This window comes from Lichenostomus cassidix, chromosome 11 (assembly GCF_008360975.1).
Source record: "Lichenostomus cassidix isolate B80296 chromosome 11, HeHo_3.0, whole genome shotgun sequence".
NCBI classification, from domain to species: domain Eukaryota; kingdom Metazoa; phylum Chordata; class Aves; order Passeriformes; family Meliphagidae; genus Lichenostomus; species Lichenostomus cassidix.
In genome coordinates this window covers 13,958,629-14,030,717 of record NC_139492.1, presented here as the reverse complement: position 1 = coordinate 14,030,717, position 72,089 = coordinate 13,958,629, and the positions used below count along the sequence as shown (strand labels likewise).

The window sequence follows — 72,089 nt, the reverse complement described above, 5'->3', positions numbered from 1 at the left end:
CTGTGTTATTTTTCCCCTCTATGCCAGGGTGGTGATCTCTTGGATACAGGCTTAAAGAAAGCACTTTCTATAGAAACAGACTGCATGAGCCTAGAAAAGTCTTAGTCTGTTACTCATATTATTGATCTCATAAAGGACAATGAGAAATTGATCATTGTTGTTTAGACAGACTCTCAAAGCTCGTTCATCACAAGTGTGTGCATATATGGGTGCCTCTCTATAGACACATGCATACTCATACACAGCACATGTACAATTTCTTACAATTTCTAGCTTTCAGCCTAATTTCTCAACACAGATACATTTCATCTTGTGACAACTGAAGAGAAAAACACATTCTTTTGCACAAGAATTTACATCCGTTGGCAAGCTAAAATCCTGTCAAAATCCCTACCATCACTTGAAGTGACATGCAAAGAATTTGCCTCCTTTTGCAGAATTGGACTAATTTAGTCTGCTAATCATGATTGCATTATAAGCCCTTATGAGGTCTTGGCAATGCACATGGTCTATCTTTAGCCCAAGCCACTGTGCCAGCTCTTTGTAAAAGAAAAGTCTCTAAAAGCTGTTCCTGTTACTGTAAATGCACTTCAGTACACAAATAAAATAAATCTTCATCTCACACAACCAGTCTGGAGGTCAGATGTCATGCATTCTAACTCAAATTTAATATAGTACAAGAAATAGATCCCACTGTTAAGGTGCAGCCAATTTTCTCCATGCACTGCCATTCTGCTGGACATGGCAAGTGAGCAGGACGTGGTGGAGTCACTATTTTGTGAAAGACCTCAAAGGAACTGCTGCCTCAGAAACACAGGGCTCAGATACTGAGAGTCCAAGATTTCATTTTTGCTCGTGGGAGAGATCAGGTTAGGGAGAGTACTAACTGGTTTTCATCATCAGGTGCAGTGCAATAATGATAGCAGGCACTTTCTCCGACTCTTCTATTCACTGGAATTTGGTCTAAATTGAATGTTTCTGGTAGCAGACATGCTCCAGCAGCATCCTGAAAAGACAGCCTCTGCATGGGAACCTGAGCCTGAGCACTTCTCCCTCCACAGTGCCTGGAACATAATGTTACTGTACTGTGCCAAATTCTGTCCTCCTTAATGTTTTTATTTCCAAATGTTCTCTCCACTGCTCCCTCACTGGACACCACTCTGCTCCCCACCTCAGAGAGCTCTGTAATGTCACTGTATTTCTAGACAGTTCTTGTACTCCTTCCAGCATCAGCCCCATCAAAAAGTCACTCACACATTGGGCTGCAGTAAAACTCAGAATTACAGAAATGTGAGGTATCACTGTCCTGCGGGATTCTCAGTTTGGAAGAGGAGTCAAAAAAGCCCAAAATCAAAGCAACTCAACCAGACACCCAGATTTGAGTGGCATGTCATAGACTAATAAACCAAGATTAAACACAGCACAACAGACACTGAATCTGTGTTATCTGCATGTATCTGTATCTCAGCAAAGGATGTGCTACGTTTTTTTCTACTCGTTGCACAGAAGAATTAAATAGTCCCTTAAGAAGTAAATTTGATGCAGTATAATTTGGTTATAGTAAAAGGATTTATCTGGGCGCCCCCTCTGCAGACCATTAAATCCAATTTATCACAGTAGATACAAATCTATGAAAGATTTAGCTTTCTGAAGAAAATGTGATTTTTCACAAGCAAAATCCCCACCTTGTGAGGACAGAGTGCATGTTTCCAGGCATTACAAAGTTCTCAGATCACTTTGATCAAAGCAGGTCAATAATTGACTCTAACCAGCACTTTTTTGACCTTTTAAGTATTTGTCCCGCATCTAAGTGGGCCTCAAAGTAAATGGTTTTTTTTCTTTCACTTGAAAAAACCCTCACCCCAAGATCACAGCAAATCAGTCCCATTCAGATGAGGACACAGTAGGAACAAAGCCCCAAACCCAGTCAGCACAAGTGAAAGAAAAGCCTAACAACTGCCATGCAGCAAGGCTGGAGTGCAGTGATGGCAGCAAGCAGGGCTGTGGCACTGGAGAGGCCACTGAGGGTGAGGTGTTTCTCTCCTGAGCCAGTCTCACCTGCACCAGAGGAGTTCAGCACTGGCAGAGTGAAGAGAAATGCAGATCCTCCCATTCCAGCTCAGCAAAAACCACTCCTGCTTTCTCTTTCCTTCACTGCCTGTCACTTTGCTATGTGATCATCCATGATGTTAGAAATCACAGGAAGGGCTAATTTCACAAAGGCAACTGCTAAATTCAGCTGACTTCTGTTAACATGCCACAGTCCTCACAGAGATTAAAAATACAGCAATAGCAGGTGGAAATAACTACAGCAAAGAGCAAATAAACCCACCAGCAGGCATAGTCCTCCCTCTTGACTTCACCTCCAAAATCTGCATCTACAAGGAGGAAAAGGATGCAAAAAGGCACCAGTTTTAGCAAAACTTCATGATTTATGGTTTAAAATATGTTGGAAATTATTCAGCAAAACTTATGAAAAGGAAGCAGTTTCATCATATTGTTTTTCTTCTTATCTTAACTTTGGATGTGGAAGGAGAATCATTAATTTTTTTCCACTAATTTGATATATTTCTTTTACTTTCCTACCCAAGGCCAACTCTACATGATAGAACTTGCCTTTAAAAAATAAGGGAGTTAATTTTCAACCTTGATAGCTTGTAAGATAAATGTTAAAAACTAAGAGATGTTGGTTGTGGCTGAGCTACCCTTTAACATGTCTAATGTATGAATCCCTCTATTCATGCCAGCACTGAGTTAACTTGGGCTCTAATGAGGCCATGTTAGGACAGTTTCCAAATGCTTTTAGCACATATGCAAGTAGATGTCCATTCCACTTTTCTCCCATTTACACAAAAAGTTACTGCAACTGTGCAGGCAAATTCTCCTATTAATTAGAAGAACAGCCAAACAAGGGATGAATGCAAACAACAGCTCATCAGCACTGCTTTCAGCCCCTCTTCTCTCCCTGCAATATGTCTCTTTCCTGCAGAGCACCTGTGATGCATCTGAAGGGGAAGCCAGGCTCCAAGGGGTCCAGCTCATTCCCTTCATCAATCCAGCTGACATTTAGGAGGATAGAATGACAGTTTGAGGCACTTTTTGTCTCTGTCTAGTGACTTGCACTCTCCCTGAGGCCCTGGCCCAGGTAGCTCTGACAGAGGGCTCTCTGTCTTGCCTGACAGTATGAGAAGTGGGAACCTCTCTGTTCCAAACACGGAGGAATCTTTGCAGGGCCACACCAGCCACAGCCTTTGCCATCAGCAGAAACACATCTGGACTGTGGCTGCAGCCCTGCCTGCAGTTCTCAAAGAAAAATGTCATTTTGCCTTCTTGCAGAGAATGTCTGACACACTGGTGAGAGCCAGAAGGACACAGATCAGCAAAGGAAAACATCAGAGGGTCTACATTATAACTCTTGCTCTGTATGAAAAAGAAGGAGGGATCTGTGCAAAAGAAAAAGTGATGAGATGTGCATGAGATAGATGAGAAGGGAGCCAGCATCTGGCACTTATCTAATTAGCGACTGGATGTGGCTGCTGTTCCAGAGATCTATAGCTCAAAATCCCTTTTTATTGGTCTAAGAACTGCCTGCATGTACATTAGAGGAAGCAGTTACACCATGAAAAATTTTGGAAAAACCGGTACTTTTCAGCTGCAAGCATCTGCACTGTAAGTAAAGGTATCATATATTTGTATAACTAGCTTGGTAAGAAGGTGATATATAACATCCCTGAGATCATTGTTAGAAAATGTAGCATTTCTTGAGGTTCAGATGGCTTTCAGAGCATAAGGAACAGATGCTGGTCACCTCTTCACGTGGCACTCCATCCTGCCAGCTTGCACAGCCTGGTGGCCCAAGGCTGACCAAAACCCAGCACACCAACCAGGGCAGGTGGCAAGGGCTGGCTCCTGCTCCTTCACATAAAGCACTAAACTCAAAATCATTGCCATCACTTCCAGGGAGAATTTTAAGGAAATTACAGAAGACCGTAATTTTAATGTTTTGCTTTGGAGGTTCAAACATACTGGGGAGGATTACAGACATCTGAAGCAGATCAGAGACTATTATTCAAGAGTAGGAAGGGAGTATTTGACCATGCAGACCAAATCTTACCTGCATGATGACATCCAGCCTGACCCAGCTCCAAACCCAACACCCTCACTGAAAAGAACCCTCAAATCCAACAACTCAGTGTAGAAAACTTTGGAGTCAGTTGCACTTTTGGGTTTTCCTGTAATGCCATCCCTGCAAATATCCCTGTAATGTTTCCCCTGCAGATGCTGGCACATTGCAGCACACACTGCAGGAGCATTAGGCAGAAAGTTTCTGCATTTGCCAAGGCTCTCAGAGGAAAAACAAGGTGGTAAATCCAAGTGGTAGCATGGGAGTCTGTTCTCTTTAATTAGCTAAACAAACTGCTTGAAAAGCTTCAGGGAAATAAAGACTTCTTGGCTGTTACAGTTCAGTGCTACCTTCACCATATCATCCAGAACTCATTGCATCATTCTATTAAAGAAAAATCAAAAATTATTTTAAAAATCTGTAAGAAAATCCACAAGTGTCTTGGATTGATGATATGATAATCCTTTATCCCCTATCGTTGGCTTATATGCCCAAGAAAGAAAAAATGTGTGGTCCTGTCTCTTTAACTACACCCAGCCGAAGAGAGAAACGCGGGTTGTTTTGAAAACATTTTCCCCAAGCCTCGCTCCGGGGGAGGATTCGTCGCCCGGCAGAGACTTCGTGCTGGATGGGGGTCGGAGTGAGCTCTGTTCCCGTTTTTTCCCCATTTTTTCTTTTTCCTCGTTTGGACCCCTTCTCTTCGATCTGCTTTGCTACCCGGAGACCCAGGAGGGCCAGAGGACAGCAGAGCTCTCCAGGGAGCTCCACCCGGCCCCGGGTGGGGGGCGAGGAGGAGAGGGACTGCGTCTGAGAAAAGGACTTTTTAATCAGGTTGAATAACTGCCTTTCACCTTGTTTTTCCCCTTCCCCTGTGCCTTGCAGGGCACTCTGCGTGGTTTTGTCAAATAAATAGTTTTTTCTTCACTTCCATCTAAGAGGTTCTGTTGTGGGTGGGGGAGGGGGTGTCAGGGCCCTTCGCTCTCGGAGGAGAGAGAGTCTTATCATTAACCCGGGACAACAAGCTAAAGTCAAAAGACAACCACCCTTCTGACCACTTCTTTCCCAGACACATCTATGAATTTCCTGGAAAAACTGCCCTTGCAATTCAGTCCAAAAGCTAACAATCTTCACCTAAATGCTGCCAGACTTGGTTGCCCCAGCAGCATAAAGATTTGCCACTGGACTTTCGTTGGAATGACCAACTACCTGCCCTCCCTAACAGCACTGATGTAAGCCAAAAGTGCCACCTGATCAATCCACTTTTGTATGCAGCAGTTGTTTTAAACATAACCAGAGCCACAACCCACAGGAACTATAAAAAAATCATATATACAAAAAAAACCCAAAAAACAAAAAAACCCCCACAAAAACCAAGCCCAAGCTTTAAAGTAATAGGAGGCAAGAGAAATGTGAATCACAAAGTATATATGAAGCACATTTCTCACAAGAATTCTTACCCTTAAAAATGCACAATATGGTTCACAACTACTGACATAAAGATTAATACAGGCCTGTACATACAGTACACTAAATTGTTTGCTCCAGTATTACCTTCAGACACTAAGAGCAATCAAGAAAATACTTTCAAGATAAATTAGCATTTGACTAGAGAAAAAAAATTGCTCTTGAATCATTACTAAAAAAAGAAAGGATATTATAAAGAAAGAATTGCTTTCAAGTCTTTTAATCATGCCAAAGAAAATACTTCATAGCATTTCATATGCTGAAATATTTTGGATTTGTAGCAAACCATGAGAATGGTCATTTTGCCAAGACAGTTATCTACTGAAATCTGAGACATAATTATGGTCAGTGAAACTCCTAATCTTGAAAGACCTGAGATTAATTCTGTGCATGATCAATCCCTCTCTCTGGATTTCCTCCACGTTACATTTGGCATGATTAACTCCAAGTGGGGAATAGATGCACAGAATTCTGTCCCTCTGAACTGGCATGAGGAAGGATTACTCAGTGCCTCTTACACGAGACACATCTTCAGCATGAATCTTAACCTCCTGTGTGCTGGGCTGGGAGGCAATAGCAGAGACAAAAATCCATTTCAGGGGGTCTCCAGGCACAGGAGGCAGGCAGGGAATGGTGCAGATGCCTGACAGCACTGACAGCCCCAGGCACACATCAGCCTCTGCTGCAGGTTCATCAGAGGGAGCAGGACAGGCCAAGCCAGGAATGAGCAACTTCCATTGGAATCCAGCCTCTGCAGAGATGACAGAATAGGGCAAAAAGGACTGGGTGGAACTGTGCCACCACCAGTGAGCCAGGCTCATATTCCAGGCAGGCCACATTTTGAAGCACAACAAATATATCTATGGATTAAAACATTCTTTTTGGAGTAGATTGCTGGCAGGAAGGACTGAACACAAGATTGGAACTAAATTACCCAGACCTGTTAACTCAAACACTGCAAGAGACTCACAGCTCCATGTGGCTGGGCACCAGAGGGAGGAAGAACTACCATGTCTTCATGAGTTACTCTCTGTAAACAATAACCTGTGAGAAGCTGGCATCCAATAAATTACATCCTAAGCCCCATGGTTACAAACTAGAAGCCTGAGGCAGTCTAGAATGCAGGTAGACTCATATTCTCCATTCCAGATCAATCCAGGAAGACTGGACTCTGTATCAGTTAGAAAGTGAAATGCAATCTTTTCTGGTAGCAATTACTACTTCTCTCAGATTTCAAACAATAATGGAGAAAAACATCTTATTGTGATGCTATTTCACCTGGAAAAACATTTCAGCTTCGTCTGGAAAGCATGACAGAAACAGTTTCTTAACTTATAGCCTTCCCTAATTAGAGACTGAATTGAAATCTGATTTTATCACTTAATCACCCTTGGGAACGTCCCTGATTTTTGCATCATTTTGGAAAGTGCTGTTATATTGTTTTCCCAGAACCATCCAACACATATTGCACAAACAACTAAGATGACAGGGTGTGCTCACGACAGATATCTGAGATGACAGAGCACCTTGGAGCATACAAGTGTATTCCAAACTGTTGCCATATGGTTCTTTCCTAAAAGCAAGGAAAGAAAGCAAGAGTTTCTTCCTAAGACAGATCCTGCTATAAGAGGGTTAGTCCTAGCCAAGCACTTCTGCAAACCTGCTTTAAAATGAGCTAAATCTTAAGTGAAAGTAATTGGATTGTGTCCATCCAGCTCTAGTGCACATTTAAAAATACTAAAGATAGAAAGACTGCACAAGACATTTGGAGTCCCTGATAGAGGCTTTTCATCAGAGCATCAAGAGAGAATAATAGAATAATAACTATGCCACTGTTTCTTCCTACAGAATTATTATTATTAGTGTCTGTGACTGTATTCTAGTGGGTCCTATTACTTCTGCTTCTCATAAACACTACAAGGTATTACATTTACAAATTTAAAAGTTAATAGTTAAAAGCCATCACATTATACTCCCTAATTTAAAATACTGGGTAGGTGAGTGGGTCTGCAAGTTTGAAGCTTGCTCTTATTGTAAAAAGTCTGCTGGTCTTTTCTCATTTTTGGGAGTCATAGGCTGCCTGCAATTTGCACTGAATTGAGTTGATATTGACAAATGCTGAATTATGAAACCCTATAGGTAAAAAGCAGTTCAAATCAATGTAATTTAGTAGCTCTTACAAGTGCCAGTATGAAGATCCTCATTTTGGCAATCATATACTAAAATAATCAATATTTAATACTATTACTAAAGAAATACTGGCAAGTTATACTTTCAGCCATTTTATACATTCAGGTAATTCCCATATTTATTTCTGATAGGAGAGAAAAAAAATCTATTTCATTTCCAATATGCCTTTGAAAAAAATTAGTTGCAGAACAATATAGGCTAGCATTTCTGAAATTTTCTCCCCAAAAGACGAATTTGAGACCATAACTACAGGGTTGTACAGGGTTAACTATTTTACATCAGAAGAAAAAATGCCTTATTTTTAGTGGGAAGGTTATGATCATTAATCTGCATAAATATGTAGAAGGCTATGTTACATATGCCTGCACAGCACTTGTTGTGAGAGGAAAAAAACCACCAAACTTCATATTGCAGTGTTCTGGGTCATTAATTTCTGAGAGCAACCATCTCCCTCTATTAAACCCCAAACTGTCCCCTTTTCTCCCTGTCCCTTCAATTCATCCAACACGTGACATCCTTCATGTAAATCTTAATAGATTTATTGACAACAATGTTTTGGACTATTGGTGAACTCTGTTATTTGCAGTGGGAGACCATTTATTACCTTGCAGGTGCTCCAGGGGAACTCCATTGTTTGGTGTGAAAGGAGAGCAAATGGAAAGCGCACTGTTCATTAAAATGGATCACACAGCCAAGAATCAACCTCTACCTCATTCATGTGGAGACTGATTTTTCCATTTCTGCTACACTGAGCTTATCACAAGAGAGTGCACCAGCAGCTGCATCTATGATATTCAGATTCCTTACCAGAGCTGATGAAATGTCCCCATAATTGTGTTTGCTTTTTGCTTCCAAGTGACAAGAATAAAATGTATTGTCTGCACTCACTGCTTCTAACCACTGAAAGTTCATGTTCACAAAGAACAATTAATTTCTCCTCCTTTCTCGCCCCAAAAAGATATATTAGCTGTCTTTCCTTTACAATAAATTTAAATTGAATTTAATAGAAATTTTGTATTGAGTTTTATTTACTTTTCCTACTAAAATACAAAACAAAACACCAGCTATCTATTCTTTACTGCTTTGAAATCAAATTGTATAAGCTTTTTTCTTTGGTTTCAAAAAACAACCCCAAGTAGGGACTTTTAGGGTGAAGATTTAGTAATTTACTACCTTATTGCTGAGTACTAGATTTGTTTTAGCTCTTGCCTGCATAACTGTTAAGAGATCTCTCAGATTCTAATTTTGAAAAAGAGGTCCCAATGTTTCCAAAGTATTTCAGCCCAGGCTGAAGCCTAATGTTGAAGTTAGCTCATCAAATCAGCCAACTAAGAGAGTAACAAAGCAAAAACACTGATGGCCTCAAGCAAGGCTCAGGTCTACAAAAAAAGGAAAAGCTCTGTGAGACCAAAAGCTGGGCTTGTCCACAGAAGAGAGGCAGGATCCTGTGGGAGAGGTGGTGATCAATGATGGCTCTGCAGCTCCAGACTGGACATCCCACATGCCAGGGTGGAATGTGTCCACATCTGTCACTGCTGCAGGCAGCACTGAATGCCTTCAGCCATGCCCTGTCCTGCCACAGCAGCAGCAGCCCCACTGCAGACAGGTTCACACAAACCATCTGCCCAGCCCTGGCAGGCCACAGCTTGCTATTAGCTAATTCTCCCTGCTGAAAACCTTGCCTGAAGAGTTTTCAGTAATGCTACAGAATTCCAGTGGCAGCCCAGGTATTCAGCCAAGTGAGAAATCCTTAATGCAATGCTGTCACTCCTGAGAGCCCAAGGTAAACACAGCTCCAAACTCTGGACAACGAGGCAAGCATCCAGAATTTGGTTTCTGCGTTGCCTGGTTGGCTGATTTGCTTGATAGTAATGCAAAGCTAAAGGAAACCTTGACATCAGGGCTTGTCCAACAAAGGCTGCAGGGTATCTGATAAGTGGGCTGTCAACCACAGAGACAGCATCTTTAGGAGAGGAGAGCAATGCAAATGCAGGTGAAGCCAATAACAGGTTGTATCCCTTGAGCTTCAGGGCTTATTTAAAAAACAGAAACAAAACACCCAAACCCACAAAAACAAACAAATAAACACCAAAAACTCCAACCCACAAAACCACAACAGTGTTCAAATCTGCTCATTTGTATAATTCAGAATAAATGTACTGGCAAACCCAAAGAGTGAAAAGGAGCAGCGACTCCTTTGTTATTTCATCTCTTGGCCAGACAGACCCAAGATCATCCTCTCTTGCACTATTTCTTGTGATTGTTGGGCCTGAACTCAGCAAACAAGACCTCCCTCTAAATTTGCTGGGCTAGTCAATTAAAAATAGGAATGAGAATACAGCAGACAGAAGGAATAAAAAGGAAAAGCTGTTTTTCTTCAGTTTTGATACAGCTGCTAGACCATCTTAAGTTCTGTCATGTAACTTCACTCACCCTCAAATTATATAAACCCAGACACACTTCAGTGTTTTTCCAGTACTTTCAGCCACTTCTAAAATGTTTTTTGCAGCTGAAAAGCTTTTCATCTCTAAATGGAGCTAGTGAAAGAGAAGAAATGCAGGTGACCATGTAGATGTGCATAATAAGCAAGAGAGTTAGAGGTAAAATTTGCATCCCAATTCTGCATAGGAACAAGCTCCACATGATTGATCCTGGTGGGAGCAGTGTTTCAACTTTCACTTCAAATCATGGCCTGTGTAAAGGGGGTGATTTTCAAATACTTACACTCATCAGTTTGTCTTTAGTTCAGGTTTGATGAGTACTCTTGTAAATAGTCACAGATGGTACAAACTATCAGCTCCACCTGTGCTTTTGCTGGACACCTTGTAAGTGGATACAAGCCACTACAACAACAAACAAACAAGACAAAAACCACCAAAAATCAAACCTAACCAAAACAAACAATAACTAAGCCAACACCCCCAATCCCTGCCTTTGGTGTTCTTTAAGAAATTTGCTTGTCCACACAGACACTGACCACAAGAGACCAGCTGGGTCCCACCTAGGGAATAAAGGATGACACTGCACTCTGAGCAGGAAGGCCAGTAGTTGGCTGTTACAACCTTCTTACTAGTTTAAAGTCTGCTAAAAGATTCAAGTCCTGTACCTGTTACCTGTGCAAGAACGCAGCACCCAGCAGCTGTTCAGCTGGAGAGTTACATGAACAGCATAAAAGGCAGCTGAAAATGAGGGCTGAGAGCACTTCTGCCCCAAGAGAGAAGTTTGCATCTTGCTCCAGAGCAGGACTCTGCTGAGCTAAGCTGGACCACCCCACCCAGCACAGCTCAAGAGGAGGAGGTCACAGCCCCAGCAATATTTTTTGATCATGGCTCTCTGTGGAGTTACCAAGTCCCACCTTTTAAATCATGGCCCTGAGAGCACCAGAGCTCATCATATTCATATTAATGGCATATTTAGTGCTGCCACCAGCTCTTTCCTACTGAACAAGTGGCTCTAAACTCACCAGCCTTTTGCCACTTCTCTCTCTAGCTCTCAATGAACAGCAAATTAAAAATTGCACCATTAAGGTACCAAGATACCAGAAACTCCCTCACAGGCACTGTCACAAAACTGCTAAAAGCAGTGCCATGAACAGAGAGAAGTTTCAGACTCCTGTGTCTTCCTAAGGGCAGGAGGAAGCGACGAAAGGAGCAGTCAGTCCTCAGTCCTGAACTGATCTCGGTGCTATCTTGTTGACAAAGCAGAACAAATGGCAGCTGTTCAAAGCAGATCCCTGAGGGAATGGGTAAATTCCCAATTCTCATACCTGGCTGCTGCTATTTCACTAAAGGGTATATTGCCATCTAGCAAAGGTTAGAATAATTTTCAGAATACTCAGTTCTTACTCATCTGCAAAAGACAGATTAATACTGAGCACATGCTATACATATTCAATAAAAGAATATTCCAACATGTCTATTTGCATATTCAGGAGGAAGGATAGAGTAGAAATTTTCACACTCTTCTCCCTTAACAGCATATTTTTCAGGGTCCCCTTTGCTACAGGTTCCTATGATTCAGAGAAAACAGCAATCCCTCACCCCAGCTCTGGGCTGGCCTGGGTGTCACAAACCATGGCAGCAGGGTGTCACACTTGGCCACAGCACCAAACCCACACCAAGGGTGCCCACTCAAAATGGACATCCTTTACATTGGTACCTTATAAGGGGTCAGTGCCATCACTGGAAAAAGCCACAATATAAATTCAGATGTGCAGACATCACCTCCTGTACTTAAACAGAGCAGAGCTATGTGAGCCCTCAGCAGCAGACTGTGAGCAGGCTGGGATTGTATGGCATACAGTGGGGTACAACAGGGATTAAACTGCACTCTGCTACTGAAAAGTCTGGGGCATTTTTTAAAGTTACATGATGTGGCTGTTCATCTAGGAAGTCTTAAGTTTTTTATTTTCAAGTGTCAGTTCAGGTTTTATGTTCTGTCATAAATCTCAGCCATTTGTTCAGCTGCATGGCCTCATGCACAGATTTTAAAACACACTTTTATGCAAGTGTCCAGCACACAGACTCCAGCTAGGCTGAAAGGCAGGAGTTAACTAACAGTTATAATGAGGTCAGGGAAGTTTTATAATTCTTACAGCTACTCCTCCTTTGATTGAAACTACTAACGGAATTATAAAAAATTAAAATTTAAGCATTCTGATCACCGGTTGCTGCAGTTGTCCAAGTGACAGCTTAGTATTCATCTATCATCCTTCACCGGTTGCACAAAATTCAGAAGGTAATGTCAGATAGAGATCTAGAAAACTCGGAAAGTAAAGTGTTTTAACAGCTTCAAGCTATTTCTACACTGCCATGCTGTATGAAGGCGTTGCTGATAAAAAGAATGCCGTATCAGTCTTTCAGCTAATATGAAGTTATACAACTGAATTGAATATAAAAATGAAAGTCTTAGTACCTGTCAGTTAAGTATTAGTCTGAGTTAGTCTCAGAAGAAGATTAAAGTTTAATGGACTGTTTTAATCATGCAGATGTAATGTGAGCGCAATTCATGCTTGCTTTGCCATAGGATTTTTTTTTACATTATTTTTTTAAGCCTATCCTGGGGATTTGTTGTCCTGATATGAATTGCTCATTGAGGGAACCATGTTCCAGGTCTCAGCTATAAGACTGCATTGGTCCTGCAGAATCTAGGAGCAATGTTACACATTTCTGAACACAATTAATGACACTTTACAAGCTTGTTCACAGGCTGACAAAGAAATTATCAAGATTGAGCCTTTTTTCCAAATCAGAAGCAAGCAGGCGTTTAAATGCAATGGCAGCCAAGAAAGTGATGACTAATCCTCCTCAGTTTTAGTTCAGTTATTATTTTGTAGTACAAATATTTGATGTATGTAAAATACTGTAAAGAATTACATAACTGATTCAATATTCCTGTGAGATCTCTCATCACAAACTGATAGAATATCAGCAAATAAATAGCAATGCTAGAAAATCAGGAGATAGCAGAGAATAAAATGGTTTCTTTGCCTCAGTGTTCATCACAGAGCTATCCAGCACAGAAGCCTCCTCAATGGATTTTCTGCATTGAACAAAAGCACATTTTGTTTACACTATACCTGCAGAGCCACTGATAGACAACTGTGGTGCCTCTGATGATCAAACTGCTTGATTAGCATCAGTAAACTTCATTTTAAAAAAATTCGTGAGGACATTCAGAGAGGGAAATGATGCCCAGACTGACACACAACTGTGCCAAGGCTAGGGATATCCTCTGCTTCTTCATCTGTACTTGACCCTTTGCCACTGCATTTTCAGCAAATTCATTATCTATGCCACTTGGCTGCTATCGATACATTCATGCTTTCAATTCACTCAAGACAAACTTCCAATGAAACAAATGTCTGAGCGAGATAATACTACTCAGTGCAGTGTATTGGGAAAGTAGGTAGCCAGAAGATTAATTACCGGTTTTTAAAATAGATTAGGAAAAGAAAGAACAAAATACAGGAATAAACTTTCAACAGTCTGGTGAAAAAAGCAGTTACAGAACCTCTGCATATTCCACATTCATCAGTTATCTGGGAAATGGAACGAACATCAAGATGCCAATGGCAGATAAACACAAACATAAATCCTTCTTAAACAATAATAAGCATATAAATCCCCAGGAGGAACACAGGAAAATGAACAGTGAAAGCAACCACTCGGTGAAAGCCCATGCTGACAAACTTGTATCATGCACAGACAAACAGCGAGTGTGGACTCAATCTGGATAATTTCTTAGAACTTGGAATCATTCTGAAAAGCAGCGCAGTGTGACCAATGCAAAAAGCAAAGTAAGACTGGCAAATACTTGTCACTTCTGAAAACTCCACTGACTGGAGAAAGAAGTATTTCTGCAGGATTATACAGCAGATTTTGTGTCAAACAAAACAGATTGTTGTACCTCTGAGGGTTTTAAGATACCAGGCTGCTGTGGTGCCCCCTGACACTGTATCAGGGCCAGACTAATGCAAAGGTTGGCCCTGAACACTGGGGATTCTAAGAGTATGCACAGATAGGTTTGTACAGAACCAGAAGCCTGGAGGTGACAAGAGAAAGGGATCAAGCTACACCCAGCCAAAGAGATTTTAGCAAAACATGTTCCCTGCAGAACAGGGCAAATGTGGCAATCCTAATACCATTTGAAACTATCCTACCAGCAAAATTATGGTTTTTCTTCAACTGGAGTTAACAAAAGTTCATGGAAAAGTATCCTGAAAGAAAAAGACATTTCAAGATTAATAAGGCAGCTAAGCACCTTTAAAAGACTCATGAATATATTAATGGGAGATACTGAAGTGGAATAGCTTCAGTGGAACTGTGTTTATTTCCATGAAATAGAGCATTGTAGCAAAGGGTGATACTAACAAAAGATAACTATCTATCTTTTATAGGTGGGAAAGGCCCACTGTATAATTTATATACCACAGGCATCTTTTAGAGTAATTCCAAGTTTATGTACCTTTACAATGTCTTTACACATAAAAATTATATACAAGCCATCTTCACAGTTATAAACAAGGCATTTATGGCAAAACCAGCAACCTTCCTCTCTTGGAAAGATTATTCTATTTCAACATATTTAATATAGTGAGAAGGTTATCTAATTTGTTCTCTTTCTTTTCAAACACAACTTCTTTGGCTGAGCCCTAGATAAACAAATAAATTTCTGAAGCAGGTAATTTTGAAAGGGTCAAATATCAATGACATATTAAAAATTTATCCCATTTTTCAAGAGGAAGAAAAGGCACAGCTAAGTGGCTTGTTCATCATCAGCACAGGGGAAAAAATAGGTAAAGATGTAAGAAAAGACAATAGTGAAAACTTCTTCATTTAATGGTATGATCTCCTGCTTGATGTATTATTTTCCTATTACTAATCTCAAATTTGGATGTGCAGGGGCAGATCCCAATGCACACCTTTAGCAAGTTCCACAGACTCTTACTCAGAGCTGGTCCATCCCAGCCCAGCAGCTGCTGTGTGGGCAGCAGCAGTGTCACCCTGCCAGGCTGCTGTGGCCACCTGGGATCCTTGCTGGAGTCACTGCCCCTCCCAAACCCAACTATTGCAGCACAGCAGTGGCAAAGGAGATGAGCACAATGGTGTTCTGTGCACCATCAAAACTCAATGGAGAAATCAATCTCATGGAAGTACAACCTGATCAAATGGTAATGATTAATGATAATTAAGAACTTGCTTATTCATCCAAAAGCTCACGTATTTGGATTAGACTTTGTACATCACTAAAATCTTAAAACAGACCTTGGAAAAACCCTCAATGCTCAAGGCACTGCACAGTAAGACTTAATAACAGACACATTGTTAAGTAGTCCAGACATGGCAAAGTTAACTTCATCAGAGAAAATTCTGTTGTTATCCATGATATTCTGGTATGCTGCTCTCACCAAGCAGTCTGAAATCACAATAGCTTATCAATAAATGAGAATAAAATATTACTGGTAATTTATTGACATTTGAGACAACATGACTATTCTTATCAACTGAAGAGTAAAAAGATACCACTGACATCTTAATGCCACTAATGATTTCAGCTAATGCTTAAAATAGGAGCTCTCTACCCTACTCTGACACAGATTTCTCTGGTGCTGAAAATTCACTAGAAACAATTACAGCCCCAACAAATCTGCTGTAACAAACTGGGACATAGCAAGGGACAGATAGCTTCCCCTCATACAGAGCAGAACCCAACACACCACATGGACAACAAAAGTGCTGTAAGCTCCACACTGGGGCCGTTTAGTCTCTGAAATTCAACATCACAAGAGAGCAGTTCTACTACTGCAAATTTCCCCAGGCTGTTTCCAGGGCATCCCACACTACCCAGAACTACTGAAGACAGAATTCCACTGTCAAATGCAGTCCTTTCCATCCTGTGTATCTGCTGACAATTATTTATTGCTTACATTAACAGTCTTCCAGTCATGTATGCCACTAAGTAGTATCAGAAGTAACAGAAAGGTTTAGACCCCCATTCATGATATACAACAGACCATAAAGTCTCAGAAAAAAAGATTTTGAAGTGGGTACAAAAGCACTACAGAACCCTGTCCCTTCTCAACTGCTTGGAGGAAATACTTCACCTGTAATCACAGAGATGAAAAATATATCTGGCATTCAGCCAAAGCAAATTACACCTTGACATATAAGTTAATTTGTAAGTAATCAGTTTTTGCAAAAGATTAAATTGTTTCAAAATTACCAAAATGAGACATTTGAATTTTCTTAAATAAAACTGGTTTTATTCCCTTCTCCAGACTATCTTTTTAAAAACATCACTGTATCTTCCAGTGGCCCAGGAAAAAAGAACAGAAGAGGAAGGACACTGCAAACTATTTCCCACCCACCTATGTTAGACACTGATCTTAGATACAGTAGATAAGCATCTTCTTTAATATTATTACTGTAACTGAAATCTCAGCAAACATGTCAGTGATTTCTAAGATAACATCCCATGACTGCACACTGGTGTTGGATTCATCTGTAAAACATTTCTTGCTGCCCTTTACCAATGCCAACAGAACATGAAGCATATTCTGTGTGACAAGAATGGAATGCCTTTGCCTCTCTTTCTGCCCAGAATCTACAATAGATCAAAGTGGTCTTGGATGGATCAACCATTCAAACAGGAGTATTAAACATATCACTCATCTATCATTCCTATTTCATGCTTGTTAGAATGTCATTTTATTGACTCTATCATCTGTTGGGGGTTTTGTCGTTTGGGGTTTTTTTTTGGGGGGGGGACAGTATTTTTTTCTTTTCAAAGTTTAATTACAGAAGTATTGTAGAACTGCTCATACACATACACCAAAAAAATCCCACATGCCTAGCATTTTCATTTGACCACTGTGGAGGTTTTACCTCCGAGTTGCCAGCTAGAGGGCCGGCCGTGGGGGCAGGGACAGCCTGTGCTGTCTCAGTCATGGTGACAGTGAGATCAGCCCATGAGCCCCTGTGGCAATGTATGCACCAGCTAAGAAGATCATTGGCCCAGACGCCTCCCCCGCCCCTTTCCCATATATGGCTTAGTTTCCAGGCTGTTCTTCTTTGTTCCCCTCCTAAGTTGTACCCCATTGGTTGGTTTGGATTATGTATCCTCCCCTCCCTTGTAATGATTGGTTGTTACCCCTGTCCCTCTTCCCTATGGCTTTCCCGGTTGGCCTGCGTGCCAAACCACTCCCTCTCTCCTTCCCCTTAAGACCCTATTCCACTGTGTGCTCAACGGCCATTTTGTCCTGCTCACCGGGACACCTTGCTGCCCGACACCAACTGCCGCTGACAGCTTGCAGCCTCTGGAGCTCCAGACCCCACGCCCGTCCCTGCTTCTCCGCCCCGTCTCTCCTTCCCCGGACCTTCCCTACTGCACCGCATAATAAACCACTGGAGAGCCGCAGACTGCCTGCTGTGCGTCCTTCTGCCGCGCACCCCCAGCCTACCCGCCTGCTTTCTTTTTATTTTCTACAACAAGTGGCGAACCAACGTGACCCTCCGAGCCCACTTTCTCTTTCGAAGAGAAGAGTGATGATCCCTGGGCCGACTGAGCTAACCAGAGGGACTGAGCCAACTGGACGCAAGCGAAGTGCAGTGTTCCCGGTGAGTGGCGAGCTAGCTCATGAAGTCCGGACCTGCCCAACATCAAGCGCCGGACCGATGCAACCTAGTTCCCCAGCTCACAGCGGCAGCGGAGAACACTGCATGGGTGAGGCAAAAAAATTTCCTTTTCCCCTTTCCTACTAACCCTAACCCCTCGCGAGTGGCAGAAATGGGCTGGCACGTAACATCTGCGCCATGCCTAACAAAACGACGCGCTTTTTCGTTAACCCCATTATTTAGTTAACCTATCCCAAAATTTAATAGGGGTGAATGTTCCATCCTCCCACCTTCCTTTCCCCTTTATCCTTCCCCTTTCTAACAAAAGGTACTTAGTGAATGCAATTGGGCAGCACTCACTGACCCCTTTTGTCCCCCCTTGCTGCCTGTCCCCCTCGGCTGAGTTTTGGAGAAGCAGCTCAGCTGATGCAGATGGCAGTCCCCTTATAGCCTGAGATGATGCATTGATGCGGTGCTCCTAGAACCCTTTATCTGGGAGCCTGCCTTGGTGCTCCGCTTAGGTTGTCTGGGAGAAGACGCCGACGCGGTTTCTCGAACCCCTTATCAGAAATCTGCTTTAGCGTATCCCTCAGACCTTTCCGGTGTTCAGGGAAAATCTTCCCTAAACATCTACCCTATTCCCCTTAAACCTAATTTGTTGCCCTTGGATGTTGGAACCGACGGCAGCGAACCCTTTTCCCTCACCCCTCTTTCCCTAACCCGCTTAAATCTCACCCCATTGCCCTTGACTGAGACCTCGTGTCTCAGCCAACGGTCACAAAAGTGCTCTTGACGGAGACTTTGTGTCTTCGTCAACAGCCACAAAATTCTTTCCAAGCTCTTAACTGGGACCTAGTCTCCGGTTTCAGCTAACGGCTGCCCCCTTTTCCCTTCTCCTTTCGCCCTTGTCTGGAATTTTGATGTCCGGCCTCGATCAACGGTACCGTAAAGCCCTTGACCATTGCCTTGATGTCCGGTTTCGGCCAACGGCAAACCCCCTTCCCTTTTTCTCTTCCCTGACCTTACCCCCAAAAATCCGTGAGTCCCCAAAATGGCGGTGGGGGGCTCTTTTCTAACATCTAAAATGGCGTGCTCGAGTCCCCTGAAGCAGCTTCTTCTTCCCACAAACCTTCGCGTTTCCTGCCTCCCGCTTTCCCTTCCCGCCTTTTGCGCTCTCCTTCCCGCCGGTTATGTCGCCCTCCCCCATGCCGCTTTGGGTCCCCATGAACATCTACAGCACTGCCAACCGCCATCTGCTCTAACGGTGTCTCAAGTAGTGTCTCCACAGGTCAAAACCATACTTTTCATTCGCGTGCTGCTATCAGAGGCACTACCAGAAAACATCAAGAAAAGCCACCGGCAGGCAAAGACACCAGAGCTGAAATACAAAAAATCTCTGCCGGCAGCTCCAGACCACCGAGCTGAAAAATAAAGATTTTGCACGTACCCCATCCCCCATAAAGAGCTCTCCAATGGTTCCCCCATCCAATAAAGTTATTTATACTTGTGTTTCCTTATTTGCTTTAAATCGAACTTTTACTCTGAAATCACGTAAATTGCTCCAGGCACATTTTGTGCAAGTCGTTAATAATTTGGCATTTACATTTAACATCCATAGATTTCAGAGTAAAATGTTCAAATTGTTCTCCTTTCCCTCATTTAGTTGGTAAAAAAGGGGGAGGTGTGGAGGTTTTACCTCCGAGTTGCCAGCTAGAGGGCCGGCCGTGGGGGCAGGGACAGCCTGTGCTGTCTCAGTCATGGTGACAGTGAGATCAGCCCATGAGCCCCTGTGGCAATGTATGCACCAGCTAAGAAGATCATTGGCCCAGACGCCTCCCCCGCCCCTTTCCCATATATGGCTTAGTTTCCAGGCTGTTCTTCTTTGTTCCCCTCCTAAGTTGTACCCCATTGGTTGGTTTGGATTATGTATCCTCCCCTCCCTTGTAATGATTGGTTGTTACCCCTGTCCCTCTTCCCTATGGCTTTCCCGGTTGGCCTGCGTGCCAAACCACTCCCTCTCTCCTTCCCCTTAAGACCCTATTCCACTGTGTGCTCAACGGCCATTTTGTCCTGCTCACCGGGACACCTTGCTGCCCGACACCAACTGCCGCTGACAGCTTGCAGCCTCCGGAGCTCCAGACCCCATGCCCGTCCCTGCTTCTCCGCCCCGTCTCTCCTTCCCCAGACCTTCCCTACTGCACCGCATAATAAACCACTGGAGAGCCGCAGACTGCCTGCTGTGCGTCCTTCTGCCGCGCACCCCCAGCCTACCCGCCTGCTTTCTTTTTATTTTCTACAACAGACCACTGTTCATATCCACAGTTCTGAAAATTTTCATGGAGAAACCTGTTTATAATGTTGGAGTCAAAAAGAAGTTTAAATGTATAAAACAACATATGCTCAGATAAGTAAATTATAGATCAAGAAATCAAAATCTTATATGATGGCACTATTTTGACAAGCATACTTAAGTAACGCATTACATTTTCTTATAAAATGTATCAGGAATATTGTGATTAGCTTAATGGAAGTATGCTGTGACAGATTTTTGTTAAAGAAAGATGATTTACAGTCTAGGGGAAAATTAATTTCTCTATAATATTTTAGCATAGGGATTCTCTAGGAACTAGTAATCCTGCTGGTTTTATAATTCTTAGTTTAACTGTATTCAGACATCTAATATCTATAGAAGGAGCTGGACACTGCAGAACTTTAAAAAGGAAATCTAAGAAACCTTTTTCCTTGGACAGACTCCAAATGGTGTTACAGCTGTGCATCACTGAGATTAATAGTGATGTAAAGGCAGTGGTGAATTTTATTATGAGAATGTACTGATGTATTGTCTAGGGGCAGCAATCAAGCACTGGCAAGTATTTCCACGTCCTAATTCCTGGTAACAAAAATTCAGAGAGCTTGAAACTAGTGCCTGGGTAGAATATAAAGTTTGATATCATGCACTTATTTGACCTGGAAACCGAGAGCACAGGACACAATCCTAAGTCCTCAGATGCACAACTGGTCTCTCCAATCACAGTACACTGAAGTTATTTCTGTACACTTGAGTTTCACCTGGAAGAGAATCCTGCTGACATTAAAGTTCCTTTGCACAATTTCACATACTACTTTGATTTTGAAAACTCATTTTGCTGTCATTTCATCTATTACCCCAAAACGTCTTTGGGGCTTAAGTCCTTTGCAAAAACCAACCAGCTGGAAAAAGGATTTCTTATCTAGCCACAGCCACACATAGGCCTGCCATGCCAGATGGCTTTTATAGGGCACAGATATTCCTCATGCTTCTGCAATAACTTCTCTTTTCTGACACCCACCTCCTCCTTCGCTAATATTACAATATCACTAGGCAGGGAACCAGGGAGGAGAAATAACGACTACTGTGCTCTTTGAATTCCTTGCATGTTACTTAGCAAATGAAGCATAAATACACCCTTCACACACGAACTTCTGAGGATTCCTCGTGCTCCTCTGTAGACACCAACACCATCTGTAAGAATCTGGCTGCTGCTGGGCAGGAGTAAGGAGAGGGTCTGGGACACCCAGAGATGCTGCACCAACCAGAGCCATACAGCCCCACTGTGAGACAGAAGCAGCACAGCTTCTGTGGGGCAGCACACAATAACCAACATTTATTGTTTGCTTTGGGTCATTAGCAGAGAACATCTCCCACACATAGCAGCTGCCAGGGCTGTCCAGAGATGCTTCACTGGGCACAGAACCACAGAACTTAAGAGGCAAAAATGAGCCAAGCCCAGGCCTCTTCAGAATAAAATTGTTTCTTCTGCTGGGGGCAGTTCTTGCGCTGTGGATGTTCCAGCTGACACAGTGAAACTGCATTTTCATCTGAATCATCCACATTTCAATTATTTTTTTTCTCCTCCATTTCCCTAAGATGTGTGTCCACACAAAAGCACTTCCAAGTGTAAGGTTTGGTTTGGATGTCCCTGAAGTTCAGAGCTGTCCTGAACATCTAGATTAAAGACAACAAATATGTCTTTATAAAATGTTTTAGTAGATCCAAATTCAAGTTTTTTCAAGAGGTTTGTTAGCCTTTGTATTCGTCCATTCCTATTTTCAAGGCCCAGCCTACCCATCTGTATTTATGTGCAGTTCAGACAGCTTTCAACACAGTTATGGGTTTTTCATATATATATATATATATATATATATAAAAAAGGAAAAAAAAGGCATTTCTAGTTCTAAAATGCAATCTGTCCTTTGTGCAGAACTGGCAACAGCGTGGATGTAAAGCTAAAATGATCAGACTACATAAACTTAATAATGTGGTGCAAAGCAAGAACATTTAATTGATTTACAGTGCAGCTCAATATATAATCAGTGTGCCACGAGTGAAGCTGTAAGGTAGCCCATTAGCTCTCGGTGGGCTTTCTCAAGAGCTTCATTCACAAGCCTATTAATTAGCTGGGGTCCTTCAGTGTCCACCAGTCAGATTTAAATCACTTGTTTCCCATTAGTGTGTTCTATGCGCTGCAGGCCCATAAAATCAGACATTAATACTTCCATCAGCAGGGCTTCTGGAAGTCAGCTTTAATTATTGCAGGTAAAACCTTCCTAATCCTTGCAAACAAAAGTGAACAAAATACAGTGAAAAAGAAATTCAGGGGTAGTGTTAAACACTGGAGTGTGTTATCCATAGAGTTTTTTCCTCTTAATAGGAAAAATCAATATATTTTTTTAAATGTTAGAAAATGACATGGTTTTTCAAGGAAATTCAGACAGTAAATAGATAAGTTTATGAGCTTTTCAAGTTCTTTAAATGTTGCATTTTTCATCATATACTTTCTGGACTTTGTGATCAAGTTCACATGAAAAATATGCCATACCATAGGGCTAAAACTGACAGCTGTATTTGCTGCATAACATGCACAAGTTAATTATATAAATTTATATTTAATGGTTTTTAATATTTAGTTATTCCTTCAAAGTGAATACTTCCATATAAAATGAATTGTTGTATTATTTAATGTCATGCTTCTCACTTAATATTTGAGCACAGCTTTGGTTCCATTGCAAACTAAGACCTAAAGCTGCTACTGAAATGAAACAGGTTTTTTAATAACTTAACTACAGACTGGATTTCAGTTGCAGTAAAAACAACATTTTGTTGGTTCAGCACAGGGATGAAGTCAGAAAACCTTACAGATGAAAGGGAGAAAAATGCTTATTGCAATACCTCTGAATTAGTGTCTTGAGTTACAAGACACTGCTGAGTGGCATGCAGGAAATGCTAAGACTTGACAAAATGAAACAGATAAAAATCCATATTCTGCAATGAAATTTAATGCAGAATTCCAGAGATGCCAACAGAAAACTATGACAGTGTGCCAGGCTGGGGACCAGAGGCAGAACTGTTAAAGATACTTTGAAGATGACACCAGATTTTAAGAATCCAAAATTAGAATACTCCACAATAGTGACTACCATGAAATGTTTGGTTACATTTTGAAAACCATTTATAATAAAGCTCTGTAAATTAATGTACAGAATTTCTTTAATCTTTTATATTTTTCAAAGTCAGCAAAAAGCAGCTGAGAAAGGCCTGATGGTTTCATTCTTGCTATTAAGTGTTATTAAGCAAGGCACCCAGCAGATGCAGTAAATAAAACCCCCAATTCAGCAGCTGACAAACCTCCTGGACGGATTTTGGAGGCTGTCCCTCTCTCCAGTAAAGAGCCAAGGCTCCACATACCATCACTGCTCGCAACAAATGAGATCTAGAACAGCAGATGCTCCTTTTTTGGTGACAGCATGAGCTCTGTCTTAGGGCTTTGAAGTAGAAACCACAGAGCCTGAATTAATTCACATAATCATTTTGACACTGCTGAAATCTATGTGACACTGATAAGTTATTTCACTTTTCCTATTCAGGTGAAAGCATCCTGAAGTCTGGAGTAGTTTGTATATGATATTACATGCTTTCCATCAACACCTTCAGCAAAATCATTTACTGTCTTTCACTCTAAAGGTTTATTAATTTGATCAAGGGCAAAGGATAGGTAGTATGTTCCACCAGTTAATAAAGTTTATAAAGCACTAGGGGATCTACTTGGATGAGAATCATCACGGAAATGCAAGACTTAATCAGACCAAAACCCGCTGCTAATGCCAGAGAGATGTAAAACTCATTTAGAAATTAGAAGGGGTGGCTGAGCAAGCAGACAAAATTGAAAAGTTTTATTATGAGACACAGGTGCAAAGACTTTTAACCCAAGCTAAAGTTAGGCTTTTAAGGCTTAAAAGGAAAGTACTGTGAAATGCACTTGAGGTCAATAGTTGAAAGGATGCTCAGACATAAAGGATCTACTGATTGTAAGAATTTACCAAGGGGGGGAGAGAGGTTCCAGCAGAGAACAAAAATATATTTGAAAAAATATTTAAACACTGAAGCTCTATCAACATTACCATTATTACAATTACAATTATCTATGAATTACAACTGAAGTGACAAAACCAGAGAGCTCTAAAAGAGCACTGTCAATCCAACAAGGACTCAACGTGCAAGCAGCCAGCCAGTGTGAGCAGCTTCACCAGAGGTGTGGCTGTGTTTTCAGAGGGTTCTGGACTCCCAGTCTCACTCAGACCCAGTAACAACAGATCTACAGAACAGAATGCATTTGCCACTGAAGCAGTAACATTCCAAAGGAGCTAACGAATGAAAACACTCACTCTGCTGCTCTCCAAGATAACTGCCCTGGTTTCGGGGTTGTGGGGGTTTGTTTTGTAAATAATAGGGTAGTGTAACAAGTGTTATTACAGTGCCATCTAGTGCAAACGAGGCCTTGGGATGAAGATGGCAGACGGGGAAATATCTGCACCCAGAGCACCACCACTGCCTGCCCAGGAAGGGGAAAGCCTCTCCACTGGGGCCACAGTAGCTCCTTGCCAGGAATTAGGAATTCTGGCTCGATTAGAAGAGTATTTCCAGTCTTGCTTTTGGGTGAATTGCCACTGTGAAATCAGTGTCACACATTTTAAGTGGCACACTTTTAAGTATCTGGATTATATGCTGGCCTACTTGTTCTCCATCACAGTCACTTGCTTCTTCCTCTGACACACAAGTGAGAAGAGCTTTGTGCTGCCAAACCGAAAATGGTCTGAACATGAGCAAAACAGAACTCTGATTTGCTGGAGTGAGAAAAGATTATGATCAGCTTAACAAGTAACAGTGAAATACTCACTCCAGTTCCCAGTTCAGACACATGGATACTTGGGCACTGGCCAACTTTGTACCTGCATCTGCTCAAAGAATAGAGGAAGCCCTTTTCCCTCATGGTACCTGAAATATTGGCAAGGAGGTCGATGCATCAGCTGACAAGCTGAGAAGGAAAGCGAAGCAGTGGTTAACTGAGCATGGTGCTTCTGCTAAATTCTAAAGTGAGCTTCTTCATCCTAACCTATGGAGGTTTTGCAAATTCTTTGAGGAGGACATAGAAATTTCAGCTGCTCACAAATCTACAAAGAAAGCGTGGTTAGTTACTGTGGCTGCTGGTGACCTTGGGTCATCCCAATCACATCCTCAGGGGAACTCTATGCAGAAAGAGCCACAGCAAAGTGCTGCCTTTATTACAGAACTTTCTATTCCATCTTTTGTAAAGACAGATTTGGGTCCAAAATGAGAAAGTCTGTTCATATCTTTGCTATGCAAGTGACAAATACTCATTAAATCTGCAGTAGTTTCCATGTGAGCCCTGGAGACAAAAAAAGTTGTTCTAAGGCGCAGCTGCCATTCCAGCTTCAGAGCAGTTTTATTCACTTAACTTCCTTCAAAATTATAGTCTTGTATAAATTTTGTAGGCAATACAGAAAAGCATAAAACTTCCTATAAAAATTATGAGAGAATTGCTTTGTGACACATGAGCTGTCCCTGTTCCTTCCCAGGGAAGAGCACCCAAAATCCACGTGTTGAGCAAGGCCAGGGGTGCAGTTCCATAGTGTGCAGTGGAAACACAGCTACTTGCAGGAATGCATGGACAAGCTTCCCTCTGGCTACACCCACTGCAACTCCCTGGTCGATGTCTGACCTCTGCAGCCTGAGATAGAATCAATCCTGCTTATTCGACACCAAATGAGAAAATTCCTCTTGCAATCACAAACCACAAAGGAGGAGCAGCACACTGCACTCCTCTCCTGCCTGCACACCAATAAGCACCAACACACAGAAGTGCACTTGGTGAGGGAAGTCAATGACATAACTGCTATTTTCCTAGCAGCCACAATGCTTGCAAAAACATTATCTCTTTACTTCCTTAAGGTCTTCATGCAACGATGATTCATAAAAATAATGTCTGGGCCCACCATGGCTTTGTTGGATGGTCTCAATGCCCAAAAGCCAAAATAAAGGAGAAGATGTGTTAGTCTGGGCCTCTCTGATGCTGAGCTGGCCGGAGTTTTGTTTTATGCTCTGGTCAAACAGCACTTACAGCCATCCTTCCTGGATGCATGGAAGAAATCCAACATTTTTGTTCTTCTCTAGCTCCTTCCACTTAGATATGCTGTATACAGAAGTCCCATATAAATCCCAACTCCTTTGTTTGGCCATTTATGGCTCCCCAGAGTCACATTACAATAGCTTTGATTAAAATACAAACCAAGTGAGTAATTGCAGGCTTTTTAATTTTACAGTGTCAGTTTGTCATTGTAATGGATATGTTGGAACATGAAAGTCTCTTAATGAATTAAAGGAAATGCATATTTAGAAGGACTTAAAACTGCCCATGACCAGCAACCTCATCTACTCACACAAAAATAAAAGAGGGAGAACAACTTTTCTTGTCAGTGATGCAAACCCCTAATAAAAATGACGAACTGTATGTTCTCCTGATGGCAACTCTCAAAGTGCCCTATGGCTTCATTGAAGATCATTAAGCAGAGCTCTTGTGTACTTATTTTGAACAGGGTCTTCCATCTCTATATATCCAAAATGCTGGGAAAAAGTTATTTTTGCAACAGAGCTGATAGAGAATAAAAAGGAAAGCAAATAGATAATATAGCTTATCCCCTCCAATTGGTAACATCTCAAATTAATAATCCTTACACTTCAGGAATGTTTGTTTCCAGGAAGCAGGTGCTTGTTTTCCCTTCTCTCAGAGTGTGTTTCCCAAAAAACACAGTGAGAAGCACATTGTAGTGAGAGTGCCTGAACATCATTTTTACTGTGAAGACCTAATGAGTAGATCTAATCACACCTTGGCTACCCCTCTGATAAGCAGAGCAAACCCAAGTTTCATAAGGAAACTGATAGATTTGTCCTGACGCACACATCACACATGTAGGAAACCCATTCTGACAGCTGTTGCAAATGGCAAAATAGATGGTTGAGTATTTTTTGTTATTTAAAGGGCAGCCAAGTAAAATAATTATTAGGGATTTGCACACATATCAGAAATGTAACACTAGCTGGTAGAGGGCATTTCATAAAGGAGAGACCTGCTCCTATGCCATCTCTTTGAATCTGCCAGTCTATAAAAACAACAATAGGCAACAGCAGATCCACGATGTCACTGCTGCAGTCATGCCACAGTGTATTTATGCAGCACTGTCAGTACCATTCTTATTCATCACATAACATGGACCAGATTAAGCTGAGTTTTGTAACAGAACACCTTTTTTTCCTTCCACTTTATGTATGAAAATTATAAGCATGTGTGTGCACATGAATGCAGAAATTAATTCAGATTTTATCCTTTTAAGGGAAGGCATTTCTGGGCACTAGAAAAGGAACAGAGATTAAAAATCAAAATAAAAAAATAAAAGAATAATTTAAAAAAAGACCAAAACCAAAATGTTCTTCCACATATTTCAGAACTACCAAGGCAGAAGCTGAGTTTTTTCCATGGCTCATTGCTCCCCTCCCAGTGTCTCTTGGCATATACACATGACTCGTAAAGATTTCTGGGTTTGCTGGTCTCTGCTTTACATGGCAAAGCAATTTTTGCAGCTGAAAAAAGCAGAAGATAACACTACACTAAGCTGTTTCATGCAGCTGTGACTCTTGCTTAGACATCCTTGGCAATTTTTCAAGTTGCACTGTAGAATGACTCAATTTTTTTCATGATTTTAGCTTAAATCCTCAGACGTGCCAAGCACCTGAAATTCGCAATGATTAGAAAGTGGGAAGCATTCAGTAACTTCTACTCCAGCCCTGAGATCATAAGCTTACTACACACTCGGAGGATTTTAATAGCTTTTGCCTAGCATTTATGCACTGACCTTTTCGGAAAGCACTTTCCATTTCCGAGAGATGCAGCTCTGCTCGGAGCTGGGCAAACACAGGCAGAGTGACACTGGGCTTGGAAACAGGAAATACACATTTCCACTCTGCACCTTCTTTGCACAGGGCTCCTCCCACACTGAGTGCACTCCAAGCTAATGCACTCTGCTGATTTCTACCCACATCCCAACCCCATCTTCCTGCACTTGCAGCTCTTTAACAGCATCAACACCAATCCACTGAGCCCCCAGGTTTTACTGGAATTATTTACTCACAGAAAGGACTCCATCAAGTAGGACTCCAACCCAGCAAAGCCTTGCATTGCAGTGTGTCTATGGTCTGAGATGGGCAGGCACAGGGAAAGGACCAAGGCTGGACACACAGTGCCACCAGGTCCTGCCAGGCCATCAAATTCACCACTGCCTTACTCAGGGCAACTGCTCCTAGCCAGGTTGTTGCCCACAGAAATGTCCCCATCCACACCTCTTACACCAACTACTCTGAGCAAAAACCATTCAATGCAGTGTCTGTCAAAATCAGCCCTTCACAACCACTAATTTTATAACTCTTGTAAAAATATCCCAGTTCCCCAAGCATGTTTATTTGACAAACAACATGTAATACCTAAAGGAAATAAATATGCTTTAACAAATTTACCTCCCTTCACTTAAATATTTTTTGCTAAAAATCAGCCCTTTTCCCAAAAGCAGTATGTGTTTGATAAGTGCAAAATTGACTCTGCTTCCCTTTTTAGCAATGGGATGTGTATTAAGAAACAAAAATGCAAACAGTTGTTCCTCCTGCTTGCTATTCATTGCTCAGATGCTGAAAGTCTCTTTATGAATAACATGAATTGATGTTCTTGTCAGTAGCAACAATATTTACAGAACGTATGTTACATTAAAGATGAAATTGAAAGTAAAGATGTGATTCTCCTGAAAGAGACATCGAAACATGCAGACTATCTCACCCTTGCAAACACTGTTCATCTTTTCTCGAGATGTTTTGCTCAGTATTCATAAACCTTTTGTATTTGATGTCGACTATTTAAATCAGTTATTACCTGTCAAAGCAGGTCTTTGCAAACATTTGTGGTATCAGAAGGAAATAAACAGCAAGTTATTACAGAGCATAACAAAAACCTGGGATATTCCACAAAGTTTCCACCATTCAGTTAAGGATGTTCCTTGTGAGAAATGCAGAGAAAATGTTCTGAAAGGGCAATACAGAGCTACTGGAGCTCATGTGATTCCCTGAAGTCTCTCAGTGCATGTGAGGAGCTCCTGCAGGCCTCACCAGCATGGCAGCTTTGTGCCCAACGCTATCCAGAAAACTGACACAGAGCTGATCACACAGCCAACACAAAGGTCTCAGCAATACCACTGAGCACAAGAGGAAATTTTAGCTGAATAAATTTATCTCCACCTTTTTCAAGGTGGGAAAACTGTGGTGTCAATTCCTTCCAAATATTCTGTTTAAAAAGTAATTCCTCAACTCGAGAAAGTAGAAGAAGATGCATTTTAGCACATAGTGGATTGAAAATGATCTCATTTTATTATTCACTTAGAGATCAATAAATACACCCCCACAGCCACAGAAAGTTCAATCAAAACTCACAACTCATAAAATCCAAATTAAATTTCTTTTTTTTCCATACACAAATTTTTCTTCTAACTGCACATTGAAATAACCTACAGTCAATAGTCAGATACTTACAGTCAGTGCAAGAAACAAGAGAGCAACAGGAGAAAAATCAGGCTACTGTTTTATAATAAAACTGAAACAGCCAAACTGCCCTTAACTAGAGAGATGAAACTCCACACAGAACTGAAGGTTCAAACTCCCTTTGATAAGAAACAGTTGATAAATGCACTCCAGTAACAACACCCACTTGGGACAATGCTGTCAAAGAATTCCCCCTTTCAGCTTCCCCAGTACAATGGCTTTCCTCAAAACACCTCAAATCCCCAGATGCAGGTACTTGGAAAACAGGTTTTCCAGGACTTTTCACACAGTCCAAGTAAATACTGGACATCATTCAAAAACCAGTTCTTAGCACAAAGAACATGTCCACTAATTTAGGAATATGTTTCTGTTTTATCAAACCCAATATCTGCTGTACAAAACCATGATTCCCCTCCTACCAGGCTGCTGACCGATATGTTCTGTCTCTTTTCACTGAAACTCATGATCATGCTGTGTTTTCATGTGGAGATGAAAATTGGAAAATAGGTGTACAGGTTTATTCTGTCATCCTGACAATCTGATTTTGCCTTGTGATGTTTTAATCCATTTTCCATACTTTCAACATTAACAACTTCTGACAAACTTTTCCTCACCCTCGAAGATAACATCTTCATAAATGACCTTACACTTTGTCTGAGGCTTGGAACATGAATTTATTTCCTTTTATCACTTTCTACTAAAAAGGAAGAAAATGAACCATTATTAAAAAGGGCTCTCCTCCCCTCCTTTTTAATTCTCCTTAGGAATAACAGTTTCTTTTCCTTTTATCTTTTCTTTCTGAACTACAGGTACAGTGCTATTAGATCATTTGCTGATGCCTTTAAGCACACTATTTCAGCTCAAATGCATTCCTCAAATCAATGAAAATGAATTAAATTAGTACCTGCAGGCAAAATAAATTAAATAAAATGTACAATAATACAAGTCTTAAATGTTCTTATCTTTGCAAAAACAGTAATATTCAGTGACTAACATTCAAATAAACAATTTTGTGCCACTAAAATGAAATACCCATATTTTCAATTCTTTTCTTTTTAAAATTTAACTTTTTTTTTCAGTAGTAGTACTCCAATAGAAAAAGGGTAATAATCTATTTTCCTAGTGAGAAAAGTAAAGTACAGGATCCTCATTTATGTTTTAAAGAATTATACCACTTACAAAAATACTGTTTTCTTGGACGTAAAAGTGAATTTCTTTCTTTACTCACAGAAGAAAACAAAATCTGTGAAAAAAGCAATCCATGTTGTTTCACACCCAAGGTTATGCTATCAATATGGTATTTTTAGGAGCAAGAATTGTACACATCCTGGTCTCTGCTTGGAACATGAATAAAGATTTGAATTTCTGATAAGAGTTATCCACAAGAAGCAAGGCTGAGCACACATCCACATTTAAAATGAGACTGTGAATATTCAGTAACATTGCCACCTGGGATTTTTCTAGATGAAATTAGGATTTGTGCCAGTTCTTACTGCCATGTGTTCAGCATCACCTCCAACATCCTAGCTTACAGAATCTCAACTATGTGTTATGAACCTTCCTCATCTGAGCCACAACTGAAAAAACCCACCTTGATTCAAAATAAAGGTTCACTGCATTAGAAACTCCTTAGAAGTCAGATAGATAAATTGTGGAAATGAACTTTTTGACAACTGCTGTTTCCATAGCATTAACAATCTAATCTGTGTGGCAGCCATAAATCCAACAGGAAGTAATTATTTCAGGAAGTAACAAGGCTGCAGTGGTGCCTTGAACGGCCTGGACTCCTTAGGTCTAGATCAGACCAAAGGGACACTTCACAGTTCCCTCTCTCTCCTTCCAAATTATCTAAAGGAAAAGAGGCTTAAGCATCTGCTAGAATTAACTTTTCTTTTGAAAAATAAGGAAACTGAGAACACAGGACAAAAATAATAAAAAAGCTTTTAGGCTCACTTTCCTTTGCTCCTTTCTGCCTAGAGCCAATCTAATTACCTTACCTAGCCCCAGCCACTAAGCACCTCATGATTTTCATGTATTAACAAGAAACATTCCAGATGAGACAGGGAGGCAAAGTAATTTCCCCAAGCTGCCCTTGAGCCCATGCACTTCTCAAACTCCAGCCTGATTCCACAACCAACAGCCCATCCCCTGGCTTTGCAATAGCTGAGAACCCAGAGCACATTTCAAAAGCTCGTTTTAAGTTTGATTTCAGCCCAGCTAATGCTGCCTCCAAGAGAGCCCATGTTCTGTGAGTGTGGGGAAGCTCGTGGCTGCCAGGCTGAGCTGCTGACAGCTCCCCAGAGCTCCTGGACAGCCCAGGGAGAGCTGGCAGCTTCCCATGCCCAGAATTCATCCCTCTGCTGGTGCTGAGAGAAACCAAAACCACATCCTGGCCAAAGGGACACCTGCTCCAGATGCAACCTCACCCCTGGAAGGCCTGCCTTTTGAATTGAAAAAGGATGGGTTTTGTGGGCAGCTATTTTTAAATTTTTCCTTTCAAATACCCGTGAAAGCATCTAATAATTTCAGATGATGTCACACATAGAAAAGTGAGCGAGCACACTTTTTTCCCTAAGATTTGAAACAGACTAAAAAGAATAATTATTTCCTCTTATTTTTTAATGAGAATTGCCAGCCCCTCAGCAGGTGGAAGGACACTGCCTGCAGGAGCTTTTTTGTTGGCTAAAAACTTGGTTCATATAATCAGCATGGTAATTAGCAAGCTCTTTGCTATTAAAAGGAACTCATTACTGCTATATTTTGCTGATTGATCCATACTCATGAAGTAATTTAAAAATGTAAAAAGCATTTTGTGAACCACTTAAAATCTTCAATATGAATATTGAGACAATGTAACTGACAGTTGTCTTTGACTAAACTTCAATCTGTAATTCTTTAGCCATTCAAGCAAATCCACGGGGAACTGGAAAATGAAAATAATTCCCTAAAGTTATATATTGTTCTCTGCCACGTGTCTGAATTCCCTTGCAAGGGATGGGGCCTCTGTATCAATTAAATGCTCTCCTCAGATTCTGTGACATTTTTAGAGGTGATGCAATCAAAGCAAGAGGCCAAGTTCCTACAGACCTCGTTGGAGTCACTGCATTGCCCTGGCTGACTCTGACCTTCTGCTCCTTGCCCCGAGGGCTCGTGGGAGGCTCGCCCTGCCCATGAATTCACATGGCCAGATGGCCTTCTGAGAGGCAATGTGAAGGGGAAATCACCTTCACTCAAAATTAATGATTAGCATGGATCTCAAACTGTTGTAGGATGAGTTACTTTCTACTTTAGACCCTCTGCCAGGTTTCCTCATGCTTCAAAAGGAACTGATAAATTATCCAACAATTTCTAATATTGAAATGCCAAGAGGAGGGAGAAGAATGAGGGGAAGATGACAAGAGGGTGGACACATGTCAACTGTTCAAAGAATTCCCCTTATTCAGGGAAATCTCAAGTGAAATTCTGCCTCCAATTAAGTCACCATACAGCTCATTGAACTTAGCAGTGCCAGGATTTCATCCTTGACCTACTGCCTTGAACTCCATCCTTTAGTGCTTTTAACAAACAGCCTGTTCCTGCCCTCCTGCCCAGCTCAGGTGCCACTGCATTTCCAAGCTTGCTGTGGCTCTGAGGCTGACACTTTTTTTTAGGCATAAAAAACGAATTGCCATGGCAATCCAATCTGCTATTTATAGGCTCTGCTACAGCCCCAAATTATTTTACAACTCAAAAGGACATCACTAGTAAGTGAAACAGATCCTTTTTTTGACAGGGCTCATAACTAACTATGGCTGGTCCAATTCACTTGCTACTAAAGTAAAAAGTAGACATCAGGGAGAGCTGAGTCTGGCCCTAAAATCATGCAGCATGGTCAACCAGAGCCTGCAACAGGAAGGGAATACAGATTTCAGCTCAGACATTCATGAGAATCAAGGTCTGCCCCTGTCCTGGAGGGAGAAGGAAAACCACACCCTGTTCATGTGCTTTGAGTAAATCTGATGGCCACTTGATGTGGACAATCATTTCCACAACTCAGCTGGGCAATTTCCATTCCATGCTCCCACAGGCAGATTTTCCTGCCAGCACTAACACTGCCAATGTGCTGTTCAGAGCAATTCCTTTAAGATAATGAATTTCAATATTTAAAGATCTATTTCCCTTCTCTATTCCTTCCCATTACCATATTTTGAAGATGAAAAGATTATGCTATTTCAGCCTTTGCTCTTGTTTTTTTAGTATATTAAGTATTTTTAGGCTCTTTTTTCCACCCACAAAAATAAGTGCTTATAACATTCATTTTGCTTTAAGAAATTTATTCTTGCTTTCAAGCTGCGGAAACATCTCTTACTGAGTATTATTTTTATCTTTCTTAGAGATGGGTGATTTATTTTTAATTGCTTCTTTAGGTCAGGATGCTGCTTACCAGTGTGCCTACAGTTACTGTGTTCATTAATTTACGCTTTTTTAAAAAGTAATTTGTCAAATCACTTTTTTCCTTCTGGAAAGGGAAGTCATGGTAGATAAGAGAGATCAATTATTAATCAACATTAACCAGAAGTTTAAAAAAAACAACCCAAGAAGCATCTTAAAGACTCAAGTGCTCTGGAGCAAATGCATTTATACTTTTCCAGCAGAAGCTCTCCTATGAACCTAAAACACAGGGAGATGGAGGTCTAAATACTCAGAGCTGTTGAGGTCCTCTATTTTTATTTCAAGACACAAAACAAAAATCCCACTTAAAATTTAAAAAAAAAGAGAAAAAAAAAAAAAGAGAAGTAAACATAATAGAGAAAGAACACTCTCCAAGGTTACACAGAGATGGACATGAAAACAGAGATCACAGCCCACTCTTCAGAACATTAAACTCCAGTTAATCCCAATCCAGCTGTCCATCCCCTCAAAGTTTACAAATTAATGTATTCATGGAAGTACAGAATCCTAAATCCAGCAAATAAATCATAACACCTATACAATTCCAAATAATTTTAATTTAATTTTAATTTAATTTTTAATTTCCTCCTCTTTAATTTGATAAATATTAAAAAAGCACATGTAAAATCTCTTGAAAAAAATCTGCTTCTCAGTCCTACATATTTATTACATGGAGCACAGGAGAGTGACCATAAAATGATTTCTATCCTTTTCTGCTACAAAGAAGTGCATTGAAAAAAAAAAACAAACAGTCCAGAACTGCCTTGAAAATGTGTATCAGTGATTCAGCATTCCCTATATTTTGTATAAAGCACAAAAATACCTGTGAACTCTAACATTACTTTTGTCTTTTCATTCTCTGTTTGGGAAAGTAGATTTGGACACGATAGTATAGCAACTGCATTGTGCCAAACTTTCTACCAGAGAAAAAAAAAAAAAAAGGAGCACTAACATGAATGGAAAGGCAGTACCAGGCCTCCATTCCATATTCTAGCTAATATAATTATTGTTTAATATTAATAATTCATAGCTTAGTGAGACACATAGAGTTACCACTAACAGCAATGCAGGTGTAACAGGGGACAAAACGATATGTATGCATTTACATAAGCACTGCAAAAATCACCCTTTTTTCACCTTTCTTCTCAGATAATCCCACATCAACATCATTAAACTAATCTACATCCCTGGCTCAAGGAAAGTAAAACCCCTCTCCAATTAGCCATTTCCTCTGAATGAGCTTTGAAGCATAGTCTGCATTTTTATTCACATCAACATCCTTTGTTAAATTGGATAGGGATATCTGTTTCAATAACTGAAATCAGTGTATTTGCTCTCAATTGCACTGCTCAGTTCAGAGTAGTTGTTTATTTAACTGAACTAGCATTCCACAGAAGTTTGTGACAACCAAGATTATCATCTGACATCCCTGAGATTACCTGCAGAGACACACTCACTAAACTGTTTTGAAAAGTAAGTTTGGCAAATTGAGAAAAACATTTACACATTCAGTGACTCAGGAAGAACTTTCTACTTACATGGGCAGGGGCTCTGTATAATAAAATTATTATTTCCTGTATCTATTAAACATCTCACACTGACAATCCCAGTGTCCCACTGACCTATTTAACACACACAGTGCACCATTCTACTTTAATCACCCATCACATATCTAGATCTCCTTTCTTCTCCTCTTACTTCTGATGAAAAATCTATAAATTGTGGTAGAAATATTTAGTGTGAATCTTTAAATGTTCTTGTACTTTATAACACCAAGTTTCATTCTAACTTTAAAAAAGTTTTCTAATTCTTTCCACATTATATTGTGATTTTTCCCTCAGTGAAGAGTGCTTTGTAAGTTTTCCTTCGCTGCTTTCATTAGTATATGTCTCCTTCTTGCACCAAGGGTCACTAAAAGTATGAAAATATGAAATATAACCAGTCTAAAAACTTGGAGTAACTCCACGGGGAACCATTAGAAACAGCCTCAGGAGCATAATTATTCTTGTAACTAAGCACAAAAAGAGATGAAAAGGCTTTTATTTATTCTTTCTATATATAAGGTCAGAAAAGAAAGGCATCACATAAAAAACCAGCAGATAATAAAAATAATCTTTGGCATTCTAGGAGTTTCCACAAGCTACTGTTGAAGCAGGTGCTTAAAAATAGTGATAAGATCATTTAGATGATTAGGACAGTGGGCAATTAGCTCAATTCAAGCCCAGGCTACCCACTTACAACACACAGAGATCAATCTGCAGTATGAGAGCAGGGACAGCATTGTTCTCAGCACACTGCTGTCAAACTGCCTGATGTCCCTTGCAGTAACAGAGACCTGCAGCAGCCCAGCTCAGAGCCAGGGAGGAATGTGCACTGCAATGTGTTACAATTTAGTTTAGAATCAGCTCCTGCAATTCAACTTAAGCATCCAGATGAGAAAAGGCTACAGGCAAAGCCCCTGCACAGCAATTGGAGGGGGAGGAGAGGGAGAAAGTTATGACATGGGGACACTTTCATTGCATTAGCTCTTAATGGCATGGCTCTGTATTGCCAACAGCTCCAAGCATCACAAAAAAAGCTCTTCCTTTGCCATTATCTGCTTTATGCTGGTTTGAAGCTGGTTTGAAGCCAAGGTTCAGCAACCTTGTATCAAGGAAAAGCTTACAGGAGAGCATAATGATGATCAAGATCTCTACTATACACCATAAAATTGAGACAAAGTGATTTCTTTTGTCACTTTTTAAATGTAGCCCTCCTTATTCTGCCACTTCACCCAGGTTTCATAGTGCCACATCTACACACACAGTAGCAGGTGACATTTTTTGGCCCTGCATCAAGCAGCAAGCTCAGGTGCTACTATTCACTTTCCCTGCTTTTGCTTTTTTAGTCCTAGAAAGATGGCTGTTGTGACAAATCAATAATTTTAAATCCTCTGAAATGTTATAAATATTTCTGTAAGCTTTGTGCTTAACTGTGCAACTATGAGAGATTTGCTATCAATCACAGAAGAGTGAGTTGCTACAGCTTGTACAGCTAAAGCTTTAAACAACACCTGGGGTTTGACCAACCGAAGCCAGGGCAGTGACATTCAGCAGGCTGGGAAGTGGCAGCAACTTCTAATCCCCTCCTGTGCACAGCTCTGGGGAGAATTCTTGCTCCCAGCCCCACAAACATTGTCAGCTGGGCACCAGCCACAGGATGGAGTTCAAGTGCATTAACTGCAATGAATACACAAGCAAAGAAAAACAAGCTGGGATTCTCATTTTGGTTTTAGTCAAAGGCATTCATGAAGTTGAAAAGTTTTCTTTCCATTTCAGGTGTCATAAAAAGCAAATAAAATGTAGTAGTGGAAGCCAGACAGGAGTCAAATACATGCCCTTCAGGAAGTATCAGGGATTTTTAACTAGATGTGAAGAAAAAAAAACAAGAGGAAGGGAGAAAATATTCTCCCTCAAACTGACATTTCGGTGATGCTCCAGGCAGCTTCATTTAGGCTTTAGCTGCTGCCTTGCTGAGCAACCTTTGATGCTGCCCCAGGCAGTTCTCATCTAGCCTTTGGCTTCTACTTGGTCAGACACATTTTGGTGCCATTTCTGATTTCTATGAGCATATCTTATCAATTTCACATACATATATATGACTCTTTTTGTCCATCTCACAATTATGTAAATCTTTGATGCAATCTTAGATTTGGTCTTTTAATTCTATTTGCTTCAATGCTTTTCTTTCCTCTCTACAACTGACTCAGAAAATCCCATTCTTTCTGCCCAATGGAATGCTTCAGATGTTTTGATTTTTCTACTTTTTTTCTTTTTTTTTCTTTTTTTTTTTTGGTGCAGGAGAGAGAAATATGCTTTTTATTTAACTCATTTTATACTCAAAACGCTGAGTGCATGTCTGTCAGAAACAGATATTGCATGTCGTTCTGCTCAGGCAATTTATCTTGGCCTTATCGAGCAGGGCTGGAAGAGATTTAGAGTAAGATGGCTGCTAAGGCTGTGAACACCTGCTGATTCCTGCTGCATTAATAGGAAGAGCAGTAAAAAGCTGCCAGCAGATCTCTTCTTCCCCCATGATACTTGAATTTAGCTCTTCCTTGACTGAAAAAGACCTGAATTTAGATTCAGTTGTAGCACTGAAGCATCATCATTCCAACTAATTTGAGTACGGGGAGAGAAATATTTGATGAATCAAACATTCGATTTTTCTCATTTTTACTGTCCATTTTCATTCCTCACATTTCATATGCATTTCTCTTGATCACACCCTGTGACTTTTCAAAGTGATAGACCAGCTTCAAAGGATATTCAAAGAATATCTACCTATCAGAAGGTCTCATAATTTTAACTTTAAACAAACTGTATTGCATACACAAATCTGTTTTCAAATTTATATGACAGCTTCCCTAGTGCCACTCCATGAAACCAGAATCACTGTAACAGACAGTAATTCTGCAAAGGAATCACTGCAGACATTTAGAGCTGCTCTCAGAGTAGGGTGCACTCACTAAACAGTTGATAAACGATAACTGCTATACTAACAACACTCCACAGATGGAAGTTGCTAGTTTGTTTGTTTCCTTGTTATTTTTCTTTCTGAATAGGCTTATTCAGGGAGAAAAAAATGATCAACAGTGCAAAACCAAGAAGAACTGCAAACCCTAAAATCTCAAGTTTAGTAGCACTAAGTTTTCAAAGCATAAAAATAATGCAAGATGGCAAAAAGCTCAAAGAAAGGCAACTTTCTGGTGAGATCAAATTGCCTGGGGTGACCAACATTACAGCAAAAAGCCATCCAAGTTCTGCAGTTCATCTCTAAGGAAGACAAACACAAGAATGAATTCTACACAGAGAAAGGCACTGCACATACCCAAAAGCATTACAGTCCTTTTCATCTATTTCATAATGCTGCAGCCCTGACATCTTACAGCTTTTGTATTAACGCAAATGAACTTTTAACTTTAAGAAGACAGGAACATTAAGCAGTATACATTTCCACGAGGCTAACACTCACATGAATGCATAAAAACAATCACAGAGGTCTGTCTGGACACTTTACACAATGTCACACTGGCATTTTCCTTTCATATTTGACTGGAAAAGGCTCAGTATTGGTGCTCAGTAATATAAGCTGAACAACAGTTCTCAAAGAAACACCTACACACCAGCATATGCTTAGTCATTTTAAAATCAAAATTATTCTTTTTTGAACTCTGATAACAGAACATAGTTCCTTTTTGCTGTAACATTTTAATATTTTATTTGTGTTCTAACCACGCTGTAATTCAAATTCAGTCTTACGTATTTAAAAAATTTACAACCATTCTTTCACAAATAGTTATAGAATCATGGGATGTTAAGGAGTTGGAAGGAACCTTAAAGACCATCTTGCCCCATCCTCCTCTGCCATGGGGACACCTCCTACTAGACCAGGTTGCTCCATCCAAACTGGCCTTGAACACTTCCAGGCTTGGGACATCCACAGCTGCTGCAAGCAACCTGTGCCAGGACCTCACCACTCTCACAAGAAAGAATTTCCTCCTAATATCTAACCTACATTTCTCCTCTTTCATTTTGCACCCATTTCTACTTGTCCTGTAACTATAGTTCCATCAAAGTACCTCATTTTGTTAAAATGCTCCAGAAGTACAAGCACATTTTGCCAAATGTCTCTGGGAACAGCCCCCAGTCAGAAAAATCTATTGTTTGGGATGAGGCCATGGCTGCCAAACAGCTGAGCTGGGTTAGCAAATTCAAAACTTGCATCATTGCCAAAACCCCGAATCCCTTAAAAGCTCCACAAAAATCAACCAGAAAATCCCCAAACCCCACACCTGCTGATAAACCCTTTTATAAATATTAGCCAAATCCTTACTTTCACAGTGAACCATAAAATACCTCTTTTTGCTCTACTAGCACTCGTTCAGTCGCAATCAGATCTTTTCGGTGACCTCATTGTGGTGCTCAACACCCTCACAAGAAGGAGCAGAAGGGCAGGAACAGATCTTTTCACTCTTGTGACCAGTGCCAGGACTTGAGGAAATGGCTGGAGCTGAAGCAGGGCAGGTTTAGATTGGATGGCAGGAAAAGGTGGGCAACCCAAAGTGTGGTTGGGCACTGAACATGCTCCCCAGAGCAATGGGCACAGCTCCAAGCATGTCTGAGCTCAAGAAGCGTTTGGACAATGCTCTCAGGCAAATGGGGGAACTCTTGGGGTGTTCTGTGCAGGGCCAGGAGCTGGACTCGATCCTGATGGGTCCCTTCCAATTCAGCACATTCTATGATTCTATGATAATAACTTTATAATCTGTTAGGGAATAGAAAATAATACCTTTCGGTAGCTCTTTTCCTCCCAAATACTGATTGCAAAATTTGCGCTGTGAAAATGGCCTTCCCAGCTTTCTCCCCTTCCTACCTGAATATTGTTTATTTCCACCCATATATTGAGTGAGAGCCCCCCATGGTTTCTCCACTTTGCTCCAGAATATTATTATGGTGTCCTTTAATGACTGCATCACCAGTAACTACAGTTACCAACAGTACTGTGAACTGAGTTGGGTAAATCATTATCTACTCAGGCTTAGACATCACAAGCATGCTGAGACAGAAATAAATTATAGATCAATAGTACTGGAACTGGAATGATACATCCCACTTAATTAGAACTACCATATTTCAGTACATTTAACAACAGTTAAGAAGAAAATGAAAAAGTCAACCCCTTAAATAAATCTTAATAAGGCCAGTTCTTAAACTACCATTCTACAGAGACAGGGGATTTTTAATGCACAATCATAAAATAATTTAGAAGCAATATCATTAGCAACAGCTGAATTTCAAAATAATAACTCTTCATACAGCCAGTATGAACCACTAAAGCTTCATACCCTCGCATGAATAACTGGGGGAGTAGCTGAGAAATTGTTAGATTGCTAGAGAATAATTCAACTTCAAACATATCTCTGTGTCAAGTTTATCCTGCATTTTGGGAAACTTTTAGAAGCTTGACCTCGTTAAAAGGGTGAAGCAGGTATGCATCCACTAGGGTATCCATCTGTACCAAAGTAAACCCTGCTGCTGGATGCTGTAACAAGTCAAGTATGAGACTGCTATTAGAAAGTAAAGAAAATTTAAGGAAAAAAAACCCACAACCAACATTAAAACCACCAAAAAACTCTACAGGTATTTATTTACTCCAGTCATTAGTAGAAGAGTGGATGTCTCCTTTAGCCCAGAGTGATAGACCTACGTGACAAATCCATTTGATATATCTACTGTCCCCATTGCTTTGCAATGAACACAAACAAGTTTTTGGAGAGAGGGAATCATCATCCCAAATCGAGTGGTGCCTTCAGAGAACTGGGGCACTACCAGAGGAAAAAAAAGAAAAAAAGAAGAAAGAAACAATTAAATGAATAGCTAAGGAAAAGAGAAACAAATAAATAAAAAGGGGCACAGTCATACTCCGCCCAAGTAACAGAAGAAATACAAAAAGGCATGTGCTATCCTAGAAGCTATCCCATTTCTAAGTATTGCTTTTACACGCCTCCAAATCACATTCTAACAGTAACAAGAATTTAATTCCTTCAAGGAGTCAATAAAGGAATGAACCCCTTTAATTCCAGAGGTGGTTTTGGGTCACACTGCAGTGTTTAATGGATCCGTGTCCTGCAGGAGAGGCACAGCACTGCTCACATCCCCACAGCGCTTCCCAAACCTTCCTGCAAATGTTCCACTCTTCAAACTCGCCAGCGGAAATCATCACAGGTGTGCTGGGTGGGACTACAGCACACAGACTGCCCTTCCCCAAGCGTTACACAGAAATAGCTCAAAAAAATAATGCACTACGCTTCGAGAGCAAAAGTTCTGCTGAAAGGGAGAGGGGAGAGAGAAAAGGGAAAGGGAAAAGGGAAAAGGGAAAAGGAAAAGGGAAAGACAAAAGGGAAAGAGAAAAGGGAAGAGAAAAAGCGAAGGCCAAGGCCCCGCAGCCCCCCAGCCCTGCACCCCGATCTGCCCCTCAGCGCTCCCAGCTCCGCGCCTGCGTCACCCCCGCGCACCGCCGCGTGACGTCAGCCCCGCGCGAGACCGCGGCGCGGTGACGTGCGGGGCGCGGCGCCGGCCGGGAAGGTCGCCGCGGGGACGCCGCCATGCTGTCCGTGGCCGCCCGCGCCGGGCCCTTCGCGCCCTTCGTGTCCGCCGCGGCACACGCCGTGCCCGGCCCGCTCCGCCCGCTCGCCCCGGCGGCCGCGCACCGGGACCAGAAGGTGCCGCTGGACGTGAAGCGGCCCCTGCTCTGCCGGGAGTCCCTGAGCGGCCGCGCCGCCCGCGGGGGGCTCGTCGCCAGCGCCAGCCTGAACGGTGCGGGCCGGGGGGGCGGCGGGCCGGGGGGCGGCGGGAGCCGGGGCGGCCGTGGGCACGGCGAGGGCTCTGCTGGCTCTCCCGGGGCACGGCCCAGCCCGGCCCGGCGGGGAGAGCCCGGGCGGGCCGGGGGGCAGAGCCGGCAGGCAGAGCCGGCGGGCGGGCTGCGGGGCTTGGGCCCTGGGGGGTTTCCAAATGCTGGATTCACTTGTCACCGCTGCAGTCGCTCGCATTTACAGCTACAGAGCTTGTTCAAGGGCACTTGAATGCCAGCTCCCTTTAGTAGCTCTCACGGAACGGGCCAGGCTGAACGGGACCACAGTGGTCAGCTCTGCCCTAGCAGGGTCTGCCCAGAACACAGCATTGTGTCCAGACGGGTCTGGAATATCTCCATTGCAGGAGATAGCTCAGGTGATGGTTATTTTACCGACGTTAAAATGCAGCTAAATTCCGTCATTCGGGAAGGTTTTTAACTGTGGGCACCAGAGCAGAGGGGTGCAGTGACAGCACAGCGTGCGGTACCCCAGGTCAGTAGAGAATCGGGCAGGGAGAGAGCCGAGGTGTTCTCTAGAACCCGACCGAGGTGTTCTCTAGAACCCGACCGAGGTGTTCTCTAGAACTCGACCTCTGGCCTAGTGCCGCGGCTCTCCCTGCCCCTCGGCTCTGCAGTTCCTGGAGAATGCTGCCCAGCCCTGCAGCTGTCACTGATGGAGCAGTGCTTCATGCTCGTACAGAATGCACACATTCGATTCTTGGGAGGGCAGTGCCGTGCAGAAGATGCTCTGTCTCAATTAGAGTTGTGCAGCTCACCTGACCCTCAGCTGTAAAGGGGATGTTCAGGTGGAAATTCTACAAATCTGTGATATAGCTGACATTTAGCAGTGCTCTACATTTTAATTAACATCAAACATGCTTTTCACTGAGTATAGCAAATTTTCAGAAGTTAATCATATTACTTGTTACTAAATGTTTTAAGTATTGATACTGAAATAACTTAAATATGGAGTACTATCGCAGAATTTTGATTTTTCTGTTTAATTTCTCTGCAGTTAAAGTGCTACAGCAAATACCTTCTCAATGCTGAGTTACTTGTAAAGAAATCCAGCTATTTTTCCCATTGTATTGCATCTAAATCCATGAGAGTTAAAGTACTTTGAGACATCTGTTAATTTTGTGCCAACTGCTAGAAAATACAAAGACTAAATTCTACTTTTCAATTTAGGTTTTGGCAAGTAACATATTCTGTCATTGCCATGTTCTTTTCTTTGGCTTATAGGTTATTAGTGTGAGAAGCAGCTTTCTTTAGCTGGAGAAACTAATGGAAGGCCTTTTAGTTATACATCCCATCCTGATGAGCACACAGGTTTGATGTGGGAATCCCACTTGAAAAGCTTGGGAATCGAATAATTATTAGCTTTATCCCTAAATCTGAGCCTGGGGACTGCAGGTTTAAAAATTACTTACTGTGGCTTTTAGCTATCACAACAATTTAATATGAAAGAGGATGCCTGATACTTCTAATTTTAAAAATGCTTAACCACACAATATTATTACAGGCATAGAAGTTAAGTCAAAAGATAGGACAAAAGTGTTACCCTGCAGGTGTGCAAACTTCACTACATCAAATTTATTCTTAGCAATTCTTTACAGAGAAACATTTGAATGGAAAACAGGTTTGTGTTTTCTGAGTTAGTCATGGTATCCCGCAGGAGTTTTTTTCTTGAAATATACTGTAAAATAGTTCACTTTTTATCCCAGAAGCCCAGAACTTCTCACAGATTTTTCTGCACCCCGATCAGTTTTTTTTTTTTCCAAAAAAACAGGGAAATCAGTTTCACAGACCACCTGTTCATCAACCAAAAATTCCCTCTGAAAACCCCTTTCTTGCAACTTAAAATTGAAACACTTAATTAGTGGAATCCTACCCATACTTTGAAATAACTTTTACCCATTATTCTAAAACCACAACTAAAGCAGTATAATTTCAAATGCATTGCAGTGTGTTTTACCTGACAGTGGTGTCATGTGCTGTCCTTTTCCCTGCAGCCCCTGCCAGTGTTCGCTGTGTCCACAACGATGTCGCGGTCCCTGACTTCTCTGCCTATCGCCGCCAGGATGTGCAGGATGCCAACGCATCTTCCCAAGGCAGCAGCGATTCCAGGAAAGGCTTTTCCTACCTGATGACTGCAGCAACAGGTGTAGCCACTGCCTATGTCGCCAAGAATGTCGTCACCCAGTTTATTTCCAGCCTGAGTGCCTCTGCTGATGTGCTGGCCTTGTCCAAGATCGAGATCAAGCTGTCTGACATTCCAGAAGGCAAGAACATGGCTTTCAAGTGGCGAGGGAAGCCCCTGTTTGTGCGTCACAGAACCCAGGCAGAGATTAGTCAGGAGGCTGAAGTCGATCTGGCCCAGCTGAGGGATCCACAGCATGACTTAGACAGAGTGAAGAAGCCCGAGTGGGTGATCTTGGTGGGTGTTTGCACTCACCTGGGCTGTGTCCCCATCGCCAACTCCGGGGATTTTGGTGGGTACTACTGCCCCTGCCACGGCTCCCACTATGATGCCTCTGGCAGAATCAGGAAAGGCCCTGCTCCCTTAAACCTCGAGGTCCCAGTGTACCAGTTCGTTGGGGATGACACGGTGGTGGTTGGCTGAGAGCCAAGGTGCCTGCTCACTTCATGTTCCTGTGAATGTACACCAGAAAGGGTTAACTGAGGCACTCTGTAAAACCAGATGGAATTAGCTGTCTAGATTCTCAACCAGAACTATGCTTGAATACTGTGTTCAATTTCAATAAAAACTTGGAGTGAGCACTTGTTCTGACTTACAATAAAGTGTATTTATTTGTGTACAGATTTCTAGTGTGTCCAGTCAAGGAGATGCTCCAGCAGACCCAGAACCCTCCTGAAGGGCTGCTGATTCAAGTTAGACATTGAGCTACAAAGCCATAAAAAGATCTTTTAGCCAGCATTGGTCCTGCCAATACACAGAGCTGGTGCTTCATAGCTTGCTGAACAGGAGGAGAAACAAAGTTTGCTGTTTCTAGAACAAAGCAAAAAGACACCAATTACCCTGTACTTCATGTTTCCTTCCCACTCTTTACCACTGGCCTGAAAATACTTTTGTCCTGCACTGCACACCGATGGGTGCCCTCAGTTGCAAAATAGAAAATAGAATCCTCAGAAATTGCAGAAAAGTCCAACAGAATTTTCAAGAGGCAAATAATACAAGCTTATTCACAATAAAATAGTAAAATAACTCAAACTAGATGGCTATAATTAAGCAGTTTTAACCAAAGACTACAACGTGGTCTGACATAATGCTACTCTGTGGATAAACTGAGGGAGGATTCTGCCTGACACCAGTTTTACAGTAGAGGTGTCATTCACTTCAGGTACTCTATCACAATATTTGCAAGTAGCAGTCAGTAAAAATTGAAAACCATTGTGTCCAGCCCATTTGGTGAACAACTCACATACTATGAGCATGCAAATATTAACTCTAGAATACATTTTTCTTTGTGCCTCATGAAAGAAGGAAACTACTAGATTGCTTTCTCCCTCACCTTTTTAAATGGATCCGGAAGACACAAAGCTGCTGTAGCTGAAACAAAGGGACAGGAAAGGGTGTGTTGTCCATACTACAACACACTAAAGTTGTAATGTCTGTCTGGTTCAGCCAAGGCCCCTGGTTCAGGCAGGTCAAATTAAGGGCCAATCCTACATAAAGGCACAGCTTTTGACTTGGAATCCTCCACCAGAGGACCAGGGTTGGGTGGGTGATTACAGAGGACACTTGGGGCTGCAGTGCAACATTCCATGAGTTCCCTGCTCTGCCTCTGAGTGGGCATCCCCAGAGATGACCAGAGTCTGGTGGGTTCTGGAGGGGACCATGCCATGAGAAACAAGGGCAATAACTAAGAAATGGCAACCAGCAGCTCTCTTTAACCCAGCTGTAGGTGTTTGTGGGTTTAGAGGGACATTTATTTTCCACATATCTTAAAATTCAGCAAAACAGCAGTAATTGAAGTCAGACAAAATGTAAACTTCTGGTGAACAAGGAAATGTCATCAAGAGAAGTGTGGATTCAGAGACATTTCCTTCTCCAGCCCCAGCCAATACAGTGCCTTGAGGTGCTGTCAAGCCATGGTTGGTGTCAGTGGCACAGCCAGGAGCAGTCTGCTCATTCCCATACCCACTGGATGTATGGCCATCATTTGTTGGTAATGTTTGCAATGAGAGGGGAAAAGGGGACCCTGAGGACTTCAGCAAGGCTCACTGTACTCAGGAAATTGGTGTAGGAATTGTAAAAGGACAGAAGTTGTGACACATAACATGGTCCCTTAGGTAAACAGCTGTATTAATACTGAATTTTCAAAATTAATGATGCTTCAATTTATTAAAACCTTCATTTCTATTTTGTGCATATTAAAATACCTAATGCTATAATCCTATTTGTAAGCAGCTAGAATACTATATGGTGATAACTAACAGCCTCCATGGATTTATCAGGAACAAATCAAGTCAATGCAATCACATTTGTTGCTATAATAGGATAACAGGCCTTGGAAACGGGGATATTAGCAGTAGCTACCAAAGCTTTAAGTAACATTTTCACAGCATCTCACAAAACACTCTCATGTGTACTAAGGAACCTGATATAAATTGAAGTATTGTAGAGAACAACTGTTTCCAAAGCAGTGCTGATGGATGAACTACCAGCAATTCCCTGCTGGAGCAAGCAGTCGTGCTGTGAGGAGCTCTGAGAACCTGCGAGTCCAGCACAGCCCAGTATGTTTGTTAATCAACTGTCAGAAAATGAGCTTTGTAATTTATTATTTAATTTGATATTTACAAAGGTATTTTCTGTATCACCTTTCAGAAGGTTGGAATTCATCCAATAATTTTTAGGCGTAATCACAGTGACACTCAGAAGAGTTGTTCATGATCATCTTTCTCTTCTCACCTTGTGCCAATCATTTTTCAGAAACATTTGGTTTTGAAGACAGCTTCATATTTTGACAGATAATGTGTCTTTACTTCTAATTCCTATCAACAGATATGGGCCATTCTTACATGGAGTCTATAAATCATCCACTTTTCCACCCTGAATTTCTTACCATCTCTAGGCTGCTCCACTGAGGGCAGTAAAAGTTGGCATTTCCACTATGAATTGTCTTCCAAATTTTTTCTCGTCTCTGCCCTTTCCTTCATTTCCTTTCCCAGGCAAACATTCACTTATGCCAGCAGGCATCATATCCATCAGCTTCTGTCAGATAGGAGTGACATTGCACAGGCTCTGCACTGGGAGCACACTCACACTGAGCCCTGCACTCACAACCCCAGGGAAACACAGGGATGCATCAGTTGGGTGGGTAAAGAAAAACCTGGAAGATTAGCAATAAAATTGTGGAGTCATGGTCTAGCTTGTGGTTATGGATTAGGCAGCCTTGATGTCCAGAGCCCATCAGCCTAGAAATAGTTATTGTCTTAATTAATCCAGCAGTTTTGCTACATAGGAAGCATAAATATCTTCAATGATATCTCAAGTCAGCATGAAATAGATGACTGCGATTTGCTTTTGCAATTGAAGCACAGCAAACAGGAGGAGGCACAACATCCTACAGGTGCAATGGTAGACTAAATATGGCTCATTGAAATACTAAACTGAGCAGTGTTGTGGAGCTTCAATCTTTACAGGCAAAATAAATGCCCCATGAACAGTAATGAATTACAATTGCCCAACTGCCAAAGCCCCACTGAGCACAGAATGGTCAGAGGTACAGTCTGTACCTTTGGGCAGAAAAGATTCAGCAACCTATGAACAAAAATCTCTTGAATCTGTGACTGCATTCTTCCCATCATGTTCATGATGTTTAAGTCATTTTCTCTTCCATTTACCTTCCACAAAGCTCAGAGGCAGTAGAAATTGCCTCATTCTGTGATTTTTAGCTGTCTTTCATTCATCAGTAGTCTTATCAGCAGTTATGTTTCTCCCAGGTGAGATATAATCTATTAACATTTTTGGCAGCTTCCTGTGTGTTGCTTTTTTGCTGTCTCTACCCAAGTGGGCTTTAATGAAATGCTTTTTAGCTAAAATGTATTTGTTTGGACAATACAAAACAGTTTTCTCCACTTTCTTCTGTAATTAGTTTTATCAGTATCAGAGAAAAAAAATCCAAACACTGTACATATTTGGTCTCTATCTTATATTCTTTGGACTTAGTTACAAAACAATTTTGTTTCTGTGCATCTTTTGGAAATATCTACATTTCTGTGTTATTTCTCTTTTGACATAAATTACAATTAAATAATACTGAAGTTCCTGAAGAAAATTATCTTTAGTAACTCATTTAACTTTCATCTAAGGATCTCAAAGTGCTATTCTTTTCATTTTCTAAAGCTGCCTCCCAGTTGCACTGCAGTGTGTATACTGAATGACACACTGCTTTGAAGTCTAAATGATACAAGAAAGTCTTGTCTTAGGGATGTTTGTGACAGCTAATTGTAGTTTTTGATAAAACTCTTCCAACTCTGTGAGAACATACATCTCAGTGCTTTCATTATTCTTGTTTCATATTTTATTTAGCCCAATATTAGCTCATCACTCATTCATCTCCAATCTCTGACTCCCCAGTAATGTCCTTGAGTAACCACAGAAACTTCATGTGCAGCATCATTTACTTCTGCTTCAGTTATGTACTAATCTTTGGTGTCTCCAACTCATTCCACCAGAACAGCACAGGTAACTTTAAAGCAGATTAAGGTGATGTTCACAGACTTGCACCAGCACATTTGATTAGTGATTGATCTGAATTTAAGTTCTTTTAAACTCCTGTTTCATGCTGTACAAATCAGAACAGAACATTACAGCAAGAAAAGTAATTGACAGAAATCTTAAAGATGTGTTAGAAGTAGACTGTGCTTTCTGCCAGCACAGTATTGAACATCATTGCCTTTCTCAGCTTGTGAGCTGCAAGGGGATGAAACTTCCCTCACAGAGGAGAGTAAGTGGAATATGCTGGGGAAGCATTTTAAAGCCCTGTGATTGCCCAGGAACCTAACACTGCTCAAAACACTGATCTTTTGAAGACATTTGAGGGAGCAGAGGAGCATGTTCTGCTATGAGGATGAAGTACATCCAGTGGTAGTTGTCCAGCTACCATTTAAGTCCTCCCAATGCACCATTTAGATCTTCTCCCAGACTAAATCTATCTTCTCCCAGGTAAATAAAAGGGCAAAGAAGGAATTAAAAGCATGCAGAGAAGTCACCAAACTACAAAAGCAAAGCAAAAGAAAGGAAATGGGGATTCCACATGCTATCATTGCTTCAGAATGTGGGGAAGGCAGAAAAATGCAAGCGCAACAGATATTTCATGGCGGAAAGGTCCATCTGTGGATTTTGAACTCAAAGCTCCCTGCTCAGTCTCTGATCCAAGAGAAGCCCAAAGCAGACGAGTCCTGGAAATTGGGACTGGAAATCCAAAGGAAAGACAGCTCCAGTCTTCATTGTTTCTTTTTCTCTTTCCAAAAGGATTTACTACTGGTTGATGCTGTAGACAGGGTGGGCCAGTCATGGCCTCACCCAGCTCTCTCAAGGAGCTCAGTGGCACTGGAAACGATCTTTCTCAGTGCCAATAATCTGCCTTTCATTTTACATTATCTATGGTGAAGCATCGGATTGCCACAGATTTATTTAGGACTCTGCATAAGCTCCCCTCTATACAGTGGGTGGCAGTTACCAGTAATGTTGTTGTTATTATCATTACTGTAGAAAAGCTTTCAGCATAAAAATGTTTATGGAGCCACGGTTTATGCAGACTGATTTCACATGCACCTCCTACACTAAAGATACTCCACTAAATAGAAGCCACAATAATTCCATGATATGCTGCATCCAGAGGTTTGAATAGCCACTGTAATGTCTCCCCTAGAGCCAAGCCAATTGCAGAGCAAATAGACATTCCATCTTCCAAATGAGACAGGAGAAGGCCAGGAAGAACATCCCTCACAAGAGAAAACATTTAAAACTTCCATAAAGACTTTTAAAACTTGCATATATTTTAGGTTATTGGTACTTGGATGTTCTGTAATGAATGCTACGGTCAATAAATATCTTTGGGCAAGGTAAGGATGCTCATGGATATACTCAGCAGCTAAGGAGGAACAGCAGCAGAGGATCCTGTTTGGGTTTGCAGCAATTCATTCCTACTGTGCTCTTTGGCAAGAAAATAATGCTCCCATTTGCTTACAAACATTTGTTGATAATGTTACACAGGGATGCACCATTTCATTACAGAATTTACTAAGTTGGGCCAATGTTTTATAGAAGTTGCTTATGGAAATTATTGAATAAACCTTGGAACAATCCTGCAGCGCAGCACCAACCTCCAAATCAAGTGGGAACAAGACATCATCAGGTAATAGAGATTTGTAGGAACTGGCCCATTGTTTTGAACAAAAAAAGGTTTTGTTTAAACTATTCATTATTTAATCAAACCTATTTACCTTAGAGTTATTATCTACTTATTTAAATCTTGTTAATGGAATTGTAATTCTTCAAGCATTTATGAAAATAAATCAAAAAACAGGCAAGCAATCTGGTTTCTGTAAATATTAAATTTTCTTCAAACAACATAATTATTTCTGAACAGTAACACTGTATTATAAAACAATTCCCAATAAAACATTCTCTAATTATAATTCCAAAGCTTGTATTATTTTTGAAACCTGTGCTATTTGATACATAATAAAAGCAAATTACTGTATGTTTCAATAACAGTTGTCAAATAACACCATAATGCTCAACTGATGACTAATCACAATGTATAATTCCCCATAAAAGCTGACAATTGATTTTCTTAAATACTGAAAGAATTCATCATGATTAACAGTGCTACAATAAAATCCCAAGGAATTAGAAAAGATTTATCTCTATTTGAGCATTTCTGCAAATATTAGACCTACTGAAGAGAATAAATAACAAAGGTAGGTTGGAAACACAACATCCTCCTTGTACACAGACAAACTATGAATTATGAGCTTGTAACTAAGGGGATCAGTACTTTGTTGTAGGTGCATCGTGGTTTATATGCACAGTTGGTGCATTTGTTCTCAAGCCCTGTAAACACACTCAGCTCTGGGAAATCCATGACAGAAACTGGGCAAAAAAACCCCCAAAGATATAAAAAAGAAAATAGCAGTAATATGGAACACAAGAGGATGAACCCAACAGTAGCTAAGCAGGCAGTTTTTAGAGGTTGATGTGAGCATGAGCAGGTGGATTTCAGGATGGAGGGAAGCCAACAGGGAGGCCACAGTTCCAGCTAAGATCCCCCACTGGCCTGAAAATTGGATAATTGGAACAATAAGTTTTTCCATGCCATATTAAATACAAAACAGGAAAGCCAGGGAACATGATTATTATGTATCAGGTTTTCCAAGAAACTTTTGGCAGTAATTAAAACAAAAAGACACTTCCCTGCACTTCTGCAATGTTGTGAGGATGGGCAATTTGTGTCCTTCACTAAAACTTGTGTCAAATTTTAATGTGCCACTTAAAGTTGTCACTGTGGGATCAGTCAGAAGGTACAAGTGGCATGGAGTGCAACAAAATCCAAAGGTGAAAGGCTGTTGCTGTATGAGCATGTGACAATTGAAATTAGTTATGCACTCTCAAGAGCACTCTGTACAGCCCAGAGGAACTGCAGCCCAAGGGCAGGAGGATACCAGGCTGGCTTTAAGCTGCTTAAGCTTCTTTCTTATGCTTTAATACTAGAGTTGCCAGGGTCATTTGGACAGTCCCTCTTCTATCCAAAATATTCAGATCTTCACTAGTATTTAAGTACAAACCTTTTGCTTTACACTTTTTACAGCATGAACTTCATTCCCAGTGACTGCAGTGACAACTTGTCTACAGTACATTTTTGCATTTTTTGATTAAAAGTTAAACTAAGTGAGAAAGGATGTTGCTTATATTACTGATTAAAAAAAAAAAAAGAAAGGCAAACAGTACTGAAATTCTTCCACCTGAGGGTGGTAGAAGAGATTGCCCAGAGAAACTGGCTGCCCCTGGATCCCTGGAAGTGTTCCAGGACAGGCTGGACAGGGCTTGGAGCACCCTGGGATGGTGAAAGTTGTCCCTGCCCATGTGGACAATCTTTAAGGTCCCGTCCAACCCAGGCCATTCTGTCTCTGTGTGATTCTATGGTTGAAATGATCAGCTGAGTGATATAAACTAGAGATGTGTCTCAGTTTGGTGAAACTATATAAAATTTAGAGGAAACTCAGGTAACAGTCTCTATCTAATTAATCCATTTGCTTTTCTCATGGTTTCACCACATACAAACAATTCAACTACAGCTTTGAAATGCCATTTGTTTTTCCTTACACACAGAAAGTTTAAATACAGCACAGAACTAAGACAAGCTAGTCAGAATCCACATTCTATACTGTTATGCACAAATACATCACTCAAATTATGTACACAAAGCAAACCAAAAAAGCCTTAGCCAAAACAGCAGCAACAAAAACAACTCCCACCAAACATAAACCATACTGGTAAAATGAATTGAAGTATTCAGTTATTGAATGAAACCATTTGCAGTGGGCAATTTTGAGATAATAGGCTAAAATGTTACAGAAAGCACACCATTGCCTGCTCAAAAGCTCGTCTGAAAGGAATGTTAAACTGACAATAACATCAACAAATACTAATCCATTTATTGTCCAATATTCCATAACAAACAGTTAGAATGGTCAGATCCTCTGAGAAAAAGATACAGAGCTCCATATAACGCTAACTACAAACCCATAATCCTGTTTACCATTTCCCATAAAACAAGAATATGAGAGCATTTGCTTGAATGGAAAGCCACACATCTCTGAGCTTTGTGTAAGTGGATAATGACAGCCAGACTTCTGACTTCCTCTCCCTGATCAGGAACTGCCTTCAGATGAGCACTAAATAATCCACACTGGTTAGCTCTTCTTTGCATGGACTTTTATATCTGGCACCTCACCCGAGGCAAATGATCCCTGGTTTAAACCTCTTTTATGGCAAATGCTGGGAAAGACTTAAAAAATAAAGCAAAACCAAAGCCCAGTACAGTATAGGATTTTCTTATGGATGCCTCTGTCAGCAAACAGTAGAGAAAGGAGCAATTCATTAAATTCAGTTAAAAGGAAGCCAAACTCTGAAAACTATTTCCATCCATGTAGAATAATATTATCTATTTAATACCACTAGTGCTCATGTTTCAAATTAATTACCAAACTAAATTGGGAGAAAAATCTTTTCCATTAATTGGGAAAAAATAAAATCAGTAAACAGCTTGCTGGGTTGCCTTCCTGCAATCCCCTTATTGGAATCAATGTGCTGATCTTGAAGTTCAGTGTGATTATCCACAGATAAAACAGCATCCTGGATTTCCATTAAGTGACGTGCCAACTGCATTTTGTGTGTTTATGTCCCCACAGGTAGTGAAGTCAGTCCTTTAACATAAACATTGCTCATGTTGCTCTCGTGCTGAGGGGTGAATGTGTGAGCAAATAGGAATTTCTAGGTAGAGGACATGGTTGCATACTTTCACAGGAGGGTTTCTACCCTCCTGAAAAGAATCTGACCTGCTGTCACATGAATGCCACACGTGAGGTCACACTCCTGCTTCCACCCTGGATTGTGTTTTCGTTGTTCCCTGTAGATTTTTTTCTGGCTATAATTAGAGTTAATCACATTTCAAAGTACCAAGATAATTATCTCCATGTCAAATTAGCTCTTTTCAAATTAAAGACTGTTTCTGCTTAATTTTTCCCATCTTGAAAGCAAAGCAGTGATCCCCAGATCTTTTATGTCATTTCTTTACGAACATGAGGTTACGATAAGCTACTTTCTAAACCAGTGCTTGAATGCAATTTATTTTACATAGCTTTGCATAATAAAATAGCATTTTAGATAACTCATTCAAAGGGCAGATATTAATTCTCTGAAGATTTCATTAAATCACTCTTTTCATGTTAAATTAATGTGCCAAGTTAATTTTGGAATAAACAAACCAAGATATTTAATTGCTTTGTGATAAATATGTAGTCCTTGCCTAGAATTTTATCATGTAGTTTTACATTTTTAAACTTCATATATTTGTGTGTATCTCAACATGTTTAAATTTATGTATTTACTGGTACACACAATAAGATGTATTTAATAAACTGGTAACTCCATGTTCATATCAAACCTAAATTTATCTTTAATAATTATTTTGTATCCTGTGATTTCCTATAGTATGAATGACAAGAGGGGACTTTCTTGGAAGAAGTCAGTTTAAACAAATTTGGGGATTCCGGGGACATTCCAGGCACTTGTGCCACTGACAGATCCTGCAAGGGGCTCCTTTCTGCCTTTATCACTGTGTAAACAAAACCACTGCTAAATCTGAGGTTAGAAAGATGCACTGCTAGGCAGTAATTAATGCAACGTCCTTAATGAGAGAGATTTTGATGAGTTTCATCTGGCAGTCCAACAACAATGATTTACTAATGCTCCTAACAAGGAGAAAGGTTTGACTTGAGATTTTAGAGCCAAAAGATACCTTTGACAGCCATCAGTAATGATTACTATTGCTGTAACAATACAGTTGGATGCATATTTTACTTTGCTTCTTGGCAATATTTCATGTTACTTTTAAAGGATACAAAAATCCATTGCAATTCTAACATTTCACATTGATTTATGCAAGCACAATGTCAGAATTAGTGCTCTTGATGTTTTCTTTTGATAAGGTTGTAAAACATTCTTGGGAGTTATTTCAATTTTTTTTTAATCTTTTCAAGGAAATTACACTCAGCTAGAATAAATTATTGCAATTCTTCTGCTACCAGTGAAGAACAATGTTATTTAGGGCAGCTTTTCAGCATGTAATACAAATTGGAGAAGGAACACCCAAGCTAAACTGTCATACGGACACCAACAGCACATTTTCAACTTGAAAATTAATTATTTCACAGTTTTGTAGCTGAAAAGTTTCTAGTGAAACCTCTATAGAAAAAAAAAAACCCACAGTGATACTTGCTTATATATATAAAATTATTTTCTTGTAGAAAAAAATGACTGCTGGGTTGATTGTTAGTAGCTATAAGGCTTAGCAGAGCTTCCCTTCCTTGTGCATCCATAATTCTCCATCAGCTCTCACTGCAGGCTCCTGTGCCAGGTGGGGACACAAGGGAACAATGTCCCCAGCCAGGAGCACATGGAGGGAGATAGAATCTCATCATCCTCCCCAAACTTTGTCACCGTTGTTCTCCTGCACCATTGTCCACCAGCCTTTTAGCAGCAAAACTCTCCATTTTATCTCACTTTTCTTTGTGACAGTGTTATGACAGATAGTAATTCTTCCCTCTCAGGAAAAAAAAAATCAAAACATGCCTAATTTTAAGCAGAGAATTGAGACTCTTTAACATTCAAGAGCAGTAGAGCTCACCAAATTCAAACACTCAGTAAACTAACTCTATACAACCCAAATTTTACTGATAGTGAGGTAGCTGCCCAAGTGCTTCATTGACTCAGGCTGAAGAAATGTGTACAGGGAGCTCACAAATGATATCACCTTCGGATTTTACGCATATATTTGTACTTTTACAATAACAAACAAGTATTTACTAAAATCATAGAATGGCTTACGCTGGAAGGGATTTTAAAGATCATCTAATTTCTCCTTGCCATGGGAAGGGAAACTTTCCACTACATTAGGTTGTTCAAAGCCATAGCTAAATATCATTTGCCAAAATATTTCTTCTTTCCAATGCTAGAAAAATGTGCAAGCACATTTCAAAATTTGGGGATTGCATGAAAAAGCAAACCCAGCTTTTTCTGCATCCTCCACATACCAAAGCAAACAGAGTGCACTCTCAGTGGAGAACACCTGTGGGTGTAGAGCTGATTCAGGTAAGTGCTCAAAGGGTTAAGCCCTTGGTCCATTTTCAGTGGTTTAAAATCCTCACCTCAGTTCTAAAAAGCCATTCTTTATCAGAAAGAAGAGGAAGAAGGCAGAGTAGATGGCCCAAGCAAGAGCAGAAAGCACACACTAATGTGTGATGGGCTCTGCTCAGCACCCAGTGGTGAACACCAGCGTTCCTCAGTGGGGTGAACATTTCATGATAGGTTGTATGTGCAATTGAGCAACACAAATATCTCCTTCTCAGCCTCACTACAGGCCAAGGCTGGGCTTTGGAAAATAATTTTTTTTTTGAATACATAATTTTGAGGGTCATTGCCCATGGATTGCTGAAAACACTCTCTCTGGGAACCCAGACTTATTTGTTTGGCCATGAGTTTCCATTTCACAGTGCATGATAAGGCCTATTTGCTGCTATTGCCCATCACTGTGTAATCAGCCTCTGTTATTATCATCGGTTTGTTCATTCTGTAGCACACTGTGCTGTGCTCAAGTTCAATCAGAACAGATTTATAGGAGGAATGACTTGTTTGTTGATTTGCTTGCTTCCTCTCCTCCCAGATGGATGCACATGGAGGTACCTAGGTAGGCTACAGCATTTAAAGGCTTCCTAACCCTAAACTGATGTAGCCTCTGGAAATGTTTTTAACCTGAGTGTCCAATTCTCAGTTTGCAGGGGAGCATTAATGCCCAGCAGCTCCTGCCTCTCCACAATAACACAAACTGTTTCAGTGCAGGGTAAACAAAGGGAGAAAATGAGGGCACTGCTGCCTCCGTTTGGGAAACACTGCCAAGGGCAGCAGGCCAGGGCAGAGAGAAACCCAATTCTCCTGCAAGCAGCCACCCTGTGGAGGAGGTTGGCTGTGGGACAGCCTGGCTGAGCACACTGTCATCCTAGCCTAAGTGACATTTCCTGCTCGAAGTTTTATCAAACTGTAAACCCTCTTTTCTATATTTACAGCTACCCATGTGCTTTTTCCTATTACCAGAAGCACTTCAGGGGTTTGCTAATGCATTGGAAGCACCTTTCTGATAAGCCAATATAAATAGGTACACCAATAAATCAAGAAGCATTATACTACTCCAGGATGTGGAAGTGGGATCATTTCATTATGCTGATAAAAAAAATTAAATCAAAAAACAATACACATTATACTACCATATGAAGGTGCATTTTTATGTACAGAGAATGTGAAGTATAATATAGCTTAATAGGAGAAGAAAATAATTACAAGATATGCTACTCCCCAAAAGCAATCAGGCTCACATGACAACTGCCAGGACAGGGTTATTGGAGAGGGGTGCATTAGAAGACAATATGCCATATGAGGAAGATGGAGGCATTATTAAAACATAATGCACATGCAGAGCGGTGCATACATTACACACTGACAAGCTAATGCTTCCCAGGAATATAGATTGCTGTAAGCAGAGCTTTAATTATTTAATTTTCTTGTTCAAGAATGCAAAGCTCTAGCCAAGAAAGCATCTCCTTCCATATCAATTTCAATAGCACCTTTCTCCTCTCTAGTTGGTAGTGCCCATTTAATAAGCTATTGCCACCAGAAAAATAAAGATTAATTAAATTAATTTTTTAAAATTACATTAACAGATGTATTATTTTTAAATTTCTACAGTAAACTGAAAATTGTGCTTGACAAGTTAGATCAACATGTTAATGCTCCTATTTTGGTTTTTATTTGGTACATATGTTCAATAAAATCAGCCTCTTTTTAATTAAACACATTTTGTCCCTTAATTGACATTGCATAAAGTCCAAAAGTCACAAGAGGGAATACATTACTGAGCCATTCCCCATTTTCTAAAGGACTGAAAGCATTTAATTTCACCTCAAACACCACAATGCTCTAGCGAAGGAGAATATGATGCTAATTATTAATAATAACTATAATAATAATCAGCCAGTATTTGCTTTTCCATTGACAGTCTCCCAATGACTCCCAGCAGCCCCAGATCCATCTCACCACACCCTGCAACTCAAGCTGCAGCTCGTCCCTCTGGGGAGCTCCTCTGCAGGGACAGCAGTGTCTGGTGCCCTGTGCTGCCACAGCAGCTGCTCCCCAGCAGTGGGGACAGCAGCCACATTTGGGCAAGTCCCTGCAGCAAAGTCAGGCCTCAGCTCAGCTTCAGAGAGTCCCTAATCTTGAGCAAATGAAATATTAGGGGGAAATGACATTGTAAATTGGAATTAGGCTTTGCACTTGATTTAACCCAACTGAACCCCAAAACGGAGAAACAAATGCAGAGCAAGCAGTGCTTGACAGCCCGACAGAGGACACAGCACCAAAATGGGTTTTCTGAACACTCTGGAAGGCTGATCCTGACACACTGACATGAAAGGAAGCACAAAAGAAAGCATGGAAAATATTATCCAGTTTTTATTTAAGATGCCCAAATTCCCCCTAAGTCCTAAGGTCACAGAAAAGCACACAGTCTTCCTAAGGACAGAGTTACTCCAAGATTTTGGTGTGATCTCATACACAGTTACAGGACAGGGCCACAGGCTTGTGGCAGCCTCTCCTCTCAGCACAGTAACACCCTTATTTTCATTATCTGAAACACAGGGCTTCCAAGGCCTTTCCTCCTCTGTTGCTTTTTCCTACACCAAAGTCTGGTCACTATCAGCTCTTCTCTCTGAAATATTTTATATACTTGGGTGATTAATCAAAACTTTCTTACAGAACCTTGGAGGCCATTTCATCCCAACTCTGGATTTCCTTTGGCTGTAACACATGTGAATTCTCTGTTCCTCTTCCAGCTGTCCACTAACACTACTCCTTTTTAGAGCCTCCCACATCTGCCACACACTCTTCCAAATGCAGGGTCTGCTCCCCATCACATCCCCCTCTTCCCTTCACCTGCCTCATACTGCAGACCTTTGGACAGCCACAGGGAAGCTTCATCAGTCCCATCATGAGTGTGTGGGCTGAGCAGAAGTAAAAGGAAGGGAAATAATTTCAATCACACTGTTAGAAGTTGGTTTTGGTTTAAAAGACAACCTCTGAAAATATCTACATCAATTATAACTTAATCTCCTTTATGATCATTTAAAATTCCATCCAGCTAAAGCAGTTTTTGCAATATACCTCTAAAAAACTTATGTGCAAAATTTCCCTGTTTATGTACCCAGCTTCTAAATGCTGCTGCTCTATTGATTACTGTAATTCAGCTCTAATTGCACTTTTACAAAGCAGGATGAATAGATTACAGTTGAGCTAGGAGGAAGCCAAACATCAATTATTAATATAACAGAGCTGGCCTTTACCATGTCTGTATTATTTACCTTGGGGAGTTTAGGAACCTGCTGAATAATATTTATCCTCGTAAATTAACCACTTTAAAATATTTGTTTTCATTAAGAAAAGCAACCAGAGTAATGAAATATTCTTTCAGCAAACGCAAACAAGCCCTCAGTGTCTGTAACAATACGTGAAAACCCAATGCACATTCTCAGAATGAGGCAGCCTTGCTGTTTCAGAACACCAAGGTTTATACTGTTCACCAGAACTGGTGATCACACAGAGCTGGTTGGTCTGAGATTGGCTTGAATGCAGCACGAGGTCTTTGGTTACTGTTTGAGTCATTGTTATTGCTCAGCTGGTTTAGCCACCACAGGGATCCAAAACCACACTGTTTTAGCAATGAGAAAAAGCTAATGGTAAAGCTGCTGTTTCCTCAGTGTGAATTTCTGAAAGAAAGGCCAATATATCCAAGTCCTGTTTCCCAGGCCCAGTCTGGCCAGCACTGTGACCACACACCAACCCCTCCTCCTTCCACTGCTGTCACTCTCTTGCTCCCATGCCTTGCCTGTACATCTTCTGCTTCACTGCTCCAGCAATCTGCATTTCCATTAGCAGCAGTTAATATTGACAGTTTATACTCTAACCTTCTGGCCTATGGCTCTGGCTGATGATTTGGATAGATTGATTTTTTTTTTTTTTCAAATATATATATTGCTAAGCAAGGAAATTTTAAAATTATTCCTCTGACCTTTGCCTCTTCTCTTTGGATATTTCACCTGCTCAATGGGCAGTCATCCCTTTTTTACCACTAGTTGGATCACCTGCAGAATGGTCTGGCTTAGTGCAGAGCCTGCCTGGCCAAAGCACAGGGCTGCCAGTTTCCTACAACAAGCACAGGGCTGCCAGTTTCCTACAACACACACAGACCCCCCAAGATTTTCACCTTCCAAGTGAATTTCAGAATTTTCCATGGGCAGATGGTATCACACACAATCCCTCTTTAGTATTTAACTGTTATTACAAAGGCAACTCACGTGCTGCACAGATTCTGTGGTTGTTCTGTAGGTAGAGGCAAATTTCCTCTGGTGAAGAAATACTATGCTTAAAAGCTATTGTTTCATGAATAAAAATATTCACCAAAGCTAATTCTGTAAATTTCCACTGTATCACAATCAAGAACCCACTGTACAATATTTAATTCGTTAGCCATTTGTAGCTAGGGCTGGAGGCATTCATCATCTTTCCAAAAACATGCACATCACCATCTGTAACATCCAGTCAGTATTTTGGCTCTGAACGAGATAAAACATTTAACACATTGGCAGCTAGAAGTTAGGTTTGCTATAGAAGCATCAAATGTGAATTCTGTTGTAGTGCTCCTTTGAGAGTACAACCCCAGCAGTTGCCACTGTAGTCTCTAATCAAAAAGCCTGGAGGGAATCCAATGAAATCTGTGCACAACATTCAACTGCAAGAGTATTAATCCAGCTTTATTCTATATCTGATTAGATGAAATCAGCCCTTTCTACCCATTAGGCATCTTTCATCTGCTCCTGCAATATATGTTTTTATTTCTTTTCAATCCTTTGGAAAAAGTATCAGTGCAGTAGTAGTCCAGCAACTGTTAATCTCTGATAAAAACGTAGGGCTAGATTGTTCCTAAGAAAGAAAACAAGATACTTCGTGGATTTGCTCAGGAACTGATTTGAAAGCCCCAGAGCAGCACAGTGCTTGGATGTGAGGAATCCCACCAAGGAGGAGCAAGGAAGACTGGCAGCTCTGGCTTGGTCAGATCCCTGTCCCCAGTCCAGCTGTCCTGTGCAAGGTCCTGGCACCTCCAAGCCTTGCAGATCCCCCATCCTTGGTATTGACTGCCAGGGGCCAACACACCCCAAACTCCACAGTTCTAAATACATTACAGACACATTCCTGGAGCTGAGGATTCCCTTAGCTCATTCCAGAACTAGAGCTTCCCAGAATATAATCCCTGCTGTGTGCGCAACACTCTGTGCTTCTTCCTGGGATCGTGATGTGGAATTTGGCTGTGCTAAAGCCCAAGGGAGCTGGCCTAACCAGCCAGCAGCATCCTCTCTCCTCAACACATACCTTCCTTCTTGGGTCAAGTGCAAATTTAATTATTGGCAATTTTAAATTTTCTCCATTATCACCTGAAAAAATGCTGAATAAGATTATTTTTGATGCTTATTCACTAGAACACCCAGTCATTGATTCCTTGTTGACAAGTATTTGTCACGATCCTAAAGTCTGGCAGTTCTTATAGAAAAGAACTTCTCCCTGTTTTATCAATGTTGCACAGTGCTTGTTTTCCCTAAGAAACCAAAACTTAAGCCATCACTCTCTATATCAACCAATGCCTTCAACAGTTTTCGTGTTTATTGAGCAGCTACACTAATTTTTTTTATAGTCCGAGAGAACTGAAATATGTCACAATCCTACAAATTCTTGCAAACCAGTAATAAAAATGAGCAAGCCCTTCTGAAAAATGTCTCAAAAAAACCTGCAATGGTTCAATGATGAACTCTACTCCTTGAACACCACAGAAATCACACAAGGGATCAAAATCAGGATAAAACATTCATAGGATGGAAGGCTGCACTGGCTTTACTGTCCACCAAATCACCTGAACAACAGGAATATTGAGCAGTGCTATCAAATTTAAACAGCTATGCAGGTACTTTGGACATAAAGAATGAAAGCTGCTTTACCTGAGATGTTCCATTTTAAAAACACAAAGTAAAAACCATACGTGAAATAAACACCAACAATTAGGACAAATTAACCAGAATTACTCTCTACCAGATTCACACATTCATATGTTCCCTTTTTCTTGATACTCCCCTCACATGAAATATCATTAACTTGATCCAGGCAAAAACTTCCTATGCAGTTTTCTCTTTTTTCCTATAAGCCTTGAAGTATTAGACAAATGTATCTGTTCAGTGAAAGTTTTGTTTTCCTTCAAGAAACTGAGATTAAGTGCACTTTAGTCTAAACTCAAAAGGAACAAAACAACCCCAGCAGAATGCCCATGATCTTATTTAAAAATAACGAAAAACAAACACACTACCAAAAAAACCCAAGAGAGCTATTAGTTTAGGTCATATTGTACTGAGAAGCTTTAAAGACAGCTGTGAATATTCACTTTCTCATCCAGTGCAAACCACCTTTATTGCAACATGCCAGTAGCAGCCTGTTATATCTACAACAGATATGATTTTATTAATAGAAAATTTCTCCCTCCAAATGAAGTCCTCCAATGAATATTTATCTACATTCAAACAGGAGTGCCTCTCATCTCAGAAAAGAATTCTTGAACTTTAATGGCAACTTCAGACAATTTGATATGTTTATATTTCCCTCATGTAAACAGCTTTGCATTAGCATATGAATGTTATTATCCATGCTTTAACTTTGCCAGACACTGACCACTTTGTTGCATTTTTAATGGCTTACCTATGAGTTTTTTCATTAAACATTTTTGATCTACTCTTAGCTTTGATGTCAGCTTGAGAAAGAATTTTGCTTGTTTGCATATCAGTGAGCTAAAAGTTACCCAGAAACACTTCACACCAGCCTAAATTACAAAACAGGTCTTACACAGCTAGATTTGCCTCTCTAACTCAGGTATCTGAGAAAAACACATTAAGTACCACAAAGAGTGCAAAGATATTGGAATCCAAACTACATGTAACATCATTCTTATTGCAGTAGAGGTTTGGGAAAAATTAGAATTCTTATTTCACAGAAAAAAGGTACTTTAATGTGTTTTTTCTTAAATCCCAGGTGAACTTAAATTATATGTGTAAATGTGGACTCATACAGGAGAGATAGAGATCCTCCTGATATCAAGAATGAGGAACTTCATTTACATCTTCCTGTTACCTTTGCTATAGTTAACAACCAAGATGTGCCTGGTACCAGAGTGATGGGAAGAATTTTTCCTGCATGGAGAAAACCTCAAATGTGGTAATTATTAAGGTTCCTGATGGATCTCTAGCACCAAAAGAGATTCTGCTCTTCAAGTTTCCTTTTAAAAATGTCAACTGAAACTTTTCATAAAAAGGGAAAATATAGGGATAAAAAGATCCTCCCTTTCCAACTTGTTTAGCTTTTATTTTTACCTTGGCTGACTCATCTAGAAAAAACAGTAAACAAGATTTTTATATACATATATATGAGGATTGAAGACAAAGCTACGCTGATCATCTTTCATCTAAACTGATGTACACACCTGGATTATAACAAAGTCTATCTTTTTACATGCTTGAAAAAGCATGTCTTTTATTCAGTATTTCCATCAGTTGAAACTGATTCCTATCAGTAGTGATTCCTACTACTAATGGTGTATATTTTTGTATAACACTTTATGCTACATTTCTTCAAGTCTCAGTTTAAGAAGTTAATGAAAGTGACTCTTTCCCACAACAAGAAATCCCACCTAGGAGACACAAGCAAATGGATGCCTCAGAAGGTTGAAATAATTAGATAATCCACCCTGATACAGGCAGGAAATTGCATGCATTGTTTTTACACCTACTGTGAGAGATGTAGCCCCGGAGCTTTCTTGGATTAACTCAATTATTTATCATCATCTGCTTATCAGTCTACTGGTGCCTGAAACAAATTCCAGAGTAAAATAAAGCATGAGGAAGTTGCAATGTCAGTGGACTGAAATGGCTCACGTGACTGCTCCAATTCCTGATTTACACAGCGCAAATGGGAATTGCCATGGGAATCAGACTAATCATCAATTTCATCCTTTTCATCACTGTGCCCTAGAAAGGAACAAAATGCTCTGCAGCAGGAAGGGGTGGGTAACATTTAGTCATGATCCTGTTCCACCCACCCTCCCATTGAAAAGCTGCTTCCAATTAAATGTGAGAGTTTACATCCCTTCCAGAAGCAAGTCTAGGGTTGAGTTGAGTTGGTTACTATTGTGGCTTTGGCTAAGAGCCAATTGCAGTCCAACTGAAGTTTTCCACACTAGCCAGTTTTCCCTTCTGCTCAATATTCCTTCATTATTTCCAGTACTTGTCTAGAAATTATCTCCAGTATGTAGATCACACATTTCCTTACTACGATTTTTTATTTGCTTATCTACCCACTCCCATACTTTGGAAATACCTTTAAGTCAGTAAATTGAGGTAAAACCTTGACAGAAATGCTCACTGTTTCCCTAGTTAGCTCTGTGCACGTACCTGGAGAGATCCAGGGTGTGCTCAGCTCTCAGAGCTGCCACCAGGCTGTTTTAACTCCATCTCACCAAACTGTTGCATTCAATAAGTGTTGATAATAAGAAGAGTGAAACAGCTAAAAGCTCAAGTCTTCTCTAGTGATTTGAATTAGGAGTCTGTCACCTTCTGAATTATTATTGTTATTTTATGAATTACATTGCAGCATAAATTATTACAATAAAGAAGCCTGGCAATTGTGATCCTAGCCAAAGTACCTGAAAGAGGTTTTATTTGCATTGTGCCTTTTGGGCCACTGGAGAGAAAGAAATTCAGAGATTGCTGCCACTTGGAAGAGGGCTGCGATGTTGCCATATACTTCCATCATTAACTGCTACTAACCGTGGAGGCAATAAATGCCCTGTCCCAACCTCTCAAGCCCACATCCTTCCCCAGGGCACTCCTACAGTTTCCCACCTAAGTATTTATTCCCTTCCTGGAGCTCATGCTCCCCACACTCGCTCTATCGCTGTGTCTCCAGCTCACCAAAGTCCCCTGTTTGTGCTGTTTTCTCTCACAAACACACAAATGTTTGAATGAAGCCCTGAGAAAGCATCCTATTCCACGTGTACATCCCAAGTGCAATTTGTCTGAAACATGAGGGGTCCTTCTTTGGGCTGGAAGGGGCAAGTGTGTAGCTAGGTGATGTTATAAAATGGCACCATTATCAGCTATCCTAAGGGGAAAAGCAGATGTTCCGAATCCAAAACTGCACTTTATCAAACCATGACGAAAATCAAGAGGCAAAATATGAGTCTCCAACCAAAGACTTTAGCACACGTTCTCCCCCCGGAGTGATACTGAGCGTGGTGGGATCCCTCCTGCTGTGCCTTGTCCCCGTGGATGGTGGCAAGTGGCTGCTCTGGTGGCTGTGGCAGGGCTGCCTGCCAGCCCTCCTCACTGCCACGGGGAGAGCAGCAGGAGGAAGCCCCATTCCTGCCAAGCATTATGGGGTGCAGCTCAAGCACCCCACAGAACACTCTGGATGCTGAGCAGGGAACATCCGCCCTGACAGCCACCCAGCGCCACATCCCCGCGACCTCCAGCGCGCTCGGAGGACTTGGCTGCTCCTTTTACACTCCTCACAGCTTTCAGGGCAATGCAGGCAATAAAGCCCGGCGGAGCAGGGTGAGCGCTGGAGCTGCTGACAGCGGCAGCGCTCCGGAGAGCAGCGATGCTCGCAGCAGCTCGGCGGTGCTCAGGCTCCCCCTGCCTGCATCCCCACGCGTGCGGCAGCACCAGAACAGCCAGGGATCATGTCCTGCTTCATTAGAATCTGCCCGGACCTCTGGGTTGAGATACTTTTCCCTTCGCATCAAAAAACACGTTTAACTAATTCACAGAAGTGTCTCTAGGCTAATGGGATGCAGATGCAGCTCGTTTTTCAGCAGACGGATGCAATGTTTTCACTGTGTCCCCAACCAAAACTGCAACAACAAATAGCTGAGCGTAACATCAAATTCACAGTCTAAAGAAGAGAGAAATAATCTTGGTGGCGGGTTAAGCAGAGTTGAGTGACTAACAAAAGCGTGCAAGATTAAATACGTTTTGAAGAGAATTGAAAACTGAAAATTATTTGATATTTAGAGCTTATCTTTTTTGCTAAACTGCACTTAAGTATACAACTTTCCTAACTCTGAGTGTGATTTTAAAGCCCATGTAGGATAAATCCTTAAAAACTGCAGTTCAAGTTGCAGCATTTAATTCTAAATAGTCAGCAACACAGCCTTCAGAAAATGCAAAGCTCTTGGGTGAAAAAAATATTACTGCCTTAGGATAGGAATCACTCCTGCTTGCAAAAGTAAAATGATTTACATCATTTCTTTCAGACTGCTGTAGCATGTCAGGATATGGAGAGCATTAGAGTGCACTAATTCCATTATTAAGGTATAGATACACACACACACATATATATGTAAAAAGCTGGAATCCTATGGTATTTTTTGCCGAGAAGTAACAGCTTAAACAATTTGTTATTTTTATATGTTTACCCAGGCTTCACCTTAGATCATTTATTGTCTGAAAACCAATCTGTTAACATTTATGACACCCGGGGTCTGCCCTGCATTACTTGTGTTTCATTCCAAAAGCAGCATTATGTGTTGGTTGGAAGGCACATAAAACATGTTTGTACAGCTGATGTCATTTTTCTCCGGTGTGGGTCTGCACAGTTCATCCACACCACCACCAGCACCATCAATTCACAGCTCTCTCTACAAAATACGTCTGGCAAGAAAAGCCTAAAGTGCATTTAGGAAAAATAGAGCAAATCTTCACCTTTCCCAGCTGGGTCTCATCCAGCAGATCTGATTAACTGGTTTGGCAGGCACTCTACCAGAAAGGCACAGCTCAGTGTAACACAGTGCTACTCTACAACTTTATCTTCATGCAAATCAGGTTGTTTACAGGTACTTGGAAAGTGATAGATACTCTTAGTGCTCAGTTCAGGATTTCTTTCAAATGAGCACTAGAATAATGGCCATTCTCTCCTCCACAAACACATCCAGGCCCTGCTAAGCCCCAAAGTGGAATTCACCCCAGTGTCAAGGACCTTCATTGAGACTCATGCACAAAAGGGTGCCAAGGCCTGGTACTTCCATCAAGCAATTTTTCCAAGGCAGTACCTTATGATGTTCCAGATGTATATCCCTGATTTATGCTATTATTTCAAAATCCATCTCAAACCACATTATTTGTGTGGGCAAATTTCCTGGTTTGCTTTTGTGCTTTACACAAGGGACACCTGTATTTGAACAGTAGTTGAAATGACTCCATGAATGCCTTGTAAAGAGCAATATGGCATCTTGAGTAAATTATTATTTCATATCTCACACTTAAAATATAATAAAAATAATCCCAAGGTATAGGATTTGCACTCAGGTCTGTAAGGTCTGGTTTACCATTTTTACAGCAATATTTATTTTAAAAATAAAACCCCAAACTAGAAATTTGTTCTTTAATCTGTCCTGTGCCTTGTTTTCTATCCAGCTCCAAGACCTTGAAATATAAATAGCACCAGAGTAAACCAGGCACTGAAACATGCACTAACTCTTTCTGCAGGCATAAAGAAAAGTGACTCACTTATGACAGGTATTTCTATTTGATCATTACCTGAAAATATTCAGAACATTCATCCCTGGGAGACAATGCATCCTGCTAGGGCTGAGGGCTGTCATATTTTATGCAACTCATGTCTTTAGTGAATCAAGATTATTACATCCACCAATATAAGCCTAAAGGGGAATCACAGCAGAGAACTAGGCTGCAAATTTTCTCATTATAAGGAAGTTGAGAATTTTGTTCTGGACCCAGAATCTTCCCCCAAGCTAGAAGGCATTCACAGAAATTCCCCTAGTACATCACTCTCTGCTACACATCTGTTATATACTTCATTACAGAGTTTTCTGAAACTCAGGTTCCATGAGACTTCCCCAGAAATCCTCATTTTCACATCCCTCACTCCACACTACGTAAGAGCAGCATCATAAGTTAACACCTCTAAAAAATACCAGAATCCTTTGCCCAGGGAAAGACAGACCAACAGGACAGTACAAAATGAAGAGCAGCAGCAATGTTACCCAATCCTAGCTCCCAAAACAGAAACTAGAAATTCCCAGTTCCCAAAACATCAGAGCTACTTGATCTCTGAGGAAGGAAGGAAAGGATCCTGACTCAGCCTTGTGTTTGGCAGCATTTCTGTCAGAGGCTCAGCAGGCATTCCTGCAAGACTCAGCTGGACTCATGCTAAGCAGCAGGAAGGAATGTTACTGTTGAGCTTCACCTCTAATCCAATCAGATTCTTTCTCGGGATCGAGTTGTATATAAAAAAAACTTAGCCTGGGTTTACCAATCTACTTAATCCATTGTCTCAATTTGCATCTCCTGCCAAATTTTAGTGTTACAGCAACTGCAACACCTGTGAAGCACCTGCAGACCAGCTCCAAGCACCACATGAGGGGCCTCTCTCCTCCACCCTGGCACAGGGAAGGAGCCACAGCCCTGCCAGGGCTCAGCACAGCCCCCCAGCCTCACCCCTTCCCAGCCCTTTGGAGCAGTGCTAGCACTGATGGGCTGTTTGCCCAGCAACAACTGCCTTCTGCTTGAGGGACAGCTGAGGAATCAGAGCAGGCTTTTCCTTCTGCCTGTCTCTCATTCATTTCTTGGGCTCACTAAATATTTTAGGAGGTAGGGGCTGCTCAGAGAAACATTGGTTTCAGGGTCCCTCTAGAAAGCAGCAGAGATGTGATGGCACATCTGTGCCTTCTGCACTCAGCTCTCCCAGTTCTTCATGTGGAGTCACAAACTAGCATACATAACTGCATGATTACCTCTTGTTTTCATTAAAATATCCATTTTTTAGTTCCATTTGGGAGTTCACTTTCCTCTCCTGCCCTGTCCACCGCTCTCCACTCTCTCCAGCCACCCAAGTAAGCTGGCAACTCCTTCAGAGGGCAGGGGTCAGATCTGGCAATCATGTCTCTTTAACAACATTTAACAACACTGCATAAACACTTGGAAAAATATGGAAGAGGTGTTTACAGTAGCTGCATTTCATAAGAGAGATTTATAGGCCTATTAAAAATTATTAGGCTTTACTTCTTCAGTGACAAAGCTGCTTTCATAAACTGCTCTCGACAATTTCATATCCAGAGTCTGTAGGATGTTTATTTTCACATTTTTAAAGTGCCATATTTCCTTCATCATTACTTTTTTTGTTGTTTTTTTGTTCAAAACAGCAATTCCCCAATTCGTCTGACCTAGCAATTCAGTTTAAAAGTCTGTGTTACCCTTATGGCATGGATGGACAGCATGACTGCAGGCACTGCTGTGAGTAATGCTGAGAAGTGTTCCCAAGTGTCCACATAACTAAAATGGGCATGGTTCAGGTGCTGATATACTTTGATTGGACTCAGGGACCTGGGAAAAAACTGGGAAAGTCTTCATACCTAAGCATGGCAAGCATGGAGGCAGGACAACGAAAAAGTCCTTTTCATATTGGATACAATGCCTAATCTCACCTTTCCCCCTCTAATTCACAAAGAAACAGAGGGATTAGTCCTATCCTTTCTTACTCCTGAGGGCAATGCTTCCTTCCTTTAACATCCACATATCAATTCTCAAGGGCTACAAGAAGAAGTCTGAAGTCTCTCCATTTACTACAAGATTATAATCACAGATTTTGCTTCAGTTTATTAAACTGATAAAGCCATTTACATACATACTTTTCTTGGAATTCCAATTAGGAAATCATTCCTACTCTAATACATGAGCCACAGATGGTACAGTTGGACAAAGAGTTAAATTCAAGAGTAGTTTCATTTTAATCTATACAATAATAAAAAATAATAAAAAAATCAATAGTTTCAGAATTTTGAGCTGAAGCAATAGATGGAAAATGCCCTACTCCCAAAGTTTCATTTGGGTTTGCTTAAGAGAAAATTCATATCAGAACTTTCTCAGCATACCAAGACCTTTGAAAAGGGTTTTTTCTCTGTTTACAGAGGCAATCCTTTGTGTGATACAGACATTTTGAACAACAACAACAAAATTACAATAGAAATGTATCTAGCTGGAATCTATTACTAGCTTCCACAAATAGTAACAAATCGAAGTACTAAGATTCTCTGCTACAATTGCCAAAAAAAGAGGATTGTTTCTATTCCTAAGGAGGATACCAAAGCTCTGTATTTGCTGTCAAGGCATTTTTAGAGATTTCTGTCCATCACATCCCTGGAGTCCCCAGTGCTGCTCAGGTACTCCAGGTTAGAGACAGCAGTTACAGTCAAATTGTGTTAATTAATTAAACACAAGGCTGTACAGAAGCAACCTTCATAATTTACATGCTGAAACAGATAAGATCTCAGTGGTAAATCACAATTACAAAAAACAGTTTATTCAGGTTAATCCTAGTTAAATCATATACATTTTTCAATATATCCCAGTTGTCTTTTTTACGGAAAAGATGAACATGACTTGAATAGGAGAAGACTGATTTCACACCCAGCTGATGCCATTCACAAGAAGAGGGGACAAAATTCCAATCCAGGAGGTAAAAGCCAAACAACTTGAAGTTTTCCTTCAGACTTTTGTGCCCCCCTGTGCAATATAACCCACCAAGACCATTTGGCAACAGCAGCGAGTCATCACTGACCAAGAAAGTGATTAAAATCCAGCACTAGCCCAAATTATCTGCTGTTTGCTAAAATAGGAAACATGCTGCAAAACAAAATGCTGCAATAGTCCAGAGCAGTGCAGTTTGTAAGCTGAAGAACAATGACTTTCAAGATCCCTTGGTATTAAACAACGGGTTGGACCAATTCCTTCATTTTTATGGAGCTGAACACGATTCAAAACTGCCTGAAGTGGGGCATCCTTTACTGCAACATCTATTATTACCAATGCTAATCTGCTGGAAGGAAACTGATGGCCTGAGATTATCTAATGTGTACCCAGTTTCCTGAGCGATTCTGTTTTTTCCTCTAAACAAAAAGGAAAATAAATATATTAAGAAAGGTTCTCCTTTGTGCAGGGAATACAAAAACAAACTCTTTTTCCCCTAATTAGCTACCTTGGAATGGTTTAGCATCAGTGATGAAAGTGGGATGACTCATAGGAATAATTATTTTTATGAGTACAAATACTCTGCAATCAGGACTGGAGCCCATATAATTATTCCCAGTAAGTGCATTGAGCAGGTATAGAGTTTCTCACATGCATATTTGCAATATATAAACCCACACTTGTCTTTCTTTTTAAAAAAAAATTATTATTACTATTATTGTTGTTGCTACTTTAAGCACTATAGACATAAAAACTTGGGAACTTTTCCATTCTGTGTCCAGGGAAGCAGACTGCAAACTCTGAGATCACAGCTGGGAAACAGAGCTGTGCTTACTGAGGGCTGTTAGAAAGTTAAAATACAAAGTCAGGTGAACAGAAGAAAGCAATACTCAAATCAGACACAGGATTTTGA

The 72,089-nt window shown here is 40.9% G+C and overlaps 1 protein-coding gene across 1 annotated transcript; it reads left to right on the top strand.

Moving 5' to 3' along the window:
- The first annotated feature begins 42,387 nt into the window (after nucleotides 1-42,387).
- UQCRFS1 (ubiquinol-cytochrome c reductase, Rieske iron-sulfur polypeptide 1) lies at nucleotides 42,388-45,487 on the top strand. Its single transcript, XM_085071941.1, has 2 exons — nucleotides 42,388-42,651; nucleotides 44,698-45,487. The coding sequence occupies exons 1-2, from the start codon at nucleotides 42,441-42,443 to the stop codon at nucleotides 45,306-45,308; spliced, it is 822 nt and encodes a 273-aa protein (XP_084928067.1). The 5' UTR covers nucleotides 42,388-42,440; the 3' UTR covers nucleotides 45,309-45,487.
- Nucleotides 45,488-72,089: the final 26,602 nt, after the last annotated feature.

Coding starts and splice junctions, on each gene's coding strand:
- UQCRFS1 (XM_085071941.1), top strand. CDS start 42,441: ATGCTGTCCGTGGCCGCCCGCGCCGGGCCCTTCGCGCCCTTCGTGTCC. Junction 42,652..44,697: donor CGCCAGCGCCAGCCTGAACG/GTGCGGGCCGGG, acceptor TTTTCCCTGCAG/CCCCTGCCAGTGTTCGCTGT.